At 29.2% G+C, this 72,089-nt stretch overlaps 6 protein-coding genes across 15 annotated transcripts in view; 4 read left to right on the top strand and 2 right to left on the bottom strand.

Annotated features, from left to right (window-relative positions):
* Positions 1 to 8,525, top strand: part of LOC107454760 (ankyrin repeat domain containing protein 6 diego) — a 123,222-nt gene extending 114,697 nt beyond the window's left edge. For all 6 annotated transcript variants that reach the window (XM_043040551.2, XM_043040556.2, XM_043040552.2 and 3 more), the window contains 4 exons: positions 582 to 680; positions 4,319 to 4,519; positions 4,822 to 5,004; positions 7,289 to 8,525. In XM_043040551.2, the coding sequence (XP_042896485.1) occupies positions 582 to 680; positions 4,319 to 4,519; positions 4,822 to 5,004; positions 7,289 to 8,479 (1,674 nt within the window). In that variant the 3' untranslated portion in view covers positions 8,480 to 8,525. The remainder of the gene's footprint in view (positions 1 to 581; positions 681 to 4,318; positions 4,520 to 4,821; positions 5,005 to 7,288) is intronic.
* Positions 8,526 to 9,372: 847 nt separating this feature from the next.
* LOC107454764 (mitochondrial transcription rescue factor 1) lies at positions 9,373 to 17,092 on the bottom strand. 2 transcript variants are annotated; one of them, XM_016072054.3, is made up of 4 exons: positions 16,987 to 17,092; positions 14,428 to 14,573; positions 11,778 to 11,850; positions 9,373 to 9,683 (listed from the first exon to the last, which is right to left on the bottom strand). In XM_016072054.3, exons 2-4 carry the CDS (start codon positions 14,529 to 14,531, stop codon positions 9,477 to 9,479), a joined length of 384 nt encoding a protein of 127 aa, XP_015927540.1. In that variant the 5' UTR covers positions 14,532 to 14,573; positions 16,987 to 17,092; the 3' UTR covers positions 9,373 to 9,476. The 2 variants fall into 2 exon arrangements, with proteins under 2 accessions (XP_015927540.1, XP_015927539.1); XM_016072053.3 differs by having other exon boundaries at positions 16,621 to 17,057.
* A 128-nt stretch (positions 17,093 to 17,220) lies between these two features.
* LOC107454762 (proteasome beta6 subunit) lies at positions 17,221 to 26,692 on the top strand. Its single transcript, XM_016072052.3, has 6 exons — positions 17,221 to 17,468; positions 19,664 to 19,771; positions 22,698 to 22,779; positions 23,299 to 23,428; positions 24,043 to 24,149; positions 26,439 to 26,692. The coding sequence occupies exons 1-6, from the start codon at positions 17,386 to 17,388 to the stop codon at positions 26,631 to 26,633; spliced, it is 705 nt and encodes a 234-aa protein (XP_015927538.1). The 5' UTR covers positions 17,221 to 17,385; the 3' UTR covers positions 26,634 to 26,692.
* A 1,831-nt stretch (positions 26,693 to 28,523) lies between these two features.
* On the bottom strand, positions 28,524 to 44,580 carry LOC107454757 (transmembrane protein 198). Of its 4 annotated transcripts, none has more exons than XM_043040548.2 (7): positions 44,467 to 44,580; positions 41,865 to 41,962; positions 41,035 to 41,213; positions 37,383 to 37,712; positions 34,785 to 35,018; positions 33,805 to 33,938; positions 28,524 to 31,286 (listed from the first exon to the last, which is right to left on the bottom strand). In XM_043040548.2, exons 3-7 carry the CDS (start codon positions 41,204 to 41,206, stop codon positions 31,149 to 31,151), a joined length of 1,008 nt encoding a protein of 335 aa, XP_042896482.1. In that variant the 5' UTR covers positions 41,207 to 41,213; positions 41,865 to 41,962; positions 44,467 to 44,580; the 3' UTR covers positions 28,524 to 31,148. The 4 variants fall into 4 exon arrangements, with proteins under 4 accessions (XP_042896482.1, XP_015927524.1, XP_042896481.1 ...); XM_016072038.3 differs by having other exon boundaries at positions 41,873 to 41,962; XM_043040547.2 differs by having other exon boundaries at positions 41,873 to 41,962; positions 43,705 to 44,472.
* Positions 44,581 to 44,733: 153 nt separating this feature from the next.
* Positions 44,734 to 57,786, top strand: LOC107454767 (translocon-associated protein subunit gamma). Its single transcript, XM_016072058.3, has 5 exons — positions 44,734 to 44,945; positions 48,366 to 48,492; positions 51,069 to 51,161; positions 53,762 to 53,893; positions 57,681 to 57,786. Exons 1-5 carry the CDS (start codon positions 44,819 to 44,821, stop codon positions 57,745 to 57,747), a joined length of 546 nt encoding a protein of 181 aa, XP_015927544.1. The 5' UTR covers positions 44,734 to 44,818; the 3' UTR covers positions 57,748 to 57,786.
* Positions 57,787 to 63,204: 5,418 nt separating this feature from the next.
* On the top strand, positions 63,205 to 67,427 carry LOC122269074 (zinc finger MYM-type protein 1-like). The gene is made up of 2 exons (XM_071179291.1): positions 63,205 to 63,258; positions 65,127 to 67,427. The coding sequence occupies exons 1-2, from the start codon at positions 63,205 to 63,207 to the stop codon at positions 67,425 to 67,427; spliced, it is 2,355 nt and encodes a 784-aa protein (XP_071035392.1).
* The last annotated feature ends 4,662 nt before the right edge of the window (positions 67,428 to 72,089 follow it).

Genomic DNA, 72,089 nt, shown 5'->3' with positions numbered 1-72,089 from the left:
TGGAAGTAAAATATCCTCATCTTCACTGGTAGACACCGTGGGTTCAAATCTTGGTTGGTGTTTCTCTCTATGTAATACAAATGAGAGTTTCTTCAAAAAGTTCTACACGGAAGCTAATTTGCCCCAATGCTTGGTTCAGGAGTTCTCTTGTCTTCTGGGTTAGGTTCAAAATTACAAGCCTATGGAGTTGAACATTGATAGTCGTAAAAGTCAGGATTGAGTCGGTAATAAAATCCTAGGAACTGAAGGATCTAGTCCAAACTACGGAAAACAACCACCACACCATCATGGTCCAGATCAACTTCTTTACGTGAGTTTTCGGATATTTTTGGCATGATAGTGTATCTAGTTGAATTAGTTTTGTTAGTTTAATGAGTACATTTTAATTCGGATAGCAATAAGTCATGTTGTTAATACAAGACTCGTATCTTTTTAGTTTAGGTATTCACACTAAAACAATGTATAAAATTTAAACATTGATTATAACTTCCAACTGGTTGTCGATGATTATTATGGTTAAGTAACTATTATGATAACTATAATAATGTATTTTAAGTAATTATTGTGATCTCTTTTAATAGAATGGTGACACAGCATTGCATATATCAGCAGCTATGGGTCGAAATAAGCTAACAAGGATTCTTCTTGAAGCGGGAAGTGACCAGAAGATAAAAAATAATGTAAGATATGCATTTTTCTTTTCGAAAAAAATAATTTAGTTTTTATTAAAATATTTTCTTAAATGTCTCAAATAATATGCTTTTCTATGGAGAAAAAAAAACTTTTTTTAAAAAAAATACAAAAAAATACTTTACTGTTAAAAATATTTTGAGCGTGTATTTAAAATATTCTACTTTCATCAATGTAAAAAGCTACACTGTCCAGAATCCAGTCCTATTATTAATTTGACCATCACTTACTTTTGACGTCAATGTGAAATAACATATCATAGAAGAAGGCATGTGACAGCACATTGCTGTGGAGTGTATTAAAAGATGTCGAATAGAATAAAAAATCGTTTTAATCATTAACGTAATTCTGAAACGGTGTGATTTATATGACGTTCAAACGGGTTTGATCATTGCCTTTCTGGCCAAGAGTAGAAGCATTTTCGAAACGGCTAATTTTGTAAATTATTCTTGTGCCGCCATGGTAAAAGTATACCGTGCACCACGGGCCATAGATGACAGAGGTGAACGATGGCTGGCATTCGAGTGAATAGACGTGCAACTGACCGCCCACATGAATCAAGGGGCTACCAAAAGTGTCTCCTCAATGACGTTCAGTGAACGTTGGACCTCTACAGCAAATAAACCTATGCTGACGTTCCTATGTTCATCGACGACGAAGGCTGGAGTTTGCTCCTCAGTACTGCACTAGACGTCTCAGTAGTGACAGAGAGGTGTAAGAAATCACGCTTTATGTTCCATCGGACAGAGGGATGTTGACGTATACGGCGTGAAACGTCTGAAAGCAAACACTCTGAAACAATTTCCGGAACAAGTCGGAGGAAGGGACATTATGGTCTGGGGGGCATTTTTGTGGTATTCTATGCTCATCATTGTGGAAGGTACGATGGATCAACGCAAGTACTCATTTGTTCTTGCGAACCCTGTCCACCCTTATATGTGAATTGTTTTTCCTCAGGGTGATAGGATCTGCTAGCAGGACGATGAAACGAGTCATACAGTTCGAAAAGGTTGGAAGAGCACCAGGTTGAGTTTACTGTATTCTCTTGATCATCAAGCTTCCCGGACTTAAATCCAATCTAGAATCTGGGGGACCTGGTTCGCACCCTGAATCCTGAACCGCGTAATATTGAGCAGTTGCCCATTGCGCTAGAGTTTTGGAGTTATCAAGTTATTTTGTTATCTAGTTATTTGTGTAATACTGGATGGCAAAATCTTGACCAAAATCAAAACAGGAGTACAGATGTTTCTAAAATATTATGAAAGATATAAAATTATAAGTTTTGAAAATCTGAAATAAAATACAGTTAATTGTAAAAAATCTGATGGATATTAAGCAGGGTGCGTAGCCAAATTATTCAACAAAAAATAAGCAACTTTTAAGCACTTTTCAAGTATTCAAAAAATATTTTTAAGCACTTTAAAAAAGTACCATATTTGGGCAGGGCTGAAAAGTTTTTGACAATTGACGGTTTTATCTTGTTTCAACCGTCATGTCAAAACAAAAAAAAAAAAAAAAAAACTTTTGGTGTTGTTTTTAATCATGAAGTTTTGAATCATATAAAACGAATGGCTTTTTCATACACTACGGACTGACAATACGCCGAAATAGATTGGGGTTGAATGAATTCTGAAAACATTGAATAGAAAAATGTGAACTGCGTCTTTTTGCATAATTAGCAGCTAAAATTAAAATCAACACGGTAAAAGAAAAAAAATCTCATTTTAATAAAAGGAAAATTAAGAACTTTTTAAAAACACCCAATGAGAAAAGCACCTTTAAGGGCTTTTAAAAAATGAAAGTCGAAAATAAGCACCTTTAAGCACTTTTTAAAAACGCTACGCACCCTGTTAAATGAAATGAGGATAGAAACATTAAATGTGAGGAATATCTATTTTTAGCATTAAAAAAAAAATCTATATTGATGAATATAATCCCTTCTCCCCATTTAAATTTCATGCTATGTTCGCACATTCTCAAATGCATGTTTAATATTTTAGCCAACATTAAAATGTTTGTCATAATTGCCGTGAAACATTGTATAGATTATAGAAGAAGAAAAAATCAGAACGTGTAGAAACACTGTTTACAAAATATATACACTTGCAACTTTCATAACATATTCTAACGCCCAAAAAGTTGAGCGTTTTCAAAATGAAACTTAACACTCTTTAGTACAACCTCCTCCGTAACGATCCGTTCATTATAAAGGTCAAAAAGCAAGTCCTATTTCCTAGACCAAATGTTATTTTGGCACCCATTCCTATTAGAACGATCACATCCACACAGAACCATTTATTCCAATAAAAGCAATCAAAATTTTGTTCGACTTTTTTGTTTTCGTGATTATCAATTTGAAAATTAGACAAATTATTTTAAATAATTTCATAATATAATGTTTCCACTAAACAAATGAGTCATTTGCATATTAAACGTGAAACCTCTTGTATTCCTCTTTTTGAATGAAGTAAGAGTCGAGAGAGCAGTTTTGNCCATGTCTTAAGACAACTTAAAGTAACATCAGTGCAATTTCTGTTGTTGCAGATTAGATGACAAATAACTTATATTAAGTTGTAAGATGTTAGTTTAAGCAGGACTATTATTTTTTTTGGCTAGTTATTTATTTTTAGCTTGGTTATTAATTGTTTTTCTTAGCATTAATTGTTAATTTTTTTATAAATAATTGTTTATTTTTTTGCTTGTTTTTGTGAATTTTAATTTAATTGTGACATATGTTTCATAGTATAATAACAATTCTTAGTCTAATAACAATTGTGATCGGTGGCGTGCCCAAAATATTGTGTCTCGTGCCATAAATGGCACGCGTGCCATTGGTTCGCCATCCCTGATTTAGGATATCATTTGTGCTTTCACAATGCATTGACTTCATGTTATAACATCTACTTTCATTTAGACTAAAGGTCAAGCTTACTATATATACGACTATATGTTCTTTTCCTAAGTTCTCAAATTATCATATTGAAGATAAGTCTACATTAAGGTAACCAGAATTCTAAACCATGATGATTTGGGGACAAATCAGTGGAGCGTACTCAAAAAATTTTTCAATTTGAGAACATCCGTGCATTTATGTAAAATATTAATTTATATGTCCAACAAAATTTTTTTTTTTAATCGATAACTAAAATCAGGTATCGAAACATCTTCGTCCAGCTTGATTTCATTACTGAACAGTTTTGATAAATAAAATAACATTACGTAACATACACGCGTAAAATAAATAAACACATGATTATTAAAACTTTTTTTTTTAAAAATATTATTTATAAGACGATTGGATAACTTTAGTATGGTGTTTTTTGCTTTCGCTTGTATTCTCTAAGAAATAAAATAATCTTGATTAGTAAAAAAATCATGCGTATTACTCACTCTTTGACATTTCACTGCATATATAAAAAAAAGATGAAATGTTTTCGGTGAAATTCAAACACATTTGAGGGCATATGCTAAGTTTTGGGGACATTTTCTGTTTCTTAAAGTTTTTGAGGACAACAATCTTAATGACTGCCCTCAAGATTTGAGGACGTTAGGTCACCTTAGTCTGCATAGTTAAAAATAACTTCAGTTTAGTTTTTTAATTTTACTGATTTCTTTTATCTATCCTTAGCAAGGAGAAACAGCTCACGACATTGCTGAAAGGAAAGAATTCACAGAAGTGGTTAAATTGATGGACAATCCACCCGTGACTTTAATTCATGTGCAAGATCAGCAGTCTAAAAAACATTCAAAATCTTCAAAGAAAAGAGAAAAGGACAGCGGTACATCGCAGGAAAGTGCCATCAAAGAAAAAAAGGACAAACACAAAAAGGTTTGACCTCATTCATTTTTAAAAGCTGAGTCGCCTTTCAATTCCACCATTATAGGTTATATAAATTTGATAACAAATACCAGGAAATAAAACTATGCGGTCTGGGTAAAAATAAGTATAATGACAGAACACATTGAGTTAGTTATTTAGGTGCAATCTTTCTCTCAGCCTGGAAAAACAGTTTGAATATCTTTTTGCTAAAAATTACTATTTGATTTTAAACCAAGTATACTTATGTGATTTATTTGCTGTTCACACTTTCATATATATGCTTTTGAATAACTTAGAGGTTTTATTTGCAGAGCAAAAAGCACCACAAAGTTCATTTTAACGAGAAAGAGAAGAAGGGGAATGTCAGTCCGTATGGATGTCACATGTATCCTGACACAAATTACTTTCCTTCCATTAAATTACAGTCACTACCTCAAGAACCATTGAAAAATGGAGAGCAGTATTATGCTGATCTTGCAGGGAATATAAAAAAGGTAAGGGACACCAGCAATTATTTTTTTTCTTTTAGAAAACCAACATTTAAAATATATTCAGTCCCATGGCTGTATCTTTGAAAATAGTCACGAGTTTGTAAAGGTATGACATAGAAATGAGACGAGCTCAGCCCAAACCCCGAGACTGCTGTGGGCTAGTTTGCTGAAAAAAGTTTTCAGGTTACGTCGAGTTCAGACTCAATAAATTTTTTATTAACTTATACTACGTTTATGGCTAACTATACTACGTTTAGGCAAATGTTTGGTATAGTTCTTAAGCATAAAAGATTTAAAATTTATAAATTAATTGTGTTAAAAAGGTTTTAAGGACTAATTACTTTGCTTAGACAAAAAGGACTTTATCCAGCATATATCTGGAAGGTCTAAGGAATTCTAAGTATCTCGGATTGAGTTTTCTGTAGAAGGTTTATTCATCAAAGTTCTGAGAGTTAGTTTCAGCTTTTTCCAAACTTTTTGCTGCTAGCTTTCATACATCAACCAGTTTACCCCATGTTATTGGAGTAATGAAAATGGAAAAATGTTGAATTATCAACTCTAATTAAAACACTTTTATAACTTTTTAACGTAAGGGTAAGTCTTATAAAGCCGCTAATTTTATTAAAAATGAATTAACTGCTCTATTAAATTAATTTTCAAGATGTGATTTTATGAATTTCCAAGGCACTAAACCTGATTTCTGATCAACATAGAAAGAAAGCGTAAAGCATTCCTAAACAGCTCATTGTGGCCAGTAAAGTAAAGGCATGTTGTGGTTACAATTGCACACCAATTGCCTTTAGTTTGCAGACATGGTGGTATCCATTAAACTCCAGCTGAGTGGGCTTCTAGTCATCACCTGGAATAGAACTTCAATACTTTATAATGGAAGCTCAAAGTCTTAAGCTTTGAGCCCTCATGGCTTGCTCCCATAAAGGGTTCTGTGAGCATAAGGCATAAAATTTTCTTTGACGTTGTAACATTATCTCAATTTCAATGAAAAGCCACTTTATTAAATTTTAAAATAAACTAATACGAGCCTATATGCCTTATGAACAGAGAATTTTACTATTCAACAAATATAACTCAAATTAAACAAAAAAGTTATATTTTGAGACTTTTTTACATCAAATATTGCGGATGTTTCCAGTTATAATTTGAAAAAATGGAATTCAATTATTGGACTATGGACTGCTTATTTCTTTCATTATTGAAAAACTTCGATATTTAGTATAATATTACCATGTTGCACGTGAGTCATGTATAAAAAATAATTTAAAATGTAAAAAGTTAATACGCAATTTCAGCAATTATATCTAAGTTTAAAATGCGGAAGCAAAGCAGTTTTGTTTTTGATCTGTTTTTCAAAGATATAAATTATCTGTTACTACTACAAATGTAAATAATTCAAAAATCATGTATTCAATATCTAGTCTATCATTTCTTTAAATTTTAATCTATAACAACTGAATTACATTTTTGGAAAATTATGACAAAAATAGCCCACATAAAATGTGTTAAAAAAAATATTTGTTTTTTACATTTCTTGATTTGTTTTGATTATTAATATTGAATTCAAATACATTGATGCCAAGTTTATCAAAATAATAAACAATTAAAAATCAATTAAAGAAAATCGGAAAGAGATTGAAATGTTCATTTCGCTAATAAATCCACTAGTTTCCTAAGCAAAATACAGCAGACTGTACATTTCTGTTTCTCATTTATTGATTTTACGAATCAATTAAAGAAAACTTTTTGGGACAGTGAGTAGACTAATAGCAAAATACTATTATGTGAATTTCTATTACAGGGTGTGTAGAAAGATTTTTCAACAAAAAATAAGCACCTTTCAAATACTTTTTAAGCAGTCAAAAAACATTTTAAATCACTTTCCAAAAAAAATCATAATTAGGATTTATGCAGTAATAAAAATTATCTTTTTCTATCATTTAAAGTTCTTAAGTTATAAACATAAAATCAATAAAATTCAAAAACATTTTCAAAAACTTTACATAATCATGATAAAATAACTAGTTTCTGATAAATATTCCAGAGAAAATTACGAAAATCAAGCATTTTTCGTAATTTAGAACGACAATCAAGAGGGTAAAGAAAAAATCTCTTTTAAAAAAAGCACCTTTAAGGGCTTTAAAAAACGTAAATCAAAAATAAGTACCTTTAAGCACTTTTCAAAAACGCTACAAACCCTGTATTATACAAATCCATATATATTTTTTAAAAAAATGCAAAATTTTATCTAAAAGAAACATTTTTGAATTTTTAGGGTCCCAGGGGACTCGGATACATGTGTTACTGTGCTCCCTTCTTCAATCACGTGGAGAAGAAGCTGGATGCCAACAAAAAAGAGCTCCTGGACCACATAGACAGCCGGAACGAAGATCTGAAGGCTAAAATCACTCACCTCGAACAAAGAACGCATGACCAACTCTTCAATCTCAATCAGAGAATGAAGGAGAGTCTGGCCCTAGAGAGAGGGGAGTGTGCAGAACGGATAGACCGAAGACTTTTCCGTGAGAGACGGGAATTAGAACAGCAGCAAGAAAACTGTGCCAAGCTTCTGAAATCAGAAATGAAGTCCTTGATGAGTACCACCCAAAGTGGCCACCCACAAAGCAATGGATACTGTAAAAATACCCTACCTAATGGAAATCCAAACCACCACATGCACAATAACTATTTTCTAACCAGATCAAAATCAGAAGACATGCTGTCCGAAACGAACAGTAACCACAACAGCGTGTCAATGCTATCGAGCACTATAACGGGTATGTCGAGATTCACAAATAACAGCAATTATAACAGGATACACTTGAACCCAGCTCAGTGTGGCACAAAACCAAAAGGAAATCACCACATGCCTAACATATCCAGATTAAAAATGAAATTACTCGGTTACCCCGAGCTGAAGCGGGAAAGTCGAAGTGAAGGCGATTTGACGAGCTGCCTCACAGATAGAACAGACTATAATTCGAATGCTTCTGTGTCAATTGCCAATTCAGCAGCATCAAAACCAAGTTTCATAGATACAAGGGACACTCCAAACAGTAGGCTATATGCAAATGTTTCAAAAGATTCACAAACTCGAAATACTAGTTCAGGAGCAAGTGGTGCAATCTGGCGGAATCACTCTTACGGCCAAACTCCGGATCGGACAGAAAATCAATTTGAACATTATGATAATAAGAAATCTGGTTTTCTAACAGACGCTTCCAAAAGTCAGGGAAATTATAAGACAATAAAGCCACCTTTTTGTACAATTAGTCAAGACAAAAATAGAACTTTATCAGTAGAGGCTAAGCCAATTGAATTTAAAACGCCACATAGAACTCAAACAAATGGCTTACCAATGCTGCAAAAAGATACTTTGCCATCAAACAATCACAATGGACATATTAATGAAGGTAACACAATGTTGCCACCTACACTTGACAATGATGGATCCAGTTTCGTTTAATTTACTATAAAATTATGTAAAAAAATAAATTATTTTTCATTTCCTACTTTGTTTAAGTTTATTATTAATTGAAGTCAGATTTTCTTTTCTTCTTAAAAATGGAATAAACAATAATTAAGAATTATTTTTTATTTAAGGTATCATTTAAGCATTAAAATTAATTTTGTATTCAGTCTTAATTTATTATATTCAGTTTTTTGGTCACCACAAAATCATGAGGTACATAACTTATTAAAATATATCTAAAACAAACAATGTCTTTATTCATTAAACTGTTAAAACTTTTTTTTTGTCTTACATGATTCATTAAAAGTATTTAATGAAACTTTCTAATTAAATTTTACTGCAAAATTTAATTTTCTTTCCAGAATTATTTTTAAATTTTTTTAGAAGTTAATAGAATATCTGTATTAACGTATAACTAAGTAAAAAAAAAAATAAATAAATAAAAATACTTAAAATCTAAAAAAAATTAATTTGGGTAAGAAGGTTCTATCAAACATATTTAAGATGAAACAAAAGATAATTCAAAATATTAAATAGTGATTTACTAAAAGGGTAATTTTGAATACAACTGCAAAATCTGGAGAATTACTTAAGCAGCTTGGAAACAAAATAGATTCCTTTCATTTTTTTTTATACCTGGATAACCAAACAAAAATATATAATACGAGCCTCCTCAAACTAAAATTTTGAAATTCAAAAATGATGTTAACAGTCAACAAATATTATTGAATTTGCTGATTCAAATAACTTGAAATTTGTACACAAATATTTTCCGTATTTATGAAATAGCCTATTGTGAATGATTTGACATACAATATAAGTTTACATTAACTTAACATAAAATTTAAATAGCAGTATTAAAAGAAATATTTACTCAGCTAGAACAATTAAAAACACTAAATATTTTATTACTTCTTTCTTCATACATAACAAATATACTGGATTTTTAACAAACACCCTTAAAAAAATAATTATTAATTAATATTTATTTTCAATCAGGATCATTAGGTGATGATTTTATCCAAGGATCATTGTAATTCTCTATGGTCAAACCTTTGAAGACTTGAAATTTAACAGGATAGTTGCCAGTACCAGTTACTTTCCCAACAGACTTGACAGTCACTCTATCAACCAATAAGAAACGATCATTGTCTGGACTGAGACCTTTTACAGTATCCACTTCATCTCCTTCACCTATCTGAAAGAATTTAGTTACAATTAGTTTTATTTGGCACTGATTAATATATCAGGGTTTGAAGAAACCCAACACAGACAGGTTTTTCTTCATTTCAATCAAGTATAAAAGTGGGAAAAGAACTGTGGAGGAGAGTGTGTGTGAGAGAGAAGTTGGCTGGCTGCCAAAAAGGATTTGAACACTCTAAGATCATCGTCTAACCACCATAAAAAAGGCTATCACAGAACAAAAAATCTGCTAATACTTATCAAAGGAAATTATGAAAAAATAAAATAGAAAAGCATGTGAAACTATTACACACAAAAAGATGACACATAAATTACTTATACTTCTTAAAAGGGTATTTTTCAAACAATATATGTACATTAACAGCCGAACAAAATATTAAGTCTTATATAGGAATCATTATAAATGAGCATTAAATAATAATAAAATTTAGACATTTTATTTCATCTAAAGTTTAGAAAGCCGGAAGAATCTCATGCATGTTTAATATTTTAACTCACTTTATTACCTTAATAAAAGAATGTATTTAAGACATTTTATTTATCAATTAAAATATAGGATTTCCTTCAATGAAAATGTAAACTTATTTTACCATATACCTAACAATAATAAGAACACTGTAACACCAAATCGAGAAATTAATTTCCGATATACGATAGCGGTGGCATGTTATCTATGCGATTTGTAGATTGATTTTAATATTTCTGCTAGTTTTAAGGAATGAATAGTCGAATTAACATTCCATAATTGAATGAAAAATGTTTAAAAGAAATGAGGGAATAATTATTATAAATAATTATTCCCTCATTAATGATAAATATTGAAAAGTTCTACCAATAACACTAACTGGTCAATAAATATTTTGTATTTTTCTAAAATACAATTATTTCATAAAATGAGTAATTTTTAACGTGACTGTTTAATTATAATTTTATTGAAATTTTTTTTATCCAGTTCTTCATTATAAAAGAAATCAGACCCATTCATTACTATTTAAAATTTTTATGTCAACCCAGTTCTGACAGTTAGACTCCTGTACGAATTCATTTAATTTGTCTAAATTCATAGTATTTTTTGCCAATTTTAATTTATTTAATAAATTTGTTAAAACATACATTTCAGTAAAGTAGAAAGGTCATTTTGGGGGGGGGATAGGGAGTGCTGGGGTAAAGGAGAAACCCCGTGCCTAATTGGACACTGCATATCAAAAACTTTCTAATTTCAATATTACAATGAGATTTTGCAATTAACCCTTTTCTCTGGATGACATTTTAGACAAAAAGAGGATATATGTTGCCACAATACTTAATCAAAGTTAGGCAATTTTGCTAATAATTATCAAGTGGTTCTGAAAAACTATGAAACTAATAGGGTGACCCGGGGTAATTCACGATCACTCTGTTTCTGGGGTAAATAATGATCACCTAAGTTTTATTTTAAAAAAATAATATTTTTTTTTAAATTTGAGACATGGACAAGAATGCTACATTTACTTAATAACAGTTTTTTGTTTAATCTAACGAAATAAGTATCTTTTAAAATGCTTTCTGTATTTTCCATGGACTGCACATAGTGCATAATACCTNAAATTTTCATGTCCCCAAGTCAACCCAGTTCTGACAGTTAGACTCCTGTACGAATTCATTTAATTTGTCTAAATTCATAGTATTTTTTGCCAATTTTAATTTATTTAATAAATTTGTTAAAACATACATTTCAGTAAAGTAGTAAGGTCATTTTGGGGGGGGGGGATAGGGAGTGCTCAGGTAAAGGAGAAACCCTGTGCCTAATTGGACACTGCATATCAAAAACTTTCTAATTTCAATATTACAATGAGATTTTGCAATTTACCCCTTTTTCTGGATGAAATTTAAGACAAAAAGAGGATATATGTTGCTACAATACTTAATCAAAGTTAGGCAATTTTACTAATAATTATCAAGTGGTTCTGAAAAACTATGAAACCAATAAATTTAAGATGCACAGAAAAAAATTAAAGCTTAATTGTATTGCAAAAATATAGAAATTTATTCTAAAATTTAACAAAGTATTGAACATTTTATTTTACCAGCGATTTTATTAAATACTCACATTTATAGATTTTTTCGAAACTAACGCTCCATTCAATCTCAAGTTGTTAGCATAAAACTCCTTTTCAACTTTCCTTAAATAGAAAGAAAAATTATTCAACACATACACAATTCCAAAAGGAAGAAATATTTTGACAATTTTTAACAATTCTTAATTGAATTGTATTTAGGCTGGACAAAATTTTGACTTTAACAGTACAAAAGATGAATGCAGATACATTGCTGCAAATTCCGACTAAATCATATGCAATGGCATTTTAGGTTAAGACATTTAACATTTCTGTAAAAAGCGGTTGTGAGCCAAGAGGGTCCATAAAACAAAGAAAAAGGAAGACAAATCCTAAGAGATCATTTTGTAACCACGATCTCCTTTTAACTCGAAAGTTTTTGCACAGAAACCTGACACCACAAGGTTATCTCAATGGAACACAAATTTAAGCATTCGACATTAAATTACATCGAAAATTTTGGAATTTCCCCCATTTTTTGAGCATTAATTGAAAAGAGTTGAAATAATAAGTATATGAAAGTGCTTGAAGATTTTGATTTCTGATATCGACAGTTAAATTTGACTAATTTTGAAATTTTTTCCTCCAATTATCAATGCAGTCAATGATCTGTTTTGGCTTCTGATAGTGTAAAGCTTCATATCCATGCAAGTATGAAGCTAAAGTTTCCCACACTTTACAAGTGAAATGATTAAATGAATGATAAAAATTGTAAGGAAACTAGAGAATAGTAATTCAAAATTAAAAAAACACAATTTTTATTTGATCATTTTGAAATGTTTATGAAATATTGTTATCATTTATTGAAGCTTATGTGCAAAATTTTACAATAAAATCTTAATTTCTTGTAAAATTACATTATTTTTTCAAAACAACTTTATTACTGAGTTTTAAATACTATTGTTCTTAGATTTTACATTAATACTCGGCTAATACTGTAATAAAAACAAGTGATTACAGAAACTAAATTAAATATATCTAAGCAAAATTTTTTGACTGTCAAATATATTATGATGGTAATGTATGGAGGAATATTTTATTTTATATTCTTTTAAAAGATATATTTTTAATAGAAATATATTTAATTTTAAGAATAAAAATAATAAAAAAAATTAACGTTTTTTTAAAAAAAGTTTTGTTTGCCATTTTACCATTTTTTTAAAAAAATTTTGATACTTGCGATAAAATATTATCTAAAGAACACTGTTATTCTGTCAATACATTCTAAAAAATTCTATCTTTGTTTGTTTTTTAACAACTACAGAAAACAAAAATAATACAAATTAATGAGTTGAGTTGAGAATTACGTTAAAAAGTAATTGTTATTTATTTATTACAACCACATTAAAAGTTTTAGTTTTTTGTTTGGAAAGAATTAAATTTTATTATTGAATAATGAACTTTTCAAGCAACTCCATTATTAGAATATTATTATCACTCCATTTTCAAACAACTCTCCATTATTATACATTAAAATAAAATAATTATTGAAGTATTTTAAAGTGGGCATTTTATTATTTCCTGCATTATTATATTATTACCTAAATGTTGTCCACAAAAGTGCTTGGGTAATGTTAAAATTAACTATACTTTTGTTAAATAAAAGGGATCTACAAAAATGCAAAATTTTAGGGGCCATGGCTAATTTTTAAGCGTTATGTTATGTAATAGTATTTAGTGTATTGGCTTTTTGCTGTTATGCTAGATTTTACTATAGTATTGGGTGTCAGTTACGATCTCTAAGTGCCTATGGCAAACAAGATTTATAAACCTAAGCTTAAATGAATACTTAAAATAAATAAATAAATTTTGCATTCTTTTAAAAAAAAAAAAAATTCTGGTAGATAACTTTTCAAACATTTTACAGAAACATCTCTTGTGTAACTCAAAAAGCTTTGCCACAAACAAATCATTTATACAATAAAAGAATTAGCTCAAAATGGTGTTAATGACCGTGGGAAACTTTTCTAGCTAATTAATCAATATTGCTTTAATAATGAGTCATAATGCAGACTATGTTCATCGAGAAAATCCACTCTATGGAGCAAAAGAGGGATTTGCAAAAAAAAAAAACAAAAAAACATTCGGGTTACGAAATGACAGTTTCACAATTACCTCCAATTTTTTTTTCTCTATAGGATGGTCACGAAGGTTAGTGCTCTCTAATTTATACTGGATAATTTAAAGAAGTTTATAATTAATAAGGTTAATATTTAATTATGCAATTTTAATGATTTTAGAAAATTAACTTTTACTTAAGGGGGAAAAAAAGGAGAGAGATAGAGAGAAAGAAACATGAATTGCCTGTTTTGCACAGATTTGCATGTGGTAAAAATTATGTAAATTAACAAAGAAGTTCTTAGAAAAATTATTTAAAATAACATACAATTAATTCAATGATTTTATATAGAATTTAATTACTTTAGTTGGGGATCCATTGTTTTTTTTAAATCAAATTTTGAAAGAGTTTGTCTATTGGTTTTTTAGATGAATAAACATAAACTTAAAAAATTTACAAATTGCTACACTAAAAACTTAATAAATAAACAAAATAATTTGAACAGAATTATACAGATTTCATATAATATCTTAATATCACAAAAGGTTTCACATTATTTAAATCAAAATATTTAAAAGACTTACTTTTTTGTCACACCCAATGCAGCTTTAATCACTGTATCAATGCGCATGGATGGAATCGTTCTACTTGTGATGTTATAGTTGTCCTCAATAACATCATCTTCCATAGTCTCAAATGACTCATCTTCATCGTTATCACTTTCTTCTTCCTATGAGCATATATTAGTATTTTCAAGTTATTCAAACTTTACTTTCCAGGTTGAATTTGATTCAAAGAATTATAATAAAATCAGACATAAAGGAAAGTATGGATGGGGCAAATTTTTGATTAATTAAGCAAATGAGTAATAAATTTGTAGAGTAAATGTACATTGAAAAATCATAAATTAACATAAAATATGAAATAATAATAAAAAAATGGACTTATAAGTGATATCAGTAAAAGTTGCCAAGACCTCCAAAAAATAATTCCAAATAGCTGAGAATTTTTTTCTAAAAGCAAAGTAAATTTTTTTCTGGGTTCCCACGACCTGAATAAAATAAATGAGTGGTAGCTAAGATTTTTCAAGACTACAGAAAAACACTGAAATTTATCTCTCATTTGTGAATGACGAAAATATTTCCAAGTTATTTTTTGAACCCATATATATATTTCTTTAGAATTAAATATTTATTGACAGCGTAAAACATCTAGATAAATCTCATTTTTGCTACCACTTTAAAAAAATTTCCACCCCTTATATATCTATTAATAAATTTCATTGGGGAGGAACAGATTCAAAGTTTTAATGTACATACACACCCAGAAGCAGAAAGTGCCTAAAACTGTTACGTATGTCGCAGAACAAACGAAGTCCTGCAGAACAATTTGTATCTTGAATAAGTGACATGGATTTTCCAGTGAACTCCTCCCCCGCCTCTAGTAGTCTTGCATAACAATCCCCAACCCTAATCTCATACATTCTTCTATAGACCATAATGATCTGAAGGTTTAATAGCAGTTGGAACAACAGATCAGCGGATGTTTGTGATTGCAAATGGTGTACCATCTGCGCACTTGTCAATTCAAAAGATTTTTAAGGCAGCGCTTATTTTAATGTTCGGACATTCATATCATCAGGGGTCTATCTAGGTTTTTCTGACAGGTACCTATTTTGTGAAAATTTAGACATGATTTGTGAAAAATTAAAAATTATATTAAAAAATCAACACAAAAATATGGATTTATCGTTTGTTAAGGGATACAAAAATGAAATTTTAAGAAAAAGTATTTTGTGAAACTACCGTTTTTCCTAAAGTTGAATTTGTGAAGGTACCGCTAAACGGTAGTAAATTCGGCCTGGACAGACCCCTGATCATAGGCATTATATAAATTCATCATCAACAAAATTTTGTACTTCAAAAGTGCTTGAAAAAGTAACAAATCAAGAACATTTGCCTTGGCTTAAAAATTAATGTAGTGTATCTGTGTATGATCCTGTTTTTTAATAAATGAAAATTTATTTTAAAGTAAACTTGATTTTATTTCACTGTGAAATGTTTGCAGAACAATTGTATAAATAAGTAAGTCCTGTTGCAGAACATTTGAAAATATTCTGCTTATGGGTATACACATATATACCAGTGTTTGAGCAGACCTTACATATAAATACCAGTGTTTGAATTTAATGTGAATGAATAGTTCCAGATCTGAAGAAACACTCATTTAACTGTGAAAATGTACAGGTGAATGAAATCTTTTAGCAACTTATCTTTAGGACTTGACTAAATTTTTTTCATATGGGAAGATTTCCGTATCGTGATCTGGGGCAGAATAATTGCCAAGTCTTGGCAACTTCTGTTCAATGACTCACGAGAAACAATAAAAAATAAATTTAAAAATAAAAAAAAAAACGTCACAGAAAGTGACCATGTCGAAAGGTATAACTCGTAGGCACTCCCAGGCAAACACCTAAATTTTTTTTTTTAATTGCAAGTTTAGAATCTATTTAGCACCTTGGCGATTGTAGTTGGCTCAACAGATCAGAATACTGAAATATCCCTTCTATCCGTAGAAATGGTACATACATCGTGACAGGAAATTTTATTTTATTCACAGTATAGAGACAAAGTATATCGCAAGAAGATGTATAAATTTCCTAATATTTAAAGTACTATACATTTTCAGATGATGCATGAACTCATCATTAAATTATTTACGATACATGTCGAATTAAGAGCATAAAATAGGAGATAAAAGTGTAAGGTAGTTCACACCTCTAGAGCCGCTTTTTTAGATTTCTTCTTTTTCGAGTAAGCTCGTAAGGAGTTAATTATATGATTATTTTTAATGTAGCAAGCTTTTGAAGTTTCATCAGTACAGATTTTCACTTTAATGGTATTAAAGGATGTTAAAGTTCCATTGCATCGAAAAGATGAAAGGGTACAGTTATATTTCGGCGTACAAAAATAAGAAATCCTCAAAAAGGTACTTCGTATACATGGAATTGAGCGCATCTCAAAACTTATTATAAATTGACATTAATTGAACACAAAATAAATAGATTCTTAAATTTCACTAGTAAATGTTAATTATATATATATACAAAGAATAATTTATTATTTAACAAAACAATTATTTACATTAAGATACTGATTTGAATGTTAGTCGAGAGATTAAAGTAAGCTCATTTCTGCAGTCAGAATCAAAATAAACAAAATGAGAGTTATTGGTTACAGTTTCAGTTACTTGCAGTTCTTACTCAATTACGGTCAGCGTTAACTTAGCAATGAAGCGCTATTTAAACTTTATCCGCGTTAATTACTAATAATTAATGATTGAAAATATTTATATCAAGCGATAAATCAATAAACTATAATTATTAATCGCGTGCAAAATTATTAATTTTTCACCGGTTGTCGACGCTTTTTTAACTGCTAACTGTTTTCTTTATTTCGGAATCGGTCGAATGACAAGCATTTTTCGTAAACAAGAATACAATCTTGATTGAACTTTTACTTTGGAAGAGAATATAATTTAAAATGGATCTTTTTGCTACTCAAAATATTGAAGGTTATGGCAAGCCGAAGCAATTGAGCTTCAATCCTTATGAGAATAATGAAGGGTGAGTAAAATTAAACATCCGACAATGTAACAGTCAGTCGCGAGTTATCCGAAAAACACAGTGCTTCGTATCTGTTTCTAAAAACTTATTCTGCGATTTTGAAACGTCTGTATAACAGTTCTATGAAAAATCAACTACTCTTTGCATTTGATTGAAAAATTACTCTTCAATTTTTGAAGTGAAGATATTCTCTCTCCTTTTTTATATAATCAAATTGTTCAGAGTTTAAATGTTTTAATGATATTTTTTTATTTGGAATGGAGACTATTTTGTAGCGTTACACCGATTGTATTTTTTGCAATTACATTTTCATTTCGATAATGATTCATTTATATGACATGCATCAGGGAATTAAAATTCTGATGGGTATTGATGTAGTGAATATATTCCTAAGCTCTTGGAAATAGAGAAACATGTCAGCCTGGAGATGGCTTGGAGTTAAAGGCTTCAAGTTTGTTCCTTTCTGTGGTTTTTTGTCTGCTCAGTTGAGGTTGCTAAAACTTGGCGACTATTCTGCTGCAGATCACGATACGGAAATCTTCTCAGCAACTGGATTGCTTTGAGAGTTTACAAGCTTAAAAATGTTTGCTTTTATAATAGTCACTAGTTATAATAGTACTATTCTTCAGAGCAGGCTTCGCCTCACTACATCCTTGTGTGCCTGGAGCTCACCAAGCAGGATTTAGCAGATGATCCATCGACGGTGTTGGATTTTTTGAGGGTGTAACGTCATGGACCTGGTCTAGCACTGCTGGCCAATGGGGGCGTGCAACAACAACACTTATAATTGTCATGAGCTTTTATAATAGTCACTACTTTTCACTTAAAATTTAGAAATTCGAAGAGTGTACCACAGATCCATGTTGCCGAACTCTTTATCTACTTATAATTTTGTACAAAGGGAAAAAATTGTAAATAAAGTGTGGAAAATAAAATACAGATTACGCTGAATGACATTTAATCTTATGATTGAATCTTCACTTTCAAGGACTCAGTTTTTAAAGGTTCAAAAGGATGATCTCAAATATGTTAATTAATTAGTGCAGACGATATTTTAAGTTACGAAATCAGGCATAAAGGTGTACTTGCTCTGAATAGGCATACCTTTTTTTAGACAGATTCGGCTCTCTAACAACCTAAATATAGGAGTAGCCGCAATTTGGGAATTTGGCTTGGCAATTTGGGCTTGGTCAGGAGACCGGTCCATATTTTGGAGCCTTAAATGTAAATGGCAAATTATAAAATTGGAGTGAAATCAATGGAATTTTGAAAAAGTTAAGATTCAATTTATCAGAAACTGTTTGACAAATTTTGTATTTTACTATATAAAACTACATTGTTTAATATGATGTAAAAAATTTTATATCTTATAATTCAAATTTTTTTTTTGACTATTATTGAAAAAAATAATAAAAACTAATAAATATTTACTGAAAGTTTTGTTTTGCATGGAATTATTATTGGATAAACAAATTTTATAATTGTGTTAAAAATTTTTTATTATCTTAAAAATTTGCAAGATATGGTGAAAAACGCCAAAATTAAGGAGTCCTAACTTTATCTACTGATAAAATTAGTGTCATATTTCGCAGATGCCGGCTACCTTCTATATTTCGGAGGTTGAAAATCTGAATCTGACAACAAAAAAAAGTATTTATTCTGTATAGTTTTTGTGCCTAATTCCACTTGAGTCATTAAGATTGAAACTTAGAACATGAAGATCCAATCATTAGATCAAAAGTTATTTACGATGGTCTTTTTTTTTAAAAATTTAATTTAATTTTTTTATGCTCTGTACATATTAAAAACCGGACAAATAAATGTTTCAGATCATTCCCACAATATTGCTGTACCTGATTACACCAATATTTTGCATATTAGTAGATTTTCATTTCTATGAAAAAAATTACTGTGAAAATATTTATAGTTTGCACATTACCTTGCTAAATTGCTGAGATAAAAAGAGCTTTTTCTATGCTTTAGGGAAGAAAAAACTCATATGGAAATATAAAACAATATTTCTTTCTTTTAGGGTTCAAACTAGATTTTAATAATCATTTATTTTTAATACATTTTAATTTCTTTTGTAAGAACCAGTGCATACTTATGCAGAGAGTTGAATGCCATCACCAGTGCAGAATTATGCATCATTCAATACTTTAATTTAATGACGAAAATATTTTTAATTTCTCTAGGAGCATTGTTGCAATAAGAGGTGATGATTTTGTGGTAATTGGTGCTGATACAAGGCTCTCAACTGGCTACAGTATTTTATCTCGGGACTGTCCAAAACTTTTCAAGTTGTAAGTTTTTTAATTTATTTTCAAAATTAATCTTTTGGCTTTTTTTAAAAGTTTGTCAGTTTGTGTGGGTACATGTTGATTTTAATGTATGAATGAATTTTTATTTTTAATGGCTATCCCATGTTCTGAATGGTATATTATTTTTTCATTGTTTTTGTTAATTCTGATTATCTTTCTTAGAATCAAATATGGTTAAGCCTATTTTATTGTTTTGAAAAACTTATTATCTCTGTTACTTATGACAAAAAAAGTAACTTGTAAGAGTCAGATTATTATCTCACCTTCAATTAAATATGCTAAAATTTTATTGTTTAGAAAACATTATTCTTAGGATATGTTTTTTCATTAACATTTATCCTTGTTACTGGACGAAAATAAATTGCTACATTTTGATTTTCATCCTTCCTAAATCATTAAACAATTTTTAATGCAAGTAAATTTATCCATTTTGTACTATAATAAAAAATTATCTTTGTTAGTGCAGAGAAATAAGTTGAGTTTATGAAAGCTTAGTAACAATTGAACATCCCTGCTAATAGTTTTGTTCATTTCAGGGTTTGTAAAAGCCCAGGTTTTTATGAAAAAACCAAGGGTTTTTTCTTATCTCTGATTTTCTTATGAAAAAGAAGAAAAAAACTAATTTTGCCTAGGGATAACTAGGTTTTATTGATTTTTTTCACGAAGAGATTCAATTTTTCCCAAAGTAAATTTTTACAAACATATTATACATGCATTCTTATGTATACTAAATATAAACATAAGATATAGTACATTCTGAAAAAATCTTGCTTGATTTCTCGATTATTACCAAAGGAATTAATAAAAAATAAATGAATAATTGTTATAAAAGCAACTGTTTCGGTCATATTTCTTTTATAAATGTATAGTGAAATGCATAATGATAAATTAACTGAAATGATTTTTTGTAAAATGCAAAGCATAATATGTTATGCGTTTAAGTTTAAATTATAAACAAACACATTAGTTGCTTTAAAACTAATTAATAGAATTTCTATATGCTTTGCATACACCCATGAAAGGAAAGTATATATTTACAGCATATATTATGTTTATTAGAATTTTTTACAGTGTATGAATTCTTTATATGTCTTACAATACAAAAAATTACAAACCATATATATATATTATATTATGTACAAAAAATTATAAACTTTTATTATACTTTTTGCTTTTAAAATAAATGAAAAAAGATAATAAATTTAGTCATTTTACTAAAATCAGATTACTAAAATATGTTTTACTTCATATGATTTTGTATAAAAAAAATTATTAAATATTGTTAATTTATAAAAGTCCCTGAAAGGATTTTTCGAAATGAGAGATTTCTGAGAGAAAAATCCCTACAAAAAATTAAGGCAATTAAAGTGAGGTGTGAAAATCATTGCAAACTGTGTGTGCTCGCTAAAATGTTTATACAAGATCTTGTTTCAGAAGCTTTTTGTCGAAGAGGGGGATAAAAAATGTGGATTTAAATTGGTCTGGCTTCAACTTAGTTCGAAATGAGAAGGGCAGGAACAAATTTTATCCAAGGATAGGAAATTGTAGGACGTCATGAATTCCTGGTTTGGGGGAAAATTCTAAGTTAGTGTTGAATTGATTCCTTTCAGTGAAACATTAAGAGCATAGGTTTAAAGCATTATCTGTGACATTTTTATTCATCATGGATCATTTTTTGTTTTTCGTTAAATGAATGTTGTGTGTGTGTGTTGGCACTTCTCGCTACTTAAAAAAATGTATAAGCCTAAAAATACCTCTCACAATTTAAAGATTCTTACACTAAAGAATTTTCTTATATTATGTCTATTAAAGGCACTTTTCCTTTATGCACTGATTGTGGTACAGATATCAATATATCCCATGATGGGAGAAGTGATTTTGTTCTTCATTCAAAGTTTTGGTTTTGGTTAATCCCATCATAGCTACATCTAATGATAATTTTAGTAAATTAAAGAATCTTATTGATAATTTTAGTAAATTAAAGAATCTCCATGTTGTTATGATCAAAGAGAACATTCATTCAATCAAAACAAGAGACCATTGATTTTATTCTCTCCTAATTCTGTGAGTTACAGATGGAGAACTTATTGTCAAAGATTATTGATGAAAGTAGAACAGTGGTCTTCAGTCGGTCAAATAAAAAATATTTTAGAGAAAAAGAAATTTAGTAAATTGGCTGTGTTATGTTTTTCTTGCTAGTAATACAACATTAAATACTAAATGGGAACAAATCTCAAGTCAAGTGAAGAAAAATTGAGCTAATTATCGATCTTCTCTATCTTATCAGAATTTAAAAAATCTTATGTTGCTAATATGTGCCAATAGTAGAAAATGCTTTGAAAATTTCAGTAGAGTTTTTCGTCAAAAAATAAATTTGCTTCATATTTATCTTTAAAAGATTAATTTATTTTTATTTTGTTAAATCGTTATTGCATTTTCATTGTGTAAAAATAAATTCTTATTAGCTATAATTTTTTGAGTTGTTTATTCAAGTGAAGATTTAAATATAATATAATAAATATATTAAATTAATAAGATAAATATATTAAATTTTTAATATTATCTTTTTTAATTCGTAAACATATTTTCAGTTTTTTGTCTGTTTTTATTCTTTTAAATAAGGTATAAAATATATTTTTAGGTATTTTCATTTCTTATTTTGAAAAATCTCTAATTTTTAAAAAATCATTGTTTGATAAAAAAAATTTGTGTTTAGAGTTTCTCCCAAAGAACCTCCTAATTGTGATTTTGTGATGTTGGCAACTAAGCTGATATAAAACGCGTTGTTACATCCTTTGTGAATTATAATATTCCTGTTTTCTTATTTGAATAAATTGGTTAAACTTGAAAGACTTGTTAAATTCATGGTCTTTATTGAAAGTATTAAAAAAAAAAAAATTTATTTCAGGTCAAATAAAACCATTATGGGTTTAACTGGATGCTGGTGTGATGCTCTCACTCTTTCTAGGCTTGTTGAAGCTAGGATGAAGGTATACTATTTTTGTGTGAATTTTGTGTATGTTATTTACAAATGACACTGCGAGAATCAGACCGATAGTAAAATGCCCTTAAAAGAATCACGATTTCATTTAAATGTTAAAAAAATAAATAGGTACTGGTCTTTTTCAACTAAAATTATTTCTGATTCTATGGAAGAAAAGTATTGTGAAAAGTATTATTACAAAAGTATTGTGAATATATTTGTGGAATTCAAATCATTTAATTAATATTTTGCTTGAGCGGAAAAATAGACTGTCAAAAGTGCCTCCTTTGTATTTTTACTTTGCTACAAACTATTTTCGAGATCCAAAATTTTAATTCAGTGTTAATTATGGTTCATGCATCAAAACTGTGCTAAGATGTAGCGCTCTTATTTTATTTTAAGGATCAAATCTTTGTGTAGAAAACTTTTGATTATTTCTTTTAAAAATCCTCAAAATTAGTTAGAAATGAAAAAAAATATAAAGAATTTTTGTGCTGAATATTGATTATTATATTTAATTTTTTAGATGTATATGCACGAGCACAACAAACAAATAAGTACTCCTGCGCTTGCTCAGTTGCTCTCATCTTTGTTATATTATAAAAGATTCTTTCCTTATTATGTACATTCTGTGGTAGCTGGTTTAGATAATGAAGGTAATTACTTTTTTACTCTTTTGTTTTATTGTCTAAAATGTGTGATTTGAATTTAATATAGTATTCTTGTTTTTGTATGAAGTCTAGGAATGCATTTGACTACAATCAGCTGAATATTCTAGCTAGCTAGCTGTATTCTTTGTAATATTCAGCTGTATTTGATTATTTAAAAAATCTCATTTTATTTTAAATTACATGTTGCATATTAGATGTTTTTTGTGAGGTTTCTATAAAATAAGTTTCTGAAATTTTCTTTGATGAACAGCTTAACATTTATTTAATTTTAACATTTGTTTATGATTGTATTTAATTAAAAATTATTGACTAATCACATTATGATTATTAATTTTTTTAGCATAATTTATTTTTAACTATTCCTTTAAAAAAATTTGAGTGTATATTTTCAGTGTATTTGGTTTTATTTTAGCGAGTGGAGTACCAACTGGCCATGTTTGAACAAACTTATTGCTTTAAAATCAAATATCTGTGAAATTATATTTTTATGTAAATAATTGTACTTGGATTTTTTATTATTTGCTATTTATACCTTTAAATAATATAATTAGGTTTATTATTTAAATTAATTTGAGTTTAAAATTTGTTTTTAATTGCAGGTAAAGGTCGTGTTTACTCTTATGATTCTGTTGGCCACAAATCTGAAACAAGTAACATAGCATTTGGTTCAGCCGCTCATCTACTTCAGCCATTGTTGGATAATCAGGTCGGTACATTTTGATATGCTTGCATGCCACAGGTCCTGGGTTCTATCCTCGGGCCAGGCAAAGGTTGACTCAGACTTTCATTTCTTCAGTTAGTTATTTGATATTCTTTAAAAACAATATTGTAGCTAAAATCTTTCTAACTAAAATGTTTAAAATTTTTATTTAATTACAAATTCTCACAAAATAAATAAAATTATAATTGTTCAAGTTTAATATTCTGCTGAATTTTAAAGAAAGGGAGTCAATTTATCGATTAATATCCAATAAAGAGTAAATTAGTTTAGATCAGAAAACGATATTGAAAAAAAATTATTCTAAATTACTCTGGGCAGAACAAGTCTTTTTTTTTTTCTTCATTGTTGTATTATAATTACTATGTATTTAATGAGCTTTAGTAGTCAGTACCTGTTTTAAATAAACTTCAAATAACATAATAAATAGAAATATAAAACTGTATAGTTTAAAAGTTTCATGCTACTGTTAGATCTTTTTTTTTTTTTTAAAGTCAGTTTTGAATTACAATAATTTTCATTATTTCTTTGTACAAAGCCTTCATTATCAATAAAATCTGACTTAGAAAAATAACATTAAAGATTATATTTATTAATTATATTTTTTAAATTAGCGATTTTTAGAAATAAAAAAATCAAGTGATTTAAATCAATTTAATCATGCCAACCTTCATATAAAATTCAATAAAAAAAAAGTTTATTCAGGAAAAGTATATTTTTCAAAGACTTCTGAGTCAGGTAAACCTGAAAGTCATCGTAACAATGAGTAGCCAGTGAGGTTTACAGTAAATTTTTTCCAACATCTACAATTATTCCATTGTTACTATATTATAACTATAACAATTATTTAATTGCTTGTAATTTAGTTATAATATGCTAAAATTTGAATTGTTCAAAGTACTCTTTCTTTAACAATCTCTTGCTTCCACAAAGCTATTTAATAGACTGGTAATATTTTACTTTGTTGGATATCCATAAAAACTTTCTTGTTATTTTTTATGCATTTAAAAATTTCTTAGGTAGCAGTGTTAGATGGAATATTACATTAAATTTCACTATAATAAAAGTTATTAATCTTTTAATAGTATGTATTGGTTAATCAATCATAAAAATAAAAGAACCCTTTGAGTTTATAAAAATCTTCATATTGAACTAAAATTTAAAAATCACTTTGGGGGGGGGGTGGAAATATGCATAAAACACTATTTGATATTATTGCATCATTTGCTTTGAAGTTTTATATAAGTTTGTTATTGGTAACCTAACTTAGCAGGGCATGGCTTGGGGATTAAATAATAATAAAAAATGTTATTGCTCTTACTAAAAAAAATAAATGACTTAAAATAGTTATGTTGAAAAAGGTGTTAAAGAGAAATTGTTTACAGTTTTTTGGTTAAATTAAAGAGGGGAAAAAAACATTAATGTAGCACAATCCTTTAAATAATCTCAAGGTTGGTTAGCAAATAGAGCTACATTTTTTAAAATATGGCGAAATGGGTGCTGTCTTCAAAACGGAGGCAAAGTTGGCCACTTTCATAAAAACACCTAGGAAGAATACTGGGGTTATAATTTTTAAAAATTTTATGAGGTAAACATTTGTTTTGAAGAACAATAAGTCTTCATAACATTAGAGCAGTGTTTCCCAAACTTACGTCTTTTGTGTACCCTTTCTAAATTTTTCGTAAAGCTGTGTACCACTAATGAAAAAATAAATGTATTTTTTACTATAAAAAAATTGCACTAAAGTTCAAAATCAGCACTGGCTGTTGACACCACTGATTATTAGCTGTTAACTCTGTAAAAAAATAGTCAATAGAAAAATACATAATCATAAATTTTTATGGCTAGCTTTGTTTTTAAATAAAATGCTTTGAAATTTTTGTTTGTTGCAAGATATTTCGCATAAGAACGCGTACCCCCGCTAAACTGTTCCTGTACCCCTTGGGGTACGCGTACCAACACTGCATTAGAGTGAAGTATTTAATTCTATAGACTTTGTCTAGAAAGTTCTTTCATCTAGCACCTGCAAACCATTTCGTCTTTCTTTTCAAACAACTGAAATAAAATTTGTTTACTATTCAGAACCATTTTTTTTTCTTTTTTAATTAACAAGCACATATTTACACTAGTGAACTTATTTCTTAAATAATTTTTGTAACTATTGTTGCATGGAAACTAACAATGCTTTTAATTTCTTCCTAAGTATTGGAAATGTGGACTTACATTTTGTTAATAATTACTTTCCCTCTGAAATTAAAATAAATACCTCATTTCTAGATTGATGGAAAAAATATTGGTGATGTTGTCCCAAAGAAAGAGCCTAAAATTAACATAGATGATTCAGTTACTATAATAAAGGATGTGTTTACTTCAGCTGCTGAAAGAAATATATATTGCGGTGATAGTGTTTTGATGTACATTCTCTCTGCAGATGGTTTGAAAGAAATGTCATTCTCTCTTAGGAAGGATTAAATATTCATATTTGTATACATATGCCTTTTTTTTCTAATAAAATATCATTGTTTATTTAACTTTTTGTTTATTTGTTTGCTGATGTTTCGTTAGTATTTCTTTGTTAAAACCTTTAATAACTAAGTATTGTTTACTATAAAATAATTTACAAAAAAATGTTTTTTTTTTCCAAGTACGAAAAAAGAGTTAAACTACATAAACAAAATTTATACTCTACATTTCATACTTTTTTAGAATTATTCCTAAATTTACACCAGAATATTGTGTATTTAATAATAAAATAATCCAAACATACACTTAATCTGCACTTCATTTAGCCTTTAGCTATTACCTTTAGAAGGGACTGAGTATAAATTAAATATTGTCACTTTTTTTCTCAATATTTATGACACCTCTCCTTTGTCACATAATATTATATTAAGTACAGCAATATGTTACTGATCATATTTCAAATTTTAACCAAGTTTCAATTCTATTTGTGAACAATGATTACTTACGTTATTAAAATACTTATTTTTAAAAAGAAAAAATAATAACTACCAAATGTTGTAAAATGTTACTTATTACAATTTTGAAATAAAAAGTTTAAAATGTAAGTAGCCATTAGACTTGTATACTTTTCCTCATACCTAGCGAGTCGGTGACCGATATCGATAGGTCCTTTTTATTTAATAATCACTTTTTGCTTGGATTTTTTATTAAATCATTGAAAATAAAATTTTCGGAAGTTAATTTAACAAACACTGATGTTTCTTCTAATCTATAGTCAGTAAGTATTAAAATATCGAATAAATATAATTATATCCACGAATAAATTAATATCAAATCGGATGTAATAAATATTTCGGACATTCACCAAAGCGGCTATTTGATTGTCAACAACCACCGATTTCGGTCATTCACAGTAACATGCACATCATTTACATAATAACATCATCAGGACGTTTATTTCATACTTTGCCTAAATAGCATCCGGCATTATATATAATGCCTAGGCAAAGTATATAATACTTATATTTCATACTTTGCCTAAAAACGTCAGGCATTATATATAATGCCGGCATTTCTTACTTTGCTGGTCACATATACATAGCAACTTTGAAATAAGTGAATTATTAAAGAACTCTTCTCCCACATGAATCTTTCGATCAAAAATTAATAGATTCTGAAAGATCTAAATTATGAATAAAGATATTGGACATTTTAATGTAAATTCAGTTTTTAAATTGTCTTTCTGCATTGATATATTTATATCATTANGAATTGTAATAATCTTCTGTTATGTAATAAACTACCGTGTGATCTGTTTTTATCCTAGCAAAATCATATATTACCCCTAAAATTCTTTTGAAAAAAGTTCCTAAAATTTTAAAAAACTTTGCGGCTACCCCTGAATAAGTGAATTATTAAAGAACTCTTCTCCCACATGAATCTTTTGATCCAAAATTAATAGATTCTGAAAGATCAAAATTATGAATAAAGATATCGGACATTTTAATGTAAATTCTGTTTTTAAATTGTCTTTCTGCATTGATATATTTATATCATTAAAATCTGACTTGCCACGTGGCTATTTTCGGGTTTAATTTAGACCTCACAAGAAAAGTACAAAATATTCATAAAGATTCTACTTGAATTTTAATAAAACACATTTTAAATTCATTTATAAATGCCATACTAGCCATGTGGCTTTAACTTTTTGTGATTCATGGCAGGGCGTACAAGGGATCTTGCATTGCTTCTCTTAATTTTAACATTAAACTAACCATTTATTAAAAATTTTCTTGTTAAATTAGGGTTTACAATAAGCAAAAGTATTAGTGTATGAAGCTCCGCTTCATACACTTATTAAAAAGTGACTAAAAAGAACATTGAAAAAGCTGCAACATGAAAAAGTCAAATAGAGTTTTTTATTTGGCAGTGGGGAACAAAAAAAAGAGCTATATATATATCTTCAAGTTCTTGAGCAGCAGTATTCAAAAATTAATACTCTATACATAATTGACTAAATATTCAAGACTTCAGATTCCTTTTGCAGGAATAGAAACCATAAAACCACATTTGAGTCTTACAAAATAATATTGCCACTTTACCCATTGACTCATTTCAAAACATACACAAGGAAAAAACAAATCATAAATAGAATTAAATAAATACTGATTGACATGCATGTACAAAAAAAAAATACATATATAAATAATTAAAAATGAACATCTGCATTAATTGTCTGCATTTTTAAAAACAGTGAAAACATCTCATCATAGATGGAATGCATGTGCTACAAATTGTAAAATCATACAAAAACATTGCATAGAACATGTAGATGATAATAAAAACAGCTGCCTTTAAAATGTTCTAGAATGATTGATAGTCTTCTTGACATGATAAATGGAATCATAGAATAAACATTAAAAGCCAGAAGCAATAAAAAAATATAAGGCTTTCTTTATAATATGGCAAAGAGACAATGACAGTAAGGATGCTTGAATATCATCAGTACACTAGTTACAATTTTTTTTTAATTCATTTGTTGGTTTTGGCTATTTATTACATTTGTTATAAAATGAGTACTCTCTCAATCATACAGTGTTTTATTTTTATAATAAATTTTTGTTTTAGTAAAACTGTCTTTATTAATGGGATATAGCCTACTTTGCATGGCACATTTTCACAATAAATTCATCAAGCAAGCTTCAAAAGTAGAACAGACATTCACTGATTGTTGATGTCAATCCTTCTAGTTCTGGAAGAATTTCAGCGAATGCAGAACTAGTTTACTTCCCATTTCCATTAGATTTAATTTTAATAATTATGTTTGTAAGTATAATTAATTATAACAATAAAATTGTTAAATTAGCATGATATAATAAGAGTATTTTTTTTATCCACTCAGCATTGGACTTCGTAAGTAAAAATGCTAAGCTGCTTTTATGAAAGGGGATATGATTGCCAGAGTTACAGAATTAAAATAGTTTAGAATATCCTTTAAGTCAAAAAAAATACAAAACAACCTAGAATACTTTTTAAAAATTTAATTCTAACACTTTAAATTTTAAAAAATTATACCTTGTACCTAGATTGCCGAATTTTAGAAGGAAATTTTATTCAGTTAGTGTATGGTTTTTAATACATAGAATAATCATTGTTATGTTACTTGCAATTCCAAGTAAAGCTCTGAGTTGTAAAATCTATTTGATGTTGAGTGAGAAAATCTTTGATTGAAACTTGAAGGTGTTTCATAATAGTCTTTCAACTTTGCTGTTTCTCCCAAAGGTATTGTTATTTTCAATTCCACTTTTCTGGAGTGATTCGCCATGTTTCAATAGCGTTTTTGTCTTTTCTTATCTAAAATTATTAATTTAAATGTGCTCATTTTTTTGTATTCATTTTTATAAGGATTCTAAAATTTCATATTGAGGGCAGCTATATATATCATTAAAAAATCAAACATTTACTTATGTGATTACCTAGAGTTAATAATTAAATTTTAAAGGCTTTAAAATATTTTGATTTGAGCAATTTATCTATTTGCAAAAAAAATTCCATTTTGCGACAATCAATTGTTAGGTAAGCTATGATATGTGGTTGCCAATTGAAAAATTCCATGTTCATAATTATATTGAAAAAGCCCCCAAGATTTTATCTTAACATGAGAATTCTGTTAGCAAATAAATTAATTAGTTTAACTTAATAGCAGAAATAAGTGATGCATTCAATTTATAAAAAACTAGAATTTCCTCATTACTATTCTATAAGCAAATTCTCTATAACATATTCGCTAAACTTAAAACTAATGTAAACCTATTTTATTATTTTTTCTTTAAAAGAAAGAGATTGAAAGTGATTTTTTACACTGCAGAGCATAGTTTTTAAATAATTTACTATAAAGTCTTTCCTAGCTTGAATTTTGCTTGGGTCGGTTAAATTGTCTTCAAGTATTTAGATTTAGGTGAATGCAAGAAAGAGAGAGCACTGACATAGCTGTACCAAATCAGAATATTAAAAAAAAATTATAACGTTGGTATGAAAAATCATCAACATGCCAGAATAATTAATATTTAAATCCATTTCAGTATTAAATATCATTTTATGTGACAAATTTGAAAGAAAATATCTAATTGCGGACAACAATGTCAAACGGAGGAACAGTTTGACACTTTGAAAAAGGCACCAATATCTCACCGGACTTTGTGACACTGCTTATTTATAGAGCAACAGATCAGCCTCTCTTAACAACAGTCAGTTCAGTTTCTTTTGATTCTCACCAAAAAGAACAAACAGCTCCCTTCCTCTAACAGAATTCCAGTTCAACACAGGAGATACTGGGCGTCCTTTGTTTCGTGGGAGGGGAAGAATGATGCTTTACAAAATATTATGAAATAGAATAGCTAGAATGGTGTAAATATACTTTTTTTTTTAAAGAAAAGAAAAAATATAGTAAAACAGGATCTCTGTCGAGCTTTATAGCCAGAGCCCTTGTCTTGGCAGTTGAAAAAAAGTGACTTTTGTTCATTTTCAAGGTAGCTGACTGATGGATGTGGCCATGCTCTCTGACGGATTCAGAATAGTCAGATGAGTCAGGTCTGAGTGTAACGTAGTAAAACTATCGTCTGGGGGAGGACACACCTTCTTCTGCATACTGTGAACGAAATTCTGAAAACAGAATAAAAGTAAATCTTAAAATTTTTTTCTGAAATATAATAGAAATACTTGAATTGAACTAAATAAAAAATAATCATTTCCTTCCATTTTTAACTTTATATGGATTGTGAATTGCAAAGAAACTTATCACTGGAAATGATAATGTGTGACATTAGGTGGTTACGTTGTGCATCCTACTAATGCGCATTTAAAAAAAAAGAAAAAAAAGAGTCAAATCTGCTCGATACTTCCGCACGTAAATCATACAGCCAGCATGGCAAGGCTGGTCATGTTTAGATTGCCCAATAGGCAACTGTGTTAGCAATGAATGATCTGTCTGTATCAGGCATACATAATGTCTCGTGTAGCAAACTTGTAACATTAAATACTGTATTAATCTAGTACACCATTGGCAAACTATATCCATTGCAATCAATATTCTTTGCTATGTATATTAATCTCCTTAAAAATTCACAACGCTTTTGAGAAGAACTATAAATTACCACTATTTGTTTAGTTATAATTAAAAATATATTAAGAGAAACCTGTTTTCTGAATTAAATAAAGCAGCACTATATACAATCAGTTGCAGTTTATATAGGGTTCTCCTTTTGAAACACAGCCTTCACTTTGAAAACATTGCAATATTCCATCAATCGGTAAACTCAAAAGACACTGACATTCAAAACTCAGGGTTTGTTTACTTCAGAGGTCCTGTTTATAACTTTTACGATAATCATGAGGTGATTCGCTACGGAGCAAAGCTGTTATGACGCGTGTCATAAATAAGAAATCAGCATTATTTTTTATTTCAAAGTAGTTTTTTAAAGTTTAATTTCACTTATTAATCGTTGGCATCAGTGACATGTAAAATTGAGAATAAGTGAAATATTGCTGGGGATTTCTCTTTTTCATGACTTTGTAACTAAGAATATGTTTGGTCACTTGATAGATGGAACATGTGTTGTCATTCACAGAGAGGCTATTTGGTCCAACATCATGTAGCTTCTTTGGAAATGATTTGTTTCTGATGAAAGGTTGCCTGTCAAGGAAATGAAAGGAAGAAATAATTCATCTGCGTTATCATTCCAAGGGATGTTTCCCAGACCGTAACCAACAGCCCACTGTGCAGCTTAAGTGCGACATAAATAAAATACCTATCTTATCACAAAATCCAATGCCCTGTCAGCACGAGTATTTGGAAATATTGAACCCATCACAAATTATGGTGTCAAGGAGTTACAATGTTCTGCACAACTGAAAATACCCACAGGAAGCATGTCTTTGTGTTTTGTCTGATTGCACATACCTCAACTACATTGAATTGATTTGAATGTCAGCTATGAATTTAAATTGGGAGGTATTCACCAACAAGCTTATTATACACGGAGATGGACCCAAACTGCATCTTTTGAGTTTCGCTATGAGTCAGTTACAGTGGGTGTAATGTCCTTTGGCTTTTAAAAAATTAAAAGTTACTCAAAATAACATTTAGCATATGGTTATAATAATCTTATATAAATTGGTGTTCAAATTCGTTGTGATGTCAACCGACGTCACCTTCCGTCATCACTACGAGTCAACGACGACAGCCTGTAGTTTCTGAATAGCGGCGCTGCCTTACTTTTCCAGAGAGTATATATACCCATTCCTAATAGATGTTCATCGCTAACCTTGTTACGTGCTGTAAGCATGTTATTGTTATGTTATGTTTTATTGTTTTATTAAACTTATACCTTTGTTATTATGTGTCTTATTTGGATACCACCAAGAATATCTCACAATACAATAAAATTAAATTTTATATTTCTAGGATGTTAAAATCTGCCTAAGCTCATCAAGCTAATCTTACATATTTGGTGACGATAATTATTATGGGTCTCAATGTCTGAGTGGTAGAGCTTTGCAGTCCCGGGCCACAGGTTTAGGGCTCTAAAAAAGATGAGCCAGCTTTTCATCCCTTCAGTAGGATGTTAAATGAGTACCAAGCATGTCAAGAACTAAATACTGGGGGTTTTCTGTTTGGCTGACCATCCAACAAGAATATCAGCTAATGCACCCAGTATTATTGCTGAGTAAGCCTGAGAGGAAAAACATGCTCCTTAATGAAGGTAAACTTACTCTCAATTGAAAGGGCAAACTTAAATACTACTATTATTTTTTTTATATTTTGATACATGTAATTTAGCCATTTCAGGAATTATGTATGAAATTTATTGATTTAAAATTTAATATCATCTAATTCAACAGCTAAATAAAAATCAAATGCTATTTCTAACTTAGCATTTAAATAAATAAAAAAAAAGATACGCATTTAGTGAAAAACAAACATATTTGATGACTGATTGATATTTAATGCTGTTGCAAGAACGTTATTTTTATATTATTTATACAAATTTATTGAACCTGTTTTCCTAGTTAATAAACTTAAAATATCATAATTAGAGGCAACTATAAAATATTCGCAGCAGTTGGCATCCCTATCATTTAGAGAAAAAGAGAAAGAAAGAATATTCAGATAAATAATTACTTGAGAAATAACATCTCCATGTGCAGTTCGAACTTGATAAAGATAACGATATTTCTTTTGGCGTTGTTCAGCCCGAGATTCTTGCCTAATTCTTTGCAAATTAAGTTCTCTTGTTCTACGCCTGGGAGGTACCACTAAAAAAATAACATTACTTCATGTTTTTAAACTTATATAATCACAAACGCTAGAAGAACGATTATGAATTAGTTTATTGGATTTGCAACACAGATTTAGCTAACTAAACTCTGAAGAAAGATTAAAGTAGGATGAAAAGTTTTGGAAAAATGAAAAGGTTAAGCTATAATTATTCAAAAATAATTTTTTGCAAAACTAAAATATTTTGTTTGATTTTAAAATATTAGATTAAGAGTGAAAAATTTGATTGACATAATCCGCAATGGAATTAGTTTTAAAATGTTTTGAAATGTTGTCAAAGGGAAAAAAAAAAGATTATTAAAATTTAACTTCCCAATTTATAATTCATTAAGGTTTATAAATAGATAAGCTTCAATAAATAGATAAGACAAAAATGAATGAAATCAAAAAGTTATATTTTGATATACAGTATAGTTTCTTTGAAAAAATTTCACCTTTTCCTTAAAAAACTTTTTACCTCTCATTACGATTGGCTAGAAAGTAGAGTCAATGCCACAAAAGCAAGATAATAAACTCAAATGACATTATAAACTAAGTTTGACATATAGAGTTGAAACATTGTGGAACTCACGTTTAACCAAAGAAAAACTCATTGAGGGAGATAAATTTGAATAAGTATTTTGAATTTTAATTTGCTAAAAGCATGTATTATCAATCTTTTACAATATTTGATAAATTGTTAAGGGATGCCAAGCTTCTTAAATGCTTATTGGTAGTCAACAGTCAGAATTATCATTACTGGACTTAACCTCTGCAATGTGAAGAAATAATTCAAAATTTTAATTCCAAAACATAAAATGTAAGGTCACTGATACAAAACTTACTTTGTTGGTGATGGATACCAATCCCTGTAATTCTCCACTGTGTAAGGGATCCAACCAATATCATAAATGGCCAAACTCCAAGGATAAACCATGAAAACCAGCAAACTGGCAGTGACGTAGAAAGTTTTATTCTATCCCACACCCAATGGATCATTATATATTTTTCTATAAAGTAATCTGCACACACAGCAATAATGGCACCACCATAGATGCTTGTTCCTATAATAGTCAAACCTACAGAAAAAAAAAACAAAAACAACACACATTTTCAATGATAAGAAAATAAAGAATTTAAGGAAAACTTGATGAGTTTTCAATCTGCAGGAAAACATAAAATTTAGCAAGTTTAGTTTTACCACAAAAGTTTACTAAAAGTTTAGTTATTACAAAACAATTTACCTTCAAAACAGTTTAGTTTTACTACAAAAGTTTAGTTATAACAAAAGTTTAGTTTTACTACAAAAAAGAAAAACACTACTTAGCACACATTTTTAATGATAAGAAAATAAAGAATTGAAGGAAAACATATGAGTTTTTGATCTTCAGGAGAACAGAAAATTTAAAAAGTTCAGTTTTACCTTCTTAATCTAATCTGAAGAGCTTAGTGAAAGAGTTTGTTAAGCAATATTTTGAATACCATCAAACTCCAAAGCTTATGAACATGTTAAGTGATATTTTGAATACTCTAAAATTCTAAAGTAATGGAACATATTAAATAATAAATTTAAAATATATTCAAATTCTAAAGCTAATAAACATTTTAAGTAATAAAGTTAAAATAGAAGTGCAAAATTTCAGATAGCTATTTTTAATATGTTTTTACTTAATAGAAATTAAATAATTCAACCACATCTTTAAGTAACATATTTTTACTCATAAGAAACTAAATTATTAAACCTCATCTTTAAATATGGCAGTTATCCTGGAAAAAAAGTGTTTCAAAATTTAAATGAACTTCCTAATGATTCCATAAATTTAATCTTCTGAGCATTAATCACAGCTTCAGTCAAAACTATACAAAAAACTGGTTTTTCTATGTTACACCCACCTAGTCATGACACTCGGACAGTCGAACACTGATTATTAAAGCTCATCAAAATAACATTTTACATGTCACTTTATTTTTTATTATTCCTTACATTTAGCAAAACTTTTAGCACATTAGAGCAAAAATCTTAACACAAAAAATCCAAGAAAGGATTTAATCTTATAATCAAAGCCTATACTTCAACTTGTAGGTAAATGATCTATACTTTGACACATACAACGTATCATTTGTGTTTATTACTTTTAAGAATATCTTGAAAATGAAGGAAATAGGCAAACCACACCATTTTTCTCGGTCTAGTTTCAGTGCACGAAAAAAGTAAATAAATAACTAAATAAAATATAAAAAATAATAAAAGATTAAATTCTTTTGCTCCAAAAAGAAATAAAAAATGTAGATTATACTTAGAAGATTCCTTCTAGGAATTCTACTGCAACAAAATTATTAGGGATGTAACAAATAGTAATTTGGTTGAATTAATTGAAAAAAGAAATTGTTCATAGTTTTAAAAAAAAATTTTAACACTAAATATCACAGTTTCCTAAGTTATTAGTTATCTGTCTTGCCGTACAAAAAAGTAATGATAAAAGAATAAGTCTATCAGTACAGCTCCGTAACAAGACAGTGCTAAAATAAAAACAAAAAAACAGCAAAAAACAAAACAAAAAAAAATGCTCTTAATTCTTTAAACAAACAGTGTTGAAAGAGTGATGAAATTGACTTGTCTGAATATAATTAAAAAAGATCAGCAGTACAAAACTCGTATCTCAGTATAAACTAATAGACTTCAAATTTCACTTTTCCATTAGTCTTCCAGAACATAAATTTGAAAGCTGTGTGCAAGTTTCAGAATTTCAATATGTGTAAAAACTATTTTTAGTGATGTAAAACACAATCTTTGATTTTTCTTTACTAATCTATTTAATTTCCCCCAAAAAACTTTTTCTCAGAATATTTTGCTGAACATTTGGCAAAAAGGGCCAAATATTCCTTACATTCATTACAGTTCAAAGCAAGGCTATAACTTATTGTTAGAAATTTAAATATTTAATATTTTTTTTAAAATAAAAATAAGTATAACCAGAAAAATAAAAATTTGCATTTGTTTTAATTTTTAAACAAACTGTTTCAGTTTTAAAATTTTTTAAAGACTTGGTAACAGAATCACAGGAAATGTAATTATTTGTTGTTTTATTCCAATCAGTTTTTACACATTTGTCAAAAAAGAAAAATATCACAAAATTGCTGATTTCTTAAAAAGTACATTTTTTTTTTAAATATTACATCTGTTAGTTAGTTTCTATTTCCAGAAAAATGCTTTCAGCAAGAGTATATATAGTTTAAAATTAAAGCTTTGTTTTTAAACATAATAAAACACTCATAACGTGACTTTTTATATTTTACTTGGCAAATGAACTTAGAAAAGTTATCTTACAGAATTTTTAAATTAAAAAATTTACTTACTGTACTTGCTAGGTTTATTAGAAAGCAAAACTACACAAATCAATCTTTAAACATTAACTTTTCTGAATGTGAATAATCAAACTCACCCTTTTGCCAGAACAATGTTAGAACAGCACCAGCTAAACCACATCCCATTAGGATGGCAACGACTAGCCATATGGTACTCGGGACGTACCATAAATATGAAACAAGAAGGACAGCCACACCAAGAAATAATCCTGTGTGGAAGCCAGTCATGAACAGTCCAACATACTGTACAAGCATAGTTATCAGACCAAAGAGAACGCCTGCACCAAGAGCAACACCAGCATTACCCGCTGCAGGCAACAAATCCTCTTGCTGGCATATCAAATAGACAAGTATTGTACCAAATGTAAAGCCAGTCAGGAACATCACAGCTTTGAAACATCGATAGCCTACAACAGAAATACAATTAATATTATAATAATTTAAATAATTAAGATAAAAAATTTTTTCTTCTTTTTCCTGACTTTAAAGCAATTAAGACACCGAATTTTAGAAAAATAAAATCTGTAACTATGCACAACTAAAAGTTTGAATTAAATATTAAATAAATGGAACATTTATAAACTATGAATGTAAATAGTAAAATTTAAAGTTAATACATAAATAAAAATAAAATAATAATATGGCTAAAAATTAATACAGGGTTCCCACTCTTTCAATGAAGCAAAAATTAAGCACTTTTAAGGAATTTTTTTGAAAAAATCAAGTTCTTTTTGGGGCTGGTTTTTTTTAAAAAACATTTTTAAATTGTTAAAAGTTAACGTCTTTGAGATTGTAAAAGTTAACGTATGAAACTAATTTGCATTCCATTTTTAATGATTTCATTGAAACTGAATTGCAAACTTAAGAGCAGAAATTAAGATTCACAATTTTTTCATGTAAATTAAAAAAAAGAGTAAATAAAGAAATTTGTCTAATACATTGAAAAAATTATTTCAACGAGCTTTCCTATTTCGCTACTAGACCAGCAAATGCGTTGTTTATACTTTTATGATGAACTTAAACAAAAACATTCCTATCTAAACCTGTTAAGAATTAACTTTACATAATGTAACTAAACATTTTGACAGAAAACATGAACTAATTTTAAAGCAACCAAAAATTAGAACAAAAATTAAAAACAGCATATTAAGTTACAATGTTAACTGAATAAAATTATTATTAAAATCTAATGATCTTTCAGTTAAGTAGATTTAAATTCTTATGTAGCAAACTGCTTATCCTTAAAAAAATAAAAGTGTAACAATCTAAAACTTTAAAAAATTTTTTACATTGCAACAAAACAATTATAAATAGTTGCCAAATATCTAACTTTATGTTAGAAGCAAATCATGCTTTCTTATTTAGTAGTACTCAAGAAAATATTTTTAAGTATTTTTGAAAAAAAAAAAAAAAAAAACTTGAGGTTTTCATCAAAAATTTAATAAATCCTAGGTTTTTTTTAATGAAAAATCTAGGTGGGCTGGGATTTTCCCAACCCTGTTTCTTACAAATCTTTTCAGTTTTTAGCACAATCATGAATTTTAAAAAATGTTATGTCCTCTATAAATTTACAGTTACTTATTATGCATTGAAATATTATACAAATTTATTCAATTCAAGATTTCAGGAAATAGTTTTTGTTATGGTTTCTAGTTCAAATTTTCTTCTTTCTGATACTTCTTTTCATAGCATTTTACTTAATTCCTATAAGCAGATGCGTTACAAGTAGAACTGAATTTCCTGAATTCTGTCAATTTTGAAGGTTAGTGTGGGTCTTCTACTTAGGTACCTTAAAATTGCTCCCCCCCCCCAAAAAAAAGCACTATCTCTTCCATGTGCAGTATTCCCCTTTTCCACACTATTGTTTTCTTTTAGAATGCTTCACTTTCCTCATAGAGTATCATTCTAAGCAAAAGGCAGAATATATTAACCTTCCGTTAGACGCGCACACTTCACAGGTGCATCCCTACTGCACTTCCACCTCCTTTGCCGTCAATAGATGTTTCCGGAAGACGAGCCTAATGTTATCTTCCTATCTTTGGATTACTCAAAGGACCGTGCACTCCCGACCTTCAAACATGTCAAAGGAGAGTTGCAGCGGCTCAAATCGCCCCACAGGTGAAGCGCGACCATTGACGCAAGTATTATGGATATAATAATTTTATGAATTAATATATATATATTTTATCTTATTTTCTGCCCTACTCAACGTAGCAGGCATAAATGGTCAAGTAATATACACAAAAAATGGTTAAAAAGTGAAAAACCGCAGAACGTGCTTGCGTCAATTGGTTAAACATCTTGTGATGGATGAAATGATGCGACGCAGGAGCAAAAAAAATGTATCTTCAGTACTTCGTTTTCGATTGGCAGAAACAAACTTCTCAAGCCGCAAAAAATTCATAGTCTGAAAATGAAGCCAAAAAAAGAAAATTGTGCGAGTCATGTCAAGAAAATAAACAATGAAAAAATACGAAGTATACTTGTGCTACTTACGGAAAATACTTATGTTTGAGTCACGTAACAACAATTTGTAAAGACTGCCACTCATGCAAAAATTCTTGTTCAGATGGAGATAGTTCCGCATCAGACTATCTCTAAAATAATTTTTTAATATGTGACATTGAAATAAGTTGTTTTTATTTTAATGTCACATATTAAAAAATTATTTAATTTACGACTCTTTATGTTGTGCAATTATTTTTGATAATGCTTTTTAATAAATTTTTCAAACTAAATAAGTTTTTTAATATTTATCTCTCTAAAGAGTCTTAAATTGGTAACAATTAACTGTTTAAAATAGAATAAATTTCACTTGGTTTTCAAAAAATCAGAAACACCTCATAGGTGCAACGCGATTAACCATGTCGGAAACAAGTGCGCGACTAACGGAAGGTTAATGAAAGAACCAATATCAGGGTTGCCACTCTAATCTGAAAAAAAAAATAAATAAAAAATTCCCTGTAGATATTATACACAATATATTAAAAGGAAACACACTATCAATGTGATTTTGTGTGAGCTATATTGCACTAACTATACTAAATATAATTACCTGAGGAACTTAGAGAGAAAAGGTACAGCTGAACATATTTAAAACAAATAACGCTTGAGTAAATTAAATAGTTTAGTATAGCAGAAATATCATCCTTAAATATGCCATAGATTAGACTTTGAGTGGTCGCCATTTTTTAAAAGACTAAAATACGAAACAAAATTCCCAGTTTGCAAAGAAAAATTAATTTTCCCAGTTTGCAAAGAAAAATTAAAAATTCCCTGTAATTTTAGGTGATTTTTAAATTCCCTGTATTTTCCAGGTTTTCTCTGTAAAGTGGCAACCCTGAATATATTAATGAATGCTTTCTTCCCCTTGTCTGTAGCCCCCCCCACATAAATTTTTTCTCTATATATAATGCTTGACTTTCGATGCACGGTCTAATTCAAATTCATAAAAGAACGACATTTTGTTTTAAAAAATTGAACTGAAAAATTGCAACGATGAACCTTAACAACGCTGAAAAATTAAGGACCTTTAAGAACATTGAACCATAATTTAGAACTTTTAAGGGCCCTTATTTTCTAAAATAAAAATTAAGCAGTTTTCAAGGACTTTTAAGGACTGTGGGAATCCTGTAATAAATATTTTTTAAAAAGTGAAAACTGTACAAAACTATGTAATGATAATAAAAAGACATTAAGTTCAAGTGCAAAAAAAGGATCCATTCTTACCATACAATGTGTAAACAACACCAAACGATAAATACATTCCAGATATGACAGCAGAACTCAGATCAAAGTCATAATCATAGTAGAGGCACCGATCTACATCTGCAGCTACAGTGTTATTTTCAAATAGATAATCATCATCAGGATGTGTTTCATATGCATCCCAATCTGACATGATGACACTAAAAGGAAAAATACATGAATAGATAAAAATAAAACAGGTATTGAAATTTTTCTTTTTGTTCAGGTTTCCCATTCAATTTTCAAAATTAAATTTCATGATGGATTCTAGTTTTCCAAAATGTGTATATTTTTCATATGCACAAAAATATATAGAACATTACATTTTTTTTAACACACTAAATATTCTGAATATAATATAGTTTATAGGTAGAATCCCGTTGAATCATCAAATATGGAAAGCTTAATTTTTAAATTAAATTTTTACAGGTAATATTTTTGAACTGCAAGTATAGTTGCATTGAAGAAATAATTTGAATTGAGAAATTAAAGAAAAAGTACCATGTACAAATTTGTATTTTAATTTTAATAAATCAAAGAAAATTTGACCCTATTTAAGTAGCATTTTTACAGGAAATAATTTTTAAAAAATTGCTAAGACTTAATTACTTAAAACTTTTTTGGATATTTGTTGCTGTTACAATGAGTTTTTAGAAAAGTAGAGTTTTTCTGCAATGGTGAAATTTCAACCATTTTTGCCTGTTTAGATGTTTCTTCACTATTATCTTAAATGTTGTAGAAAACAAATATTTTCGGGTTGTCAGGGCTGTTCAGATAAACACCAATAAAAGTAAATAAAGAAATAGTATTACATTTATACCTTTACTTTTAGTTAATATTCATGATAGCATTTTAATCCAGGGCTCATCATCCTCTACTGAACTGAAATTTAATTACATCTTGATATGTTCTAAAAAAAAAAAGAGATTATGATTAGAATAGTAGATAAGGATTTTACATAAGTTTATGTGAAGTTTAATTATAATTTAACATCAAAATAAATTTTGTTTATATTTTTATAAGAAAAACTTTAATAAGGAAAAGCTAGAACAATCAAGATTAAAATAATTAAATATAACTAAATAAATTAAAAATAAATCTAACTCTTAAATTTTTTTCTTCCAAATTTTCATTGAATTCTGTTATGAATGTATGGGTAAATACATTTGTAATAAACTATACATAATTAAGAGTAAAACAGCTAAATGACTTGAAAGAAAAAGGATTGCTTTTGGTTAATCAGACACAAGTTATTTTCTTTCATTAAAAATTAACTTTAACATTTGGAAATACCTATAAAAAGTTTTAAAAAATGATAGATAATAAATTATTTTGTGAAAGAATCAGATTTTAGAATTTCTAATAGCTTTATCAGCACTTTTAACTGTTATTCACTAAATAAACAAGTCAAGTACACTAAGTTTTCCCGCTAAGGAATTTTCAGAAGAAATTTTTGTTTGTTAACTAAAAAGTAAATTAAATTTTAAAGCCTGAGATAGTAAACAAATAACAGGTCTTTTAACAGGAAGAAAAAAAAATTAAACATACTATTACCAGTGCAACAAAGAAATTGTCTGCAATGCAACAATCTATTTTTCTAATTTTAATTAATTATGACAACTTGTCATGGCATGAAACAAAAGATTTCTATATTTTGACCTACATCAAAATAATAGTCAAGTTTTGGCAACTTTCCGACAGTAGTCCGCAAAAGTAACAAAAAAAAAAAAAAAANAAAAAAAAAAAAAAAAAAAAAAAAAAAAAAAAAAAAAAAAAAAAAAAAAACATGCTCAGAAAAGGATTAACTAAAACTATAGGCATAAGTCATATCCAATTGGTAAATGTCAATAAAATCCTTTTATTTAAACATTTACAAGTTTAAAATCTTTTTAGTGCCTTGGTGATTGAAGTTTGAATTAACAGATACAATACAGAAATATCCCCATTTAAAAAATATTGAAAAAATTAAAATAATAGTATCAAAAACAAGTGCATTTGAAAATGTTCTGAAATAATTGGAGAGAAAGTTTTGTAAGCGATGTAACATACTCTTCTTTCTTTTTTGCACTCTAAATTACAATTTTAAAGCTGTCTTTATATCTATCTAACTTAAATTAGATACAGGGACATTAGCAAAGTCTAGTGATGGTTCAGGAAAAAATTATTGAGAATATTTCCTTATGGTCACCTGAAGTTCTATAATTGCTACGTTACACTGGCTTCTTCAGAGAAAAAAACTTAGAATTCGACCAACTTGGAAGCGGCTGAACTAAAGTTTTTTCCAAGTTTAAAGAAATGCCTCAAATACACCTTGATGACTATAGTTAGCACTGAAGCAGAAATATTCGTGAATTATTATATAAAATATTTTATATTGAGTTGCAGAACTTTACTATGTAGCTAAATGATTGGGAATAAACACAAATGTTTAATGAAATCAAAAAATCATATTAGATATAGATATTATTTATTTGTTCTTAAAGTTGTAAAAATGTCTCAATACAATGAAGCACAAATTTACTGAAATACTGGAGTAGAAAATATTATATTTTCACAATAAATTTAATATTTAAAATTATCTAAATTAAGAATTTTTAATGTGTCTATTTCTAATTTATCAATTGAAACAATGAAAATAAATGCAACTCTTACCATTTATACTATCGATGATGCTATCAAACCTGATTAATGAAATTTATTATAATTACATTTACTGTAATGCTCATATTTTTTTAACAGCAACCTATACATGAAAGATTACATTACTAATTAGTGATATGTTTTCTAACAAGCCATCAAAAAGGAAGAAAAATACTGTAAAAGTGAGAAGATTTAAAAACTATAAAATTATTTAGTTTCCTCTAAAATTTTCTCCCTGAAAGTATTTTATTGCTAATTACATTTTTATTCAGTTACATAATTCAAACACAAATATTTTTAAAATTTTTATTAGTGAACAAAGGCATCATTTGACTAATACATTAAATTCAACCCATCTAAAAAAAAAAAAAAAAAAAAAAACTTTAGTGGCATTATAAAAGATATGAAAAATAATAGAGATATGAACAAAGCAAATAACGAGTATATATTTTTAGACAGGTCGAATATTAGCTATAAAACTAAAAATTAAAAACATTTTTCAGAAATCAGTGCAGAGACAGAATTAAAACACGAGTTGAATTTAAAAATAAGACCTAAAGATAAAGGAAGGGGAAAAAAGAGCATTAGCTGGTACTAGGGTACATCATTACATAGCCGCAAATTTTTAATTTATTCATATAGAATTCAAAAATGCTATGGAATAAAATATTCAATTTAAGAGGTAGTGGAAAGAAATGACATTTGCAATCTTAATACTTCACTTAATAAATAACATAATTTGGGTTAATCAATAAAGAAAAAAAGAAATATTACCACATCTGCACACATCGTAAATAAAGAAACTAGCCATTCCTCTTTTTCGATATTTGAAGTAGCAGTTGTTTTGGTTTCAATTTTAAGTATTTCAGAAATATATTTACGTGCAACCTTAAAAAAAAAACAATGCATTTTCAATAATTTTTTAAAGTTAATGAAATGATTTTTTAACTTTAACTTTTAAAAGCTTTAGGAAATTATCTAGGAAATATTTAATATTTTCTCAAATGAAATGAGAAACTTCAAATTGGCAACAAATAAATATAATCTGTGTTTGCTTTCGTGTTCAGAAATTTGGTGGACGTTGACAGGAATTACACATTTTGAGCCGGATTGAATTAAGTTCATCATGCCTTCTGGAAAAAAGTTAACTAAAGAAGAGGAATTACTATTGCAAGATTTTAGTCGTAATGTTTCAACAAAATCTTCTGCTCTGTTTTATGGAAATGCATTCATAGTATCAGCTATACCACTGTGTAAGCATTTATTATAATCTTCTGCTAGCAATAACATTTTGAAAGTTTTGATGTAAATGTTTTTTTATTTAAAAATAGCGCCCAGTAATTTTTTAAATTTAATTTAAATATTAATTCGATGCATATTTTCTTCGATTGATTTTCTTACTCTTCTTCATTGTGATTGTCTTTCAGGATTTGCTAATGTGGTTAAATTTATGTTAATAATTCTTTGAAAAATCATTGCAATTGACTGTGTATTATAATGATCATAAGGAAATATATATTTGACATTTTTAAATCATATGAATAATTAAACGTTATAGGGAACAGTATATTATTATAGGGTAGGTATAGTATATTATAGGGAATAATATATTATAATCATTTAAAATTATAAAATCTGAATTCTATCTTATCGTAAACTAAATTTATCTTTTTCAAATAGAAAGTAAATTATAAGGTGTTGTAATAAGCAAATAAAGCAGCAGATTTTATAAAATGAATCTGCAGCACTATCTTCATGAATCCAAATTTGTCTGCAACCTCAATGCAGTCAGACGAAGATAATAATTGTGAATCTTGAGGTTAATCAAACATAGACGCTGCGGAATTTACAATCCTTGAAAATTGTAATTTAAGTTTTAATGTGGAATTTTTATACAATGATACCATAAAGAATAGAGTAAATCCTTTTACAATTAAGCCTGTAATCAAGTACCAGAAAAAATTTCTTTACTTTTTGTTCTATGTAATGTTTTTCCAATTCAGCTTTTAAATTTTTATTAGAAACAAGTCTAGACATGCTCTAAACATAGAGACTTCGCAATTTCTTCTTGATTGTTTGCTTGCTTTTTAAAAATAAAAATGAAACAGATGATAAATTGTGTTTGTTTTTAGTGACACTTGGACAAGCCAAACTTGCAAACCATTGACCTTTTGCTAATTAAGTCAGGAAGGCTATTGTTTTATTAGTGAGCATCACAAGGATGCTAGTATGTCTTAGCTCAGAATCGCTCAGATAGATGGCAGCACCACTCTTCCATGAGACCACTTAATCAATTTAAATATAGATCTAAAGGGGAAGAAAATTTACTCCAGATCCTTGTGTCTGTGGTTCTGTTCAACCGACTGCGGGATTTTCAAATCAATAGATTTTATGAGAAAGTATATTCCATGTATTCGTTGAGTCTTTGCAGAGTCGAGGATCGATCCCCGTACCTCCTTATCGTGGTCCAATTCTCTAACCACTGGGCTACCATGCTCTTAAAATGAAAATAGTCTGCAAATGGAGTAATAATCTGTGTGCAGCCAGGCTCATTATTACATTTTATTTTTTAAAGTTACCAATGTTTCATTTAGAGAAAACTGTACCATAGGAGAAATCCTGTGAAACAAAATCTTGTTCAAATGCGAGAACTAATTTAGTCTAGAAAATGTGAGTTCAGGTAAACTTACAAGTAAACTGTGAAATTTTAAATGTTGAAAATGTTTTTTCAAAATGCAAATAAATTTTGACAGAATTATTTAGGTTCATGTATTTGGGAAATAATTCTGTTAAAATTTTTTGCATTTTGATATTTTGAATAAAAGGTAATCAGCATTTGAAAGGCATACCCTCCAACTGCTACGGAATTTCCGTAGTTTCAGAAATCTTCTTTTCAGACGGTAGCAAAATTAATGTCTTAATATTTAAAAAAAATTAATTTTAGCGTAACTTGTCCACTATTACCTATAAAAGAGCAGGCCATATGGCTCGATTCTTAAGTTCTGATAAAAGTTTTATGAGAGATCCATTTGNTTTTCATGAACTCCTTTTTCTCATAATTTTAAAATGTTACTGAAGAAGCAGAATTACCGTAAAAAGTTTCTCCCTTAGTAAAGCATCCTAAAATGTAATCACAAAGTTTTATTCTCTTTGGGTTTAAATAATGAGAATGATCTCAAATCCTCATCAATTCTCTCAAATTCATATATGGAAGAAAATAAGAATTTAGACTTCTTGTTACACATAAAAATATTCAATAGTTGTTAGTTAATTGCTGGAATGTACTAAAGTTTTGCTCAGTTTTTACTTAGCAATTTTATGTTTTTTTAAAAGAATTATAAAGTATTCAGCATTTTAAAGAATTATAAAGTATTCAGCATTTAAAAGTTTATAAGGTATTTTATAGGTTATTTATTCTAGTTTGAAAAAAAAAAGGTTAATTTATTTTAAACTGATTTAAAATTTATGCCCATATTTTTATTCATGCAAAATACAAATAAGTTTGATGTTTTGATTCTTATTTGATGTTTTTAAAATTTTATTTTAAAACCAATTTTGTTGTTTATTAGTTTTTTATTAATAGTTTTGTTTCATTTAGTTTGTTTATTTTTTTTCAAATAAATTATCTAAATTGTTTATTGTAAGAAAATTACTATTACTGTGTTCAAAAAACTTACTTTCTCAACTTAAAGATTCTGACTTAAACCAAGTGCAGATCAACCAATTTATATTATGATCATAGGAAACCAGGCACATCATTGGGGGAAACTTGGTGCTAGTTATGTCTGTGTATTCATTAGACTTGACTCTGCCAAAATTATCTAAATTTAAAACAATAGTGCTTAAATCGAATAACTAACATATAAAAGGGGAAATCACACAAATATTTCATTCAAAAAATATATGGAATCTATCTAAAAGCAAAAAAATTGGCAAGATTGTTACTAACTTTAAGATGTAACGTTTAATTGGTATGTAATTTAAAAAAAACACCTCGTGATTTAATAGCAGTTTTATTAAACAGAGAGGGCAAATAATATCCCTCATTTTTTAACATGCTTTATTATTTATCCTAAATTCTGTGGTTTTGCTAAACATTATTTGTAATTTTTTTGAAAAAAAAATTTATCCTATTTCAAGATAAATTATAATAAGACTGTTTAAATTACGAACTCAAATTTATTGATTTCAAATAATGTATTGTAACAGAGCGGTATAATAGAGTGGATGTTATACAAATTTGACATATATTTACATTGAAATATCACTGTCAACAGTGACACTTCAGATTTCCCAAGCTGGATTTGGTTGCACTGTTTTAATATTTGACATATTAACCATCTTTGTAATTATATTTGAAGGTTTTCAATCTACAGAGCCTATGTTAAAACAACAACACTATTTATTTCTCTCTTCATCTCAGTTACTTGAACAACAAAAATAACTATATTTTTTTTCCTTCCACTTTTACAAAACTAACTATAAATATTGATAAAAGAGGAACCTGGAATTATATTTTATTAAGCTATTTATATCTTTTTAAACTCTGAATTAGGTTTTTCGCAGTAATATTTATTTATTTATTATTTATTTTTTTGCAACTTGAGTATGGCATTTTTGTATAGTCTGTTATTACTCATAATAGCTTTTGTAAACTAATAATTTGTTTCTAGGGCTTTTCTGGAGAATTCATCAAATGGATCCTTATCAATCTGCTATTTTATTTGCTATTGTTACTATTGTTAGCACATGGTTAGTTGCATTTGCTTACAAGAATGTGAAGTTTGTTTTGAAACATAAGTGAGTATACATGTTTGTGTTCTAAACTCATTGTTAAGTTTATGACTGTTCCTAAGCATAACTGGATAGTTAAAATTTTATGCATGTTGTGCGCAGGGATAAAAATCCTGTTTTTTTTTGGGGGGGGTATATAACATAGTATATTATTAGCATACAATTTTATTTTATAGTATATAATTTTATTACTAAATCTGTAATAACATATGGTATTAATATTAGAAGATAAAATTAAACATGAATTTTATTTTAATATGCTTAACAATCAGATTGAATTGTTATACAGCTTCATTTTATTTTTTATTCAATGAGATACTGCCAAAAATATTTTTCAATTTCAATTAATTTAATTTTATTTAAACTCTATCCTATAGATATTTTAAAATATAGCTTGATGTTAACTAAAAGACTTTCCTATCAGAAAAACACCTGATATTCTTTCCAACCCAGTAGCTTTTCTTTTTTCATTTTTTAAAACTCAGATTTGACCATTATCAACATACGAAAAATTAGATGGCCTTTAATTATTACTTATCAGTGACACAAAACTTTAAATTCAAAAAGTAACACTGAACCAGAAATTAAACCAAACAGACAATGAGAATCTAAGTCCATGTGAAAAAATTGTTGAAAAGAGGTGTAATCAAGCCCTTACTCCTTTCCATTTTTTAGCTATAATTTTGAATCCGAAATACAATGGAAAAAGACTTTCTAAATACATAAGGAAAGAGGCAGAGGATTGGGTTCCTAAGAAAAGGCTGAATGGCTAATTCTAATTCTATGAATAAAAGGGCAAGTGTATACTTACACTCATTATTTAATGAAAGTTTGGTGGAGAATACAAAAGAATTCCCATTTTATGGTTCAGTTAGCTGTCTGTCCAGCAAGTTCAGCAGCTATTGAATGCAGGTTTTCTACATGTGGACTTATTTGGTCCAAATTGCACAACAGTTTGGGACCCTAAAAAGTCTGAAGTTTATAGACATTTATCGAGTACAGCAGAACCAGAAGAGATTGTTATAGAACTTTTAACTAAATGTGGCATTCATTTTATTTTTACTTTGCTGATATATCATTAATTAATATAAATTACAGAATTTCCTTATAAAAATTAATATTATGTGATATCATTGAAATTTAAATATTTTGGTAAAATACAATTCTAATTCTGCTATGTTAAAATATTTTTTTTCCTTCAAAATATATCATGTTTTCATAAAATGAAAATTTCAAAAATATATTTAAAAAAAATTTTGCTCAACTTTTTAGCATGTAATTAAGATTAATTTGCTTAATAATGATAACATAATTTGTTTAATAATGAGTGAAATAATAACTGTAGGAAACTGGGAAAAAAAAGGTTAGCCAACCAACTCTTTTTTTTTCTTGTAATTTCCTAAAAAATCCCACTTAAATATATATTTTTTTTTCATGAGTCTTTTTTTAAAAAATAAGAACAATTTTGTTTAGTACTTTTAAAAATATGTTAAGAATTATGAAAAAACTCAGTTAATAGGATTTTTGAAATGAAATATATCTTTGACAAATCTATACATTTTCATATGAAGTACTGCGACTTTTTTCAGAAAGTTATAGAGGGTTAATATATTTGCTGCTGTACAAGCATGGGATTGGTTGCAAACATACTAAACTAAGTAGGTTATAAATTTCAATTAGTATTTAGATTGACTTTGCCCTAATGAAAGAAGAAAAGTTTGTTTTAAACTTAAAATTTTAAATGAAATTTTTCATCTTTTTTTGTTACATATTTTTGATGTTCATCAATTGGAGCATTTTATACCCATATTGTCATAAAGTGGGTTACATTTTCAATACTGAAAGTAAGTATTTGATGGTTAAGTGAATAGTCGACAAATTATTGTTCCTGTTGCAAAATAAATTCTGTAAATACAGCAGAATGTCGAACCTATATTTCATTTTTTTTAAATTTGAAGTGAACTTTTTAATTGAAACTGCCTCTGTTAAGCAAAGTTCTTTTTTAAAATACACAGTTCTTTTTAAACAATTAATAATATATTTTTATGATTCCTCCATGTACAAGGCCTTCAAAAGTAAGAAAAAACACTCTGTATTGAATGACTGCATAGAATTTATCATTTTATGTGAGTAACAAACAATTTGATCGTGAAATTGTTTGCTTTTGATCAGGGTTGGGTTTTTGCCGTCAAAACCTGGTTTTTGACATGACAGTGGTAAAAACCGTGTTTTTACCGGTAAAAACCATCAAAAACCTACTGTTTAATTTATGGCATATAACGGACAATATATTATTTTCACATAATTGCAGCCCTAACAATGTAGTTAAAAATTATAGGATCTACTNTTTTGACATGACAGTGGTAAAAACCGTGTTTTTACCGGTAAAAACCGTCAAAAACCTACTGTTTTCTTTCATTTATGGCATATAGCGGACAATATATTATTTTCACATAATTGCAGCCCTAACAATGTAGTTAAAATTTGTAGGATCTACTAACCATTATCATCAAGTAATCAAAAAATTTAACTTATGTATTTTTACAGATTTTTGTGATCTTTTAATACTTTCTGATTTCTAGAATTGCTGTAAAAAGAGAAGATGCTGTTTCTCGTGATGTTATGAAAACTTTAGCAGATGACAAGAAAATGTCGAAAAAAGAAAAAGACGAAAGGTATGTTTAATCTTTATTGATTTTATTTTATTCATATTTTCCTGAAATTGCACAATGTTTGTAAATGATGTAATAAGCATTCAATAATGCAATCCTTTATTTAGTAGGTCATAAGAATTGTTAAGTCAATTTGGTTTTAGTTTTGTAATTTGTTTTGAAGTAATTTAATTTTCTAAAATATCCTCTATGCCTCAAATGTGCCAACTCTCCCTATTTTGCCCAGAGTCTCCTATCTTTTATTCCATATTTTAGTCTCCTTGTTTTTATCAAAAATCTTCAGTTTTTTTTAAATTAATTTTTGAATCAAAAACAATTTGAGTAATTTTCCCGTTCATTGGTATTAATTTAGGCATCTTAATTTGTGCATTCTCATCATATATTTACACATGTGCATTAAAAAAACCAAGACCCTATGATAAAACGTATTTAAATCTGATTGATTTTGATTATAGATGTGAAATAAGTACATGCAGTGAGAATAATCCCTAAGCTGTACGAATCATTCTCGAATGAGAAAATATTTATTGATTGATTATGGGCGTCATAAAGTGTAGTGATTTTGTCATTAGTTCCTGTGAAAAGGTAAACGAGCGTATCCTCGTGCGATTTGTATCTTGAAATAAGACGGAAAAGAAAGTTATTAATAAAGTATTTAACTTGTTTTAATCAATCATATTCCGAAGAATTTTTTTTAATAATATCTTTTGAAAAGAGAATTAATTATTCATTTTGCACTTATTGTTCAGCAGTTTTTTTCCATCCTGCATGAAGTTAGAGGGGACAGAACAACATATTTGAAGCAACAGAAATATGTTGAACTGGAAAAAACAATCGCACGAAATGAAACTGTTAAACTATCTAAAGATAATTATAGCAGAGGCATTATTCACAAATTTTATAACTAATAAAATCTACCAATGTTAAAATTTCTGTACTTGTAAATGAAAGTAATTTACTATTTTTCATATATTTTTTTCACTTTGAATTTATTACTGTATGTATTTCTCAATATTATAATTTATGACTTCCTTCTGAACATCCTTCCTTCTAAAAAGTCTTCTACTTTTTAATTATCTCTGTTTAGCACATCTGTTGTCCAGTGTTTTCACTACAGCGCGAGAACGCGAGAATCTCGCATATTTTTTTCTTTTCTCGCAATAAAAAATAATAAGCGCGAGAAGTTCGCGCACTCTATTAATCAATTTCAAAATGCGCGCATTTTGGAAAAAATTTCGTCTTTTTCCATTTTGAATAAAATCTGTTTAATTTTTCTTCCTTGATCTTTCGTTATTTTGAACATCGGTCNATAGAATAAGTCAAGGCTCTGTTACTTTGAAATTAAACAAAAATTTTAAGAAACATAAATAATATTTTTCTGTTTTGGTGTTAACTCAATGAAGCTCTATTTCCAAATATTTGGCACAAAAGTTTGTAATTTTGATATTAAAAAAAATTTTTTTAATCAATGATAGCTTCTTCATGTCAATTTTTTTGGTGCATCAAATGAAGTTTATATATATCATATTATCTTAAACTACAAAATAAGGTTGCTTTACTCCATAAGAATTATTAATAAATAAATATTAATTAAATTATTAGTTTAAATTTAGTTTCACAATGAATCATCAAATGAATCATTACTTCCATTTTAAGTATTGATTCAAATCTATTCTGAGTTAAAAACTAATTATTGTCAGCAATTCTACAAGTGTAGGGGAAAAGAAATGGACTATGCAGAGTAAATGATTTTTAAAAAAATGCATCCATTAACATCTGCATTTTCAAGTATAAAAAGAAGTCTGAAAGTTCTCCAGGGATTGAGAGTATCTTAAAATAAAAATAAGTCTGAGCATTTATGAGAGCTGGTCAACCCAATGAAGTCTGCTATTCATTTCAATACCTTTCTCCCATGTGTAGTAAATTAATACAACACAGAGCAATTTTATTATTATGCATGGGATATTTAGACATTGTACTGTCACTTAAGGTTTGCTATGCACCTTTTTAAAAAATTTTTGTACTTCAAGTTGATTTGCATGCACCAAATTTTAAACATATAAAGTCAATCATTTATAATTTACTGTATGAAAATGAAGATGCTTTTACTTTATTAACTTTGTAATTAAAGTACAAAATCTCTTAAAATTGAATTTCCAATTTTTAAGATTATTCTTTAAACTGTTCTCCAAAGAAAAATACTGTATACAATGTTATTCATATTTTTTTCTATAATGTTCTGTTTAAATAAATATTCTTTGTTTATGAGCAGATCTGTAGACTGTGTATAAAGTGAGATTTTTCAGAAAATTTCTGAAATTAAAGAAAAATTCCATTTTTGAAAAAAATCAACTAACTTTTTTTTAAAAAAAAATTGTTCATTAATTTTTTAATACTTTAAAGAAATGGTGGTTTTATGCTACATAAGTTTTTTTTCTCACAATTATATTTGTCATCAATGTTACACTGTGCTGCAGAAAGTGCTTGGTTCAATATCTGCGTGTGCAGAGCACTTTTTTATGTAACCTTTAATATCTGAGCAAAGTATTAGGTTTATGTATGTTGGTTTTTATGACATTTTAAACGAGTTTAATTGTTTACAGAATACTTTGGAAAAAGAATGAAGTAGCTGATTATGAAGCAACCACATTTTCCATATTTTATAACAACTCACTTTATCTGATGCTCATCATTTTGTTGTCTTTTTACTGCCTTCGTTCCTTCAATCCAAGCATGTATCCTTTTACTGTTAATGTTTTTTTTAAATCTTTCTTCTTTATTTAAAATAACTTTTATCAGATTTCAGATTACTTTCATTATTCAGATTATGATCAAACTTTTATTTCAGATTACACTTATCGTCTCTTGTGATTCAGTCAGTTTATTATTTTAAACTATATGCTTGTTATCTTATTTAGCATTTACCACTATTTTAGAGTTTTTGATATTTTGGTAGTTAGGTCAAACTTTATATAGATATCTTTTTCTGTATTAAATGTTTTAACCTGATAGCGTGTAAAAATTATTTCTTGTGATGCTGCTTGAATCTAATTTAAATTGTATGTTTAGAAATAGAATCAGTGTGCATCATAAGCTTACATAATTATTGTTATGACCAGTATTTTCCAATTGTTCAGGGACACGGTAATTTTGATTTTTAAAATTGGTGTCCTATTAAAATAATTTACTTCTAGAAATGGGAAACCAAAAATGTGAACTCTTTTATGTTTGTTCTATTGGAACTGCACTTACTCTTGTCAAAAGAACTTATAAATTTTATGTTTAACTTTCAGCTTATTTTGAAAAGCAATGATCAAAGTTTTCAAAAATTTCACTATTTTACTTGATCTGTAACAAAAATATAATATCATAGAAAGCATTGCAATTATCAGGGCTGATTGTGCTGCGGAAAAAATCCGGATTTTTTGCTAACAGTGATCCGGAAGTTTCTGGAGATATAAGGTCCAGACGTTTAAAAAAATCATTGATCACAGAAGTTCCTGGAAATCAAATTTTCAAAGGAACTTAAAAACACAGTTTATTGTATTTGTTTGTTAGGGAGAGCCAGAGAGATACTTGATAAGCTTATATTCATGATTAATATTCATTTTTTTTTCCAGTAAATATTTGTTATAATCATAAAAAGAAAGAAAGACACATTTGTAAATTTTAATTACTTCTCCAAGTCATCATAGGTATGTGTAAGTGGTATAGGTATGTGTAAAATTTTAAATATATTTTAAGTAAAGTAAGAAATATTGAGAGAAAGGGAAAAAAAATTTGTTTAAATTTTTTTAAATTTAAAATTTTTTTCTTTTTTTAACTCAGGAAATTTTCTGGAATTTTTACTTGGGCTCACAATCACCCCTGAATTATGACGCCGTCAAAACTTTTATAAAATGAAAGCAAAACTTTTTCAAACCAACTGCAGATCTTTTAAATTGGTACTATTGGTTTGAGACAATAAAATAATTCTATCAATAAAATAATTCTTCAATATGCTAATGAAATGTTAAATTCAGACATTTAGTCTGTAATATCATCATAAATTAGGTCAAAAAATTGTTTGCCAACAAGTTTTAATTCAAAGGTCGACTTATACAAAGAATTCATATAAAATCCTTCATTTTAAAGTTTATTTGAAATAAGGGGTCAATCTATGTAATTGATCAACTTATGTAAGAGTAGATATGGTACTTAATTACTTATATTTATATAAAATATAGTAAATTTTATAAAATTGTAAAAGCATGTAAGAAAAATTGTCATTGAAGCATGTAAACTTGTTTTAAAAAAGTAATTTTTTTAAATCACTCTTCTAAAAGATAGCATGTTTTAACTTATTTTATTATTGGTTATTACAGAACTGCACAATCTTTGACTAAAATAAGCCCATAAAGTCTTTTAACACTGCCCATGAACTGAAGTATTAATAAAACTATGTTTAAAAAAATAAACTGAAAACAAATTTTTTTTTGATACTTGATACTCTATTAGTAAAAAATTTTGTTCTCATTAATTGTAAAAATTGACAATTAATGTAAATAATTTTTTTAACTTTTTGTTTCTACTCTATATCTATCTATTGTAATACTTTGCTTTGCATTATCTTATAGCCATATTGGTATAGATTTATTTGCGATGAATATTTTTATTTATTTTAATTCTTAATATCAAATAAAAAAGAATTAGTAGCTTATTTTTTTCTAGTGTGTATTTTTAAGTAATATAGCATATTAATCTTCATTTTTGTACTGGAGCATCTTGTTAATGTTGGTTCTCAATATGACATTTTCAATTTTTGTGACCTGCTATCCTAAAATAGTTGTGCACCTTTAGTGTATTTATATGTTAGCAAATAGCATAATTTCTAATTGCTTAAGTAATGACTTTTAAATTGCAGAGTAGGAAACTTTTTTTTGAGAAGAGTGAAAGTTATTAAATTGTCCCATTTCTTTATAAAGTAACTCAAAACCCTGTATTTCGATAAAATTATCATTTGTTGTAATAATTGCATATTCTATTCATCCCATTTTAAGCAATTTCAATGGGTCCATTTTACAAATTTTGTTCGCAATATAAATATCTGACGTACATTTGATATAACAATAATTCCATAATCTGAAATGTTAAAGTGAAATAGGTATTTAGATAGAGATGAACCAGTTGTTTCCAATGTTCAAATTAGAAAAATTCTTGCTTTAATCTTTTTGTCAAAATAATCTAAATTTGTTGTAGTTATATGCATTATTATTTCATAATTAAGTCTATTCTTCCTGTTGAACTAATTATGAAACAAGTTGTATAAGTGGAATAACTAAGGACAATTGTTCAATAGTTATTTCGTTTATCTCGCTATTAAATTGTTTGCTATCTTAATCAAGAGTTTGAAAGACAAAACTTTTTAATTTTTACCATCAAAAACTAGTCTTATTCTTAATAGGACAAATATACTTTTCTCATTTTGAAAAGAATTCTTAAGCAATGTGTTTATTTGTAGACACTTTATTTTGAAGATAAGTAATATAAAGTTCAGAAAAAGTTTAGAACATGATTGTTTATTCAATTCACTGTCTATATTTCTCAGTGATTTATTCTGCATGATAAGTTTTAACAGATCAAGCAAATTCTATTTGACAATATTTTATTTTATCACTCTCATTTATTGACTTCAATTATAAATTTTACATGTGCTCAGTCTAGTTCATTAAAAACAATTGAATATTTTAGAAGCATTTGTTTTTAAAACAAAAGGTAAATGCTTAAGAACTAATGTTATTTTTTTTTTAATTGAATGAGTTTATTTATTTTTGCATAAAATTCACAAAATCAAAAGAGCAAAATTTAAAAAATAAAGAATATTTCCCTCAATTTCAGGTCTTTTAACAACCTGACTTTTTAGTAATAAAAATACTTATGAAATAATTTAGAAGTGTTTTAAATTTTCAAGAAATGAAGTAACTACAAGCTGTCAAAATTTGGCACAGGTTTGAATCCCACTCTATTTAGATTTGTACATGATTTTTTTTTTAAATGTAGGTATTAGTACCTATTACCTAAAAAGGGCCTGTTCTACAAACATATTTTGGTTAATATAGTTAAGTGAAATGCAATTGTAAAGAAGTTTTCAGATTTTTAGATAGTTGTGAGATACTCAGTGAAAGAGATTTATTTTTGATTACTGTAATCACTCATCTTTTTTATGATAAGTAGATTCCGATGAAATTGAGTAGGTTGATTATGTTAAATTGCTGAAAACATCTGTTCACAAATTGTGCTAAAACAGATGCACTCAAATGTTTATATCAAAAATAAAAACTTAATTTCCATTTTTAAGGTTATAGATGTGGGCCTGTGCAATTAATGAAATAACTTTTCCTCTAACCTAATTGGTTTAGAATCCAGTGCTGTGTATTTCTATGCAGTACCTTTGTTAATCTTAGTCATTTGCAGATTTTTTTAAATTGATTCTATGTATTGCAGAATAACAATAACTGTCAATTGACCTTAATTGTAATTTAGAAATTACGTTGCATCAGTGGGAGCAGCATCTGGATTATTGGCTTTGTTTTCCACTAGTTCTAACTAAAATCAATTGCTCATCATTTGTAATAAAATATAAAACTCATATCGTTTCGTTTCTTTACTTTTGCGTTTGATATTTTTATTCATATGTAGCTTGGAAATTTTAAGCTTTAACATTTTATTCTAGATTTTAAAAGTTTGCTTTAACATAATTTTAATCACTGCATAATGAGTAATGAAAAATATATGTATAAGAAGCTTGAAATTGTTACCTTGAAGTTGTAAGTGATGGCGAAATTTAAAAATTGCTAATTCAGGATGACCATAAATGCTCAGAAGGCAGTTAGAATTTTTTCAGACTGAAATTATTGAATTTATTTAACTGATTTTCATGACTGGTAGCCTTCATTAACTTTTCAGTTATGCTTTATTTTAAAACATAAAATGCATTACAAAAACTCAAACCATTAGAGTTATATTAAGCAATTTTTTTAACAATTATTTCTATCCTTTTTTTCCTTTAGAAAAAGATCATACTTTTAGATACATCAAACATAAATTTTTCCTGATCTTAATTTTTTCCTGTTTTGTGTCACCCTATAATTACTTTAACACTTTTGCTTTTTTACTGGAACTGCGTAAAACCTTTTCTGAAAAACGTAAAAGTTGGCAACTATGCATATAGTGTGAGTGGAGGTATTGTTTTAAGGTCTAAAAATAAACAACAAAATAAAAAAAGCAAAAATTTATAAAATAATTTATTATGGAAAAATATTCCTTCCATAATGCATGGGCTTCACACAGACAAAGTGTTCTAATATCTTAACTTTAAGACTAAAAATCGATTGAAAAATCAGTGCATATTTTTCAGGTTCTGCTTAATTACATATTTTCTTCAATAGATTGCTTCCTTTCTGTCCTGTACAACATTTAAAAATGCATCGATGGTATCAAATAGCTATGTTTCCCAAACTTAGTCTGGGCTAAATCAATATGGAAAAGTTGAGTTGAACTTATGCATATTTATTAACAATTTATAATAATGATACTTATATAAATAGTTTAAGATGACTCAAAGAAAGAGTAGTACTGCATTTATCTTTTGTATTAATTGAAACAAAAACTTCATTACAATAGTGCAATAAGTGTACTGGCAATTTTCCCTGGCCCCAACTGCTGTTAAAAAAGCCATATTTAATCTAATGAGTGAAGAAATAAAATCAATTAGAGGATTTGGGTTGTTAAATATGAGATTTTGCTACATACACGTGCTACATAATGCATTTATAAAAGGTTTAAATGTTTTTGAATCTAATATTTCTGATTTAATTATTGCATTATTTCACTATTTTGATGGATTGCCTGCTAGAAAAGAATTTCGAACTGTTTTGGTTGAAAAAAAGTTTAAAGACCTTTGCTTTATGAAACATTCAGCTTAAAGATGCCTTACTCTAGAATCAGCCATTATTAGAATTTCGTATTTTTGGGATGGTACTGTTTACTACATTTTGAAATTTATACCTCTTAGAGAAAGAGTTTAGTGAGCATAATTTTTGTTCTTTTCTTTGTAGCATTACTAAAAAAAATACTTGAAATTAAAAATATATATTAATTACTTTCTTAAGACCTACTTTGTAGTAATTTCATTTCGAAAAGACATTTATTATAATAATAATAAAATGATTGAGTTCATTTTAATATTTTAGATTAGCATAGCGAGTATAAAAATGTTTATTTGTTCAATATAGATCAATTCTGCTTTTATAAACTTTCGACCCCATTTTATCTAATGGGTCCCCATTTCAACAAAAATAGTACCCATTTTCCCCAATTTTTTATCCTTAAAGTGTTGAGAGGCCTTAGTTCCTTTCCCGTCAGGCTAACCGTGAGAGGTTCCGTGGTGAGGCTCTTCGTGTAACGCAAATGCGCTTTAGTTCCAACAAAAAGTCCTCCACGAAAACAAATTTCTCCAGGTGTTCCCTTCTCGTCTGAATTTGGTTAATTACAAGACTACGGAATTTAACATTGGTAGTTGTTAACCCAAAATTGTATCGGTGGTTCCAACGAACGTTATAAAATAAAATTATCCTACAACCAACTTCCAAAAAGGAACCCGTAATTTTTTTATGTTGAACAGCTGACCCAATTTTGAGTGTATGACTGAGTGCTCGACTTCGCGCCTAGGTCGTCGGGCTCCCGAAGCGGGGGTTCCATCCCCTCTGCAGGGGATCAAAATTGTGATGGCATGTCTTCGGATCATCCTCAGGGATGTTTCCCAGACCGTCGCCAATAGCCCATTGTGCAGCTCTAGTGCGACGTAAATGAACAGCAAGAGTGTATGACTTCTAATGTTCATTTCTGCAGCCTTGTAATTTTGAATCCAATACAGAAAACAAAAGAACTCCTGGATAAAGTATTAGGAGAAGTTTGTCTTCGTGGAGGACGTTTTGATGGAACTCACCCGCATCTATGTTACATAAAGTGAAAAACCTCCCATGGTTAGCCTAACGGCAAGGATAATCTAACCCATGATCCGTCTATTTTACGTCAGCACTGTGGTTGCTGAGAGCCTGGTGCAGAATTCGCATCGACTTGCTATCGCTGGAATTTGAACCTGGATCATCTCATTGGGAGGTGAGCACTCTATCCCCTGAGCTTCTTGATCCGAATTTAAACATATTTGTTTTTTAAATAAAGAAAAGAAGCGACAGACACGTAGTCTCTTAATACTAGTCTGTTCCTTTGATTTTCTTTATACGTGCAAGTTCTTCGTTCGATTCGAATGATTTCGGTTAAAATGAAATATAAAAGAAGTCCACGGTTGAAAGTTATGAAATTCTGATCCAGAACGTTCATATTTTTTTTATTTATTGTTACACATTCGTATCAAAGACGACTTTAAACCCACATATAACGTTGAGGAACAAATGACACAAATTAGAGAAGAATTATCTTTGTGATTTCTTTCTTTAATTCGTGTCATCTGTTCAGGCGGTAATCGAACCCACTACTAAACGTTATATATCATTCTCACTGCAAGCGATTCCCATATGCGATTGAGCAGTAGCTTGTAGTTTCTGAACATTCGCTAGCAGCCGTGATAGCTCAAGGGATAGAGCGTTCGCCTTCCAATGAGGTGAACCGGGTTCGAACTCCAGCGATGACTGGTCTATACGAATTCCGCATCCGTCTCGCACCAACCACAGTGCAGACGTAAAATATCTTCAGTGGTAGACGGATCATGGGTTAGAGTCCTTTTGCCGTCAGGCTAACCATGGGAGGTTTTCTTCGTTTTCCTCTCCATGTAACGCAAATGCGGGTTAGTTCCATTAAAAAGTCCTGCACGAAGGCAAATTTCTCCCAATACTTGATTCAGGAGTTGTCTTCTGGATTGGGTTCAAAATTACAAGGCTGCGGAATTGAACATTAGTAGTCGTAAACCCAAAAAATTGGCTGTTCAACGACGGTTATAAAAATATTCGCATGCGGCGTGAATGCAGCCGGATCGGTGAGACCCCTCTATCAGGGAAGGCCTCTCTTTTTCTTTACGCACACATATGTGGGCTTGTGAGTTTATTAGAAAGTTCAGCCTATATAACTATATATCAAAATGAATGGCAGATAGCACAAGTTAGAGAAGGACAGCACACAGATATATTTAGGACTAAAACGGAATTTGACCCATTATCTCCACGTTACAGAACGTTTGGTAAAATGTTCTGGACCCAGCGTTTACCTCTTAAACCGCTATAGCTCGATGGATGTCTTCATCGTTTTACTTTGTTTCAACTTGTTAATTTTAGAAACTTTTAACGTCACTTTAAAAAAAAAAAAAACAGGTTTTAGGAACTCCGTTTGAAAATTTTAACGTAATTTTACGTAAATTTTTTTAAAAAAAACGAGTTTTAGGAACTGCAAGAGGTTTCAATAAACGTATCATATACTGGTTGTTTCCAACTAGCAACTGACTAAAATCTTTCAAATTTACTAGTTCTGCAGTACTGTTTGAAACATGTCTGTGAAGTTTTTATCTTGGTCAAAACTCAGTTTGGTTTGGTTGCTAACGTCGCACAAAAGCTACATCAATGGGCCATCGGCGACGATCTGAGACTCATCCTTAATTATTCCAAGACAATTAATTGATGGTGTTTTCTACACTAGGATACTCTGCAAGCTCTTTACTGCTTATACTTCCGAGTTACTGTTTCCGGTGTATTTTGAAGCCGTATGATCTGAGTGATGGTGTACGTATGATGGTATACGGCTTACACAAGAACAAATAGTAATAAACAAGTAAAAAGAGGCCAAATCAGAACTGCCAAAAAAGCGAGTTTTTTAAGAGCAAATTTTTACTTTAAACTCACCAGAATTACATAATATCTTATGAAATACAGCAGATTTGAGGGGGGAATTCGACTGAAGTTTTCTCATTTTTCTCCATTCTTAAAAAAAAAACAGGAAGCCATTCTAATGATAAAAATACAGAAGGCAGCAAAATTTAAAGAAGTTAGGGCATGTTGAATCGTTTTGAGCGTTTCTTTTCTAAAAATAATGATAGACTCATCTAAATGCGTAAGGTTGAAAGCACTTTTTAAATTGAGACTAGTGTTGCTAAAATGCAGAGTGTTCCGCAAAGACCACTCTTTATATTTTTAGAATAAATATAAAGTCAGAAAAATATCCACTTTCGCAAATTAATATTTAAGCAAGTAAAAATAAGAAAAAAACATTCTTAAAATCTAGGAAATCTTAACTGAAATCCGAGATGAAAACATAAAATTCTGTTTAATTGCAAAAGAAAACAAGGGATGTTTTAAGGCGATTAGAAGAAACACTATAAAATTTTCTCTGGCAATCAAACTGGTTTTGAAGTTTTCTTTTACTTCGCCTTTGTTACTTGAGATTTGACAGAATTTCACAGCTTTTTTGCTCCTTCCTCTCCAAAATATAAAATTGTAACCCCTAAAATGTTAAGACTTTATTTCGAAAAGGATTCTTAATATAAATCTGATGCAAACGTTAAAGGGTATTTTCTTAAAGCAATTTTTTATACTGATAGACACGTTCGATAATCTCACCAATTTCCCCCCGAATTACTTGAAACTGTGCGTTACTGCTATGAAGTTCTTTGAGTTAGAAAGAATAGAAAATAAAATAAATCACCTTAAACTATATTTTTCTTAATTATCAGATTTTCGTGCACATAGTGCCAAGTTATCTGGTTCGAGGGGTTGACCTTCAATGTTCTAATTACACTCGTGGCAAAAAGCTCAGTGAAAAAATATTTTTTTTGCAAACAACTCAAGAAACAGTGAATTTAGTCAAGTGAAATTTTATATAAAATACATCAAAGTATGACAGACACTGTGATTAACGTCATGAGTTCAAGATCAAGAGTTAATTAGTAGCACCACAGAAAAATAGTTCAAAAGTGATGCAGAAAATGACATTTTTCAGAGAGTTTATTATGGCTCATCTAATGACAATGCAGGTCTTATAATGAACTTTCACGCTGTTTATAATGACTTATGACAAATTATATTCAATGGAGGCAGTCTTGGAAAGCTCGCTGGAGGTTAGTTCCTAGTCAGAAAGCGTGACTTTAATACCATAGATCATGTTTGGGAGTATTATTGCTTTAATAAATCACCCCAAACATGATTTATGATCTGCATGCCTAGAGATCTGACTAGCCATGTACTTTCTTCTAAATATCCCATTTCAAGGTATACCTCGACCAGACCAGCTTCGTGTGGACGATCGTTGCATGCTTAAAAATGAACTAGCGGCATCTCTGAAAATCTTAAATGGTATAGGCCGGCAGTATTGTTGGGAGGGCGAATAGACCTACACGTCTTTCACGGAAGCAATCTGACTTTTCTAGGGGTATAGAGCTGAGATCTTAGAGCTTGGTGTAAGATTTTTTTAACTACGCTGTTGATGGTGTTCATTATTTTATTGGCTTGGTCCGTCGAAGAATACCTTGGAAGTTTGGAATGTTCCGCCAGATCTTCAGATGCGAATCCCATTAGCATGTTTGGGAAATTTTTGACAGCGTATTTACAGTTAGTTACCCTCTCCCATAAAACTTCCGTGCTAACCATTGCAATAATGGAGCTACCTTAATGGAGTCTCAAGACTTCGTAAACTATATGAGAGCTGGTTATGAGACATGGATTGCCGTCAGAGGAGGTCACTCCCCGTATTATATCCAGCACAAGTGTCACCTTGTTGCACCATTTTTGCATTATCTTGCTTTATAGAGCCGATTAGTTATTAATCTGATTATTCTATCAAATATTATTTTATAACCTTTTTAATGTAATTTTTTTAAAATTTTACTTGATTTAATTCTCTACTTATGAAATTCTTAAGGAAAATGTTTTTGTTACTCCCTTAGTTGGGGTAGCTGTAATCTGGAAATCATGGTTTTAATACTGCATCGATCTGAAATTAGGCCTTAATCTGTTTGAACGAGAGACAATTTACCTATTTGGGTGGGCAATACAATTACTGAAAACAACGATGTCTTAACTGAGATATCGTTATTTTCTGCAATTATACTGTTCAAACAGGTAAACTGTTTCACTCATTCAAGCCGTTCCTTACATTGCATTTATTCGAGATCTGAAAACAGGTGCTTTAAAGCAGTATTCTGAAGTAAAAAGGTCTGAAGAAAGACATCATTCGTGAAGTTAGGAAACCCCATCTAACAAGGCTACAGGGGCGTACGCAAGGGGGGGGGGTTAACCCCCCCCCCTTGAGCTCAGACAAAGTGAATTTACAAAATAATACAGACAAAAACAAAAATTTTAGTAGAAATTATGCGGGTTATTATTTTTTAAAGACTATATATTTTTATTTGCCTTATGCCTACTTTTTTTTTCTCACGGTATTTCTCAGAATACTGATAAAACATTTACTATAATAGGGTTGTATTTTTGAAACCAAATTCACGTGATACTGTTACGGGCGAGCCCCGATCACTGGTTCCTTTCTGACCTGCCAGTCGCGATAGTTTTCGAGACTGGCTGGCATTCGCGAGGTCTGGAATCCTAGACGTTCTGTCGTCTTTGAGACAATTCGAGAATTTTGTAGATGCGGTTAAAAAAAATTATATGAAAGGGGGTTACATTTATTTTCGATTTTAGTCAGACTAAGAGTTATCTCTGCCGCTTGTCCTTCGGAGCTTGTTTCTAAATCTGTTTTGTTTTGGAGACTCTGTGCTCGTTGAAGTTATTCATTCCAGCTCGAAACTTTGAGATCGTAGCTTAGTGGATATTTCTGTGCCAATATATATGTATATATTTTTGCTGTTCTTGGATCTTTAGGATGTCTAAACGCAAGAATTTAACAATTTTTAATTACTTTGAGAAAAAATCACGACCTGAAATTAGTGAGGTGACAGCATCTAGTACCAATGTAAGTTTTTCTGTTGAACAGAAATGTGATACTTCCGTTGAAGAAAACGTTTCTAGCGTAACAGAATCTGATGAATGTGAAAGCGGCCCTCAAAGTGTTACTTCCCACCCATATGACATTGGACTTTTTTCAGAAGATAATACATGCGAGGATAAAAAACTGGATATACTTAAAAATGTTTGGGAACCCAATCCAGCATTTGTTTTTCCTGAAAAAGGAAAAAGAAAATTGAAATTTCAGTACAAATGGCTTTATCGCTGGAAATGGCTTGCATATTCAGAGGTTAAGGGTGGTGCTTTTTGCAAATTTTGTGTACTTTTCGCCCCAAGTGGTGCCGGTTCTGGAAAGCAACCTTTAGGCCAACTGTGCAATGTAAAATTTGACAACTGGAAAAATGCTGTAGAGCGATTTTCTGAACACGAGAAATGTCTTTATCACAAAAAATCGATCGAAACTGCTGGGACATTAAACGATATTTTATTTGGAAAGATGAAACCTGTGGATGAACAAGTTGACAGTGCAGCAAGCAGAAGAAAATTAGAAAATAGAAAAAACATTACTCCAATCATTGAAACCATCCTATTTTGTGGAAATCAAGGTCTCGCTCTAAGAGGACATAAGGATTCGGGAATAATTGCTGAACAACCAGGTGAAGAGAACGACGGAAATTTTCGGGCATTGCTTCGTTTCCGGAGTAAGAACGATTCGACTCTTAAGAACATTTTAGAGTCAAGCAGAAAAAATGCTCAGTATACCAGCCCTCGATTTCAGAACGAAGTTATTGAGGTTTGCAATATTTTAATCCTGCAAAAACTAGTCAGCAAGATTAATGATGCAACTTGCTTTTCCATTCTTGCAGATGAAACAACTGATATTGCAGGTATAGAGCAATTATCGTTATGCGTTCGATATGTCGATAAAGAAAATTTTAACATCACCGAACAGTTTTTGCAATTCATTCCGGTGCATGACTTAACCGGAAAAGCAATAGCAACAACAATATTAGACCAATTACAGTCTATGAAAGTTGATATAAAAAAGTTACGTGGACAGGGGTACGATGGTGCTGCATCAATGAGTGGAAAAATTAATGGTGTACAAGCCCACGTAAGAAGTATTGTCCCATCAGCACTCTATGTACATTGCTCTGCTCATAGCCTCAATTTGGCTGTATCAAATGCATGCGAAATAACTGGCATTAGAAATTGCTTAGGGACAATTAAAACATTATACGACTTTTTAAATACGCCAAAAAGACAGTATGTCCTATCTTCAGCAATAGAGGAGATGGAAACCAGCTCTAAGAGGGAGAAAATTAAACAGCTATGTGCAACCCGTTGGATGGAAAGATACGACTCAGTAACCGCTGTGGTGGAACTTTTCGAGCCTATCGCCGAAACACTACAAAAAATATCAGAATGGAAGGATAAGGAATCAGCTACCCAGGCTAATTCTTTACTGTGCACAGTATCTAATTGCCAGTTCGTAATATCTCTTTTGTGCATTTACAAAGTTTTCACCATAACAATCCATCTCTGTAGATACCTACAAAAAACAAGCATAGATTTGATAGAGGCAGTGAGTCTTGCAGAAGATGTCATTAAAGATCTAAAATTAATGCGTGAAAATGCCACTGAAACATTCTCTGAAATATTCAGCTCTTCTTCTCTTATGCTAACAAGCATTGGATCTTCCACTTCCATGCAAATCCCTAGAATAACAGGAAGACAGAAAAATCGCGATAATTTTCCCTCATCGACACCGGAAACATATTTCAGAGTTAGTGTTTTTATTCCATTTATAGAAAATTTTATAACACAATTAAACTTAAGATTTGTATCGCATCGTGATATTTTGAAAGGATTTCAGTGTCTTCTACCTGCCGATCCTTTCATTTGCCAACCTTCAAACATAAAGGCTTTTGAAGCATTAGTGGAATTTTACGCTGGAGATTTGGATACCTGTAAAGAAAGCCTTAAGTCTGAACTAAAACTCTGGTATAAAAGATTAAAAAGGATTAGTGAAGACGGAGGTAGTGTTCCAAAAACTGCGGCGGATGCTCTTGGAATGTGCAATAAAGATATAACACCAAACATTTTCAAACTCCTAGAAATATTGGTCGTTCTACCTGTTTCAACGAGTGCAAACGAAAGATCCTTTTCGACTTTGCGCCGTTTGAAGACTTATTTACGCAACTCAACGGGAAATAATAGAATGAATGGATTGGCGCTCTTAAGCATTCATAGAAAATTTACCCCAGCTGTCGAAGACATTTTAAACGAACTTGCAAAAAAACCCCGTCGTTTGGATATTACAGTATAAATCAATAAATTTTTAGCGTGTTTGTATACTGGTTTAATTCCCTATTTGTTGGTAAGTCATTTTTTAGTTAAATTCATTGGTTTTCTATGGAATATTCACATTTATATGGTTATTATTTAGGTAGCTGTTACAGTATGAGTAGTTTTTTCTGGCTTGATTTATTCCTACTTTTTAATAAAAATAAAATATTTTACCTCTTATTATAAAAAAAATTATATTCTTAAACTTAAAAAATAAAAACAAAATTTAACTAAACAATGCTGTCGAAATAAAAAGTCGAAATTGTCTAGCTGTCTAAATTAGGGAAGAAATAGTGCTTTATTACATACTCGAATTTCTTTTAGTAATTTCTGAAAATTATAACCCCCCCCCCCCCTTGAAAAAATTCTGCGTACGCCACTGCAAGGCTAAGCGAAAAATAACCGTATGACACAAAGATCCAATCATAATGAGCCTTACTCAGACTGATTGCCTAACGATTCTTGCCTGAAAGTAGGCTTGGGTAATTGGAGGTGAAAAATCAAGTTTTATCAGCGAGCTACCTCTGGGATTCAAATCTGGTTCACCTCATTGGTAGACGAACGCTTTGTCTCCTGAAGCACCGCAGATCCACCATATATCATAAAAAATTATTCAAATAATTAAAATATTAGAAATTCCTCCATACTTTTAACATTTCAGTTTTGTATACTGCTGCCTTTCAGCATTAAAATGACTTGTGAATAGGGTAAAACTCTGCTTGAGAGGGGGTACATTCACAACATTTCTAAGCAAAATATTAAGTGCTTCTGCTCTCAAATCGTTTCTATATTTTTCAGTCTATTGTGACTTCGCGATCTGCGCGTAAGCATAACTCTCAACTGCGAGAAAAATAAGGTGATTTTATTTAAAACGCAAAACATTTTACAAGGCATGTATTATATTTGTCTTGCCCCTTTACACTTAAAGTGGAAATTTCGCGTCCTGGTTTAACATATATTGGTAGTACATGATCTTGAACAAGATAATAAAAGAAAGTAAATACGAAACAGTTATGAGGAGGTTGTACGGATACAAGATGTAGAAAAGCTTCTCCATTTCCCTTTTACTCTAACATGTCTCTGTAAGTTCAAACATAAAATTTTTCTAACTACAAAAGTTTATGTGCAGCACTCAAATCTTTTATAAAATATCCTCAAAATTTATGTCTACACTTTAACATATTAGAAAGTTATCATACTTTTCTATATTAAGATTTAGAGCGAAATATTTATATCTAAAAATTAGAATAGGATATTGAAACCGAATTTTAAAAAAAAATGGTGTTACTGTCTCATCTTATATTGCTTTATTGATATAATCTTTATTTTTTGTGATACTTCTTTTTTTCACGAAAAATATAATTTTGTATTACTTTCCTTTTTTTAAAAAAAATTATGTAATTCTTAAGAAAAAAAGCTAAAACAATCACTTCTTACATTTATTCTTCTATTAATATTAATTGCTCGTCTTAACACAATATTTTGTGCAATTATATTTAAACAAGAGCAATAATAAACAAACACTGTAGATTGCATCAATCTTTCGAACTACTACAAGCTTTACCCCGATCATAAGCATATTATTTAACTCCCAAAACTCTTCCTCTGGACAAACAACGTGCGCTTGAGCCTCTTCTTCCTGAAGAGCTGTCATCACTTGTGGATGACAGAGTGGATGCTGAGAGTAGAGCCTTGTAACTTAATCTGTCTGTGGCGAAAGTGGTTACACCGGGAGTATAATGACTGATGAAGAGGGAAAGAGTGTCAGTCCTTGATGTCGATTCCGTTAAATTAGAAGGTTTCATCTTAATGTTGGAGATGCGCTAAATCATTTAATTATCGGTGTTGAATTGACGCTCTTCATTTCGGAGACACACTTGTATTGAGAGTTCTGGTTCTTAAAGTATGAGTGGTGTTTAGAAAATGTTTCACCATAAGAATTTAAATTGATCCTTTTATGTTTACAAATTGCGTATATCGTGTTTGGGCCCGTTAAAATATTTAGTAAAATACTCTCATATCGATCTCTTTCTTTTCTTGTCAGTAAAATAAGCAAGTTACAACCACCTTATGGTTCATTTGAAATATTTTTTATCAAATTCCCGAATTCAATTACTTTTACATTTCACGAAGTATTTTGTAACGAAAATATTTGCTTCATCTTTGTTGCTTGTACAGGGTATTTATTGTACACATTACTGGTTGCAAGTTAATTTTAAGTGAAGAAAGAAAAAGCAAATTGCTATCGAAATAACAGTCTATTTCCCGCTAAAGGAGGAATGTGAAAATAAGTATAAGAGGATAGATACCCTGTATGATATTTAAATAGCACTTTTGATGCCTCATTTTATCAGTTCCCGGCACGGCGCTTTTGGAGTCCACCCTAAAGTGTTCTGGTGTTGCAGTTCGAAAACAAACTGAAAAGTTTAACAGGCTTTCATTTTATAAGAAGAGTGAAGATATTCTTTCCTCGTCTTTAAACGATTTTTTGTAGAATTAAAAGGTTTTGATAAAATATTTCCCAACGCAGCACTGACAATATTTTTCTTGTTTCTTTCTCATCAAAATAAAAATTCATATAAAATATGTATTTAGAAATTGAGAATTTGATTGGTGCACTTAAAGTAGAACTACCAAACCATGTTCAGTAAGAATGTTCCCTAAGTTGGTAAAAATCGCGAATTGTATTTTATTATTCTTTGAGATATTACCTTTTCTTTCAAACGTAGTTTAATTTTGTGAAAGAAATATTATTAAATAAAGAATAATGACGTCACGGGAATTGAATCAATTGAAAATTCAACCGTTAAGCGTTTAGCAAATGTTGACATAAACGATAAACTTCTCAAAAGTTGAAGAAATTTGGAGCGGGCTTCAAAAGCTGAGTGTCGTGAAGCAGGTGCTTTGTAGGAACTTAAGGATACTAGTTAAGTAGGAAATGGGTTTTAATAATTTGACGAAAAATGAAGGAAATACTCCGGGTAGCCTTAATTCGATTATTTAATTTTTTTAATTACATGAAAGAGAAAAATATAATACATTGACTCAAATATGACAGGTCTCATTAAAGATATTCAATTTTTAAATGAGAGCGCTGATTTTCTTATGACTAACTAAATAAATTACATATTTTGACCCTAAAATTCAAACCAACTCTTAATGTGTGAAACCATCAGCCAGCTCTGTGACAGTAAAATATTCTCACAGAGGGTTAGCATAGGTCATGGCAGAATACGTTCGTTATTATAATTAAACCTCCTTTAAACGACCACTAAACAACAACAACCTTCAAAGAACTGACACATATCTTTAAGAATGTTTTCCAATATCTTTAGGATTGACATTAGGGTGAACCTGGCCCGGACTGGCCAGTAGGCAGACCGGCAATTGCCCAGTGGGCCGGTCTGGCCTGAGGGCCGGTTGGACCGAGCCAGTAGCGCAAATTTTTTTTTTATACATTGCATGAATTTCAAATAATATTGCGCAAATAATGATAATATTAAATAACATATCTATGATATATATAGTAATAATATTGTTTTAATATACAGGGTGATTCAAATCATGCGTGCCACCCATTTTTTTCGAGAATGGAGCAAATAATCGATTTGAAATAAAAAATCTAAATAACTAAATCGACACCAAGGAATTCAATAGTGATATTGTTAATTCTCGGAAGTAGCCGGAAGTACCCGAATTTGAATACAGTTTTGATTTTTTAAATGGAAACCTATAGCTTATTTGGCATCATTGGAGAGGGTTTTCGGCAAAAAAGCAACTTTTACTTGAAATTTTTTTCATATCTCTTACTGTTCTCAAGATAATAGATAAGAAAAAATTCTGATTATTTACTTCAATTTATCATTTTTATCAAAAATAATTCACTTAAATTTTAAAAATCGCTTAAATTTTTATAAAACATAGAAAGAAAAGCGCAAATGCGTTTTAATGAAAGTAAAAGACATTATGACAAAAAAATTTTTTTTTAGTGAATATGTCAAAATCTATTTAATATGTATTTTTTCTTAGCTATTATCTTGAAAATAGTAGGAGATATTAAAAAATATTTTAAGTAAAGGTTATTTCTTTTCGAAAACTCTCCTCAATGATGCCAAATAAGATATAGGTTTCTATTTAAAAATTATATGAAATATCGCGTACGAGTATATGAAAGACTTCTCGCTGTTGTAGAGTGTAAATCCTCAACCGGACAGAATGTGTTTTCTTTAGTGGATTCAGTTTTAAAGTCTTGTAATATAGATACAACAAAGTGCATCGGTAATTCAATTGACGGGGCTGCACTTGGGCGGATCGTGAATTTGTGGGGCCCTGGGCTGAAACTACTTAGGGGCCCTAATAGCCATTTTGTCAAAAAAAAACTGTTTTCTGTAGTGATGTAGATAAGCATATAGAAAAAAATAGGACAATAAAATAATTTTATTTATTTATTTTTATTTGTGTATACAAACAGCAACTGTACAACATTATTGCAAAAGTAATTGACAGGTTATGTGTAGTTATGTTGTATAAATTATAAAGCAACCTTTCTGCATTTTCGTGCTGCAAATTCCTTTATTTGCTCATCACATTGTAAGTCCTTCGTTAAATCAGAATTTATGGAAAGAGTTGATAAATGATTTAG

This window comes from Parasteatoda tepidariorum, chromosome 3 (assembly GCF_043381705.1).
Source record: "Parasteatoda tepidariorum isolate YZ-2023 chromosome 3, CAS_Ptep_4.0, whole genome shotgun sequence".
NCBI lineage: Eukaryota > Metazoa > Arthropoda > Arachnida > Araneae > Theridiidae > Parasteatoda > Parasteatoda tepidariorum.
This window is presented reverse-complemented; position numbering and strand designations above follow the sequence as displayed.

Bases quoted from the DNA above. Each gene is read 5' to 3' on its own strand.
- LOC107454757 (XM_043040548.2), bottom strand. From the start codon at position 41,206: ATGTCAGATTGGGATGCATATGAAACACATCCTGATGATGATTATCTA. The intron at 35,019-37,382 runs GTGAGTTTGATT...TTTTTTCTGTAG, and splicing joins AACATTGTTCTGGCAAAAGG to GTTTGACTATTATAGGAACA. The intron at 31,287-33,804 runs GTAATTATTTAT...TTCTGTTTTCAG, and splicing joins ATGGAGATGTTATTTCTCAA to AATTTCGTTCACAGTATGCA.
- LOC122269074 (XM_071179291.1), top strand. From the start codon at position 63,205: ATGACTTATGACAAATTATATTCAATGGAGGCAGTCTTGGAAAGCTCG. The intron at 63,259-65,126 runs GTTAGTTCCTAG...TCTGTTGAACAG, and splicing joins TCTTGGAAAGCTCGCTGGAG to AAATGTGATACTTCCGTTGA.
- LOC107454762 (XM_016072052.3), top strand. From the start codon at position 17,386: ATGGATCTTTTTGCTACTCAAAATATTGAAGGTTATGGCAAGCCGAAG. The intron at 19,772-22,697 runs GTAAGTTTTTTA...AATTTATTTCAG, and splicing joins TGTCCAAAACTTTTCAAGTT to GTCAAATAAAACCATTATGG. The intron at 23,429-24,042 runs GTAATTACTTTT...TTTTAATTGCAG, and splicing joins AGCTGGTTTAGATAATGAAG to GTAAAGGTCGTGTTTACTCT.
- LOC107454764 (XM_016072053.3), bottom strand. From the start codon at position 16,860: ATGCGCTCAATTCCATGTATACGAAGTACCTTTTTGAGGATTTCTTAT. The intron at 14,574-16,620 runs GTGTGAACTACC...ATATGCTCATAG, and splicing joins CTAAAAAAGCGGCTCTAGAG to GAAGAAGAAAGTGATAACGA. The intron at 9,684-11,777 runs GTGAGTATTTAA...AAATTCTTTCAG, and splicing joins TTTCGAAAAAATCTATAAAT to ATAGGTGAAGGAGATGAAGT.
- LOC107454767 (XM_016072058.3), top strand. From the start codon at position 44,819: ATGCCTTCTGGAAAAAAGTTAACTAAAGAAGAGGAATTACTATTGCAA. The intron at 44,946-48,365 runs GTAAGCATTTAT...ATTTGTTTCTAG, and splicing joins AGTATCAGCTATACCACTGT to GGCTTTTCTGGAGAATTCAT. The intron at 51,162-53,761 runs GTATGTTTAATC...AATTGTTTACAG, and splicing joins AAAAAAGAAAAAGACGAAAG to AATACTTTGGAAAAAGAATG.